This window comes from Vombatus ursinus, unplaced genomic scaffold (genome assembly GCF_900497805.2).
Source record: "Vombatus ursinus unplaced genomic scaffold, bare-nosed wombat genome assembly UNPS02015175.1, whole genome shotgun sequence".
Lineage (NCBI taxonomy): Eukaryota > Metazoa > Chordata > Mammalia > Diprotodontia > Vombatidae > Vombatus > Vombatus ursinus.
The window spans coordinates 598,870-670,958 of record NW_020954953.1 but is presented as its reverse complement, the minus strand read 5'-3'; the positions used below and the strand labels follow the sequence as shown (position 1 = coordinate 670,958).

Here is a 72,089-nt window from a genome sequence, read left to right as displayed (position 1 = left end):
AAACTATAGATATTAATGTTTACATACCACCGGTTAAAAAGGATGGAGTTAAAATTATTTAATGGTCCTTTATGAATAAATGTAGTTTTATGGATTCAACAAAATGATACAATTCCATCTGTGGCCCCCAGTTCTGCTGAGTCTTCTTTCTATGACTTCCAAGCTTCAGAAGTCTGAAAGATGAAAATTCTCATGTTATTAGCTTCCAGGCCTTGTCACCTCAGGCCCAATTCAAGCCACCCACACTAATTTTCACGTGCTTATCTGTCAAGTAAGATGATCACATGTGCCAGAAAGAATGTTACAACTTGGTTAAAACTTTGGAAACAGGGTAGAAGGATAAACATATTGGGAAGCTAAACTAGACAACCACATCAAAAGAGTTACATTTGCCTTTGCAAGAGAGGTCACCAGAGAGTGCCTTTCTTTGACAATAACCTCATTAGCATTGTGCCCCAGCACAAAGAATTAAATGGTGGGATAAGTAGAAAATAAACTAAGAACAGCTGTACTTCACCAACTTGAAACACAAGCACTATTTTTGGATCATTAAATTTTACAAGTCCATTGCCCCTTGAGTACTTAAGATCAAGTCTAGAGTTCCCATTCTATTTTCCCAGAGTGTTCAAAACAGTTCCCTCCACAAAATAAGCATTCCATTAATGTCACTGACTGACAGAGAGCATTAATGGAGGTCTATTCTTTCTTGGCTGGTGGAAGAATGTGCTTAAATTCAAGTATACCCCTACAAATTCCCAAAGAAAACATGCTCTTTGTACTTCCTTTTGAAACATTCTTTGATAACCAATAAGTCATTTTAACTAATCTCTGGGCCAAAACATTTAAAAATAGGCATGTAATAGTTTTCAGATGAAGCACAGATCTGTCAGCTATAACACATATGGCAGGGTTTAGGTGAGATCCAGAAACACTTCTTAACCTGACGCCACAAAATGATGAAGAAACAGATAGTAAGGACCGCAATTGGAAGTGAGTTGAATTTGATGTAGGACTATAAGACAGAGAGAATGATTGTTGAATGAATGAATGATAAAGCTTTTTGAAAAACTGGCAAGAAGAATGAATTTTAGTGGCAATCTCTAGAATTATTTGAAGAATATAAAAAATAGAGGGAAAACCAGTTGTTGCTGTTGCTGTTGTTTTAAAGTAGGTTGTAATACAAGTGTGAAGTACTTATGGCTTAGAGAAGAAACCTAACAATAGAGACTGAGAAGAAAAATATCCTAGAAATGTGACTTATGAAAAAAAAAAAGGGAGGAACGTGAAAGTGCTTCAACATGGGAACAGAAGGAGAATCACAAGTCACAGTCACATGATAGAGTTGTCTCCCCTAAAGCAGGGAGTGCATTGTGAGAGGGGAGGATATCAGGGAAAAAAAAAAGACAAGGTAGTTATGAAACACTGCAGCAAAGATTTCTCAGTTAGGAGATGGAGAAATGATGGGTACGTGCCCTGGAAACCCAACCCTGAACTTTTCTTGGGCTTTCCCACGTGGCCAGGTCTCTGGTTCTTGCTGTGGCTAATTATAGACAAATTTTCAGCATTCAGGACCCCAGTGTGGAAGGGAGAGTGCCCAGGCAGGCATAATATGAAGACAGTGCTAATAGTACTATCCCTAGTTAATATTGCTAATCCCTGGTTAATATCACTATCTCTTGCTTGTTATATAACCTTGAACATCACCTTCTTAGGCCTGTTTCCTTATTTCTAAAATGAAGTGATTAGACTAGATTCTCAAAGGCCCTTCCATGTAAGCTCCTTGAGGGCAGGGATTGTTTCATTTTTGTTCTGTACTTCCAGCACCTAGGTTAATGTCTGCCATAAATGCATGCTGATTAAGTATTTCTGTCAAAATAGTAAGTTAAATTTTACAAATATAAAAATTTTTAGGAGAACAAACTCTCAAACCAAAAGAGAAATAGCAAAAACCATTTGATTTGAAAATTGGTTCTGTCCTTTTTCAGAAATAGCTCTTCAAAAAAAAAAAAGACATTTTGCCCTACCAATTCTGGCAAAATGACCGTACTACACTCTTTCTTCTTTCTCATAAATACATATCTGACCTAAAGATCTACGTAAAGCATCTTAAAAATGTTAATCTACAAGATTTTACAACATGCTATATATGACAATATTTTCCCCTTTTTCAGACTTAGTTCTACTTTCCAATTCGTTTGCTTCTATATTCCTATTTTGCTTTAAAAGGTGGAGAGAAGGGTGAGATTTCTTTTTCAGCTGCTTCTCTGCTGTACTCTGCAGGACAACACAAGAATGAATTATCATACTGTAAATATATGCAAAGTGACTCAGAAAAAATATGATATGCAGATAACTTGTTAATTAACCCATAATTTAGGCACCCAACCGTTTAAAAGCATTAAAATCTCTACTACATGAAGAGACAGGCAAAGCTGCCTGCTCAGAATTCTTAAGATACTACCACTCCCTTCAAAGAAGGTTTTTCTTTCCCAGACCTTCATCCACAAAAGGATGTATTAATTTGGATTTTTTATTTCTCAATTTGTACTACTGAAAATGGAGGGAGGGATGTGTGTACAGAGTGAATATGTTATCAAAGAATTCTATTTAATGGATTACAGTGGAAAGCCAGGAAACTTATTTTCCTAATTTCTTCAACTGGTGTTCCAGGACTAGAAAGCAGAGTTCTAAAATAACAGGAGAATGAGACCTCTACCGTCTTCCCTTTATGAAGTGAAAGCCATCTTTTGAAATGGCTGGCATCTTATCTTTAAGTTTATTTTTCTTATCTGTTTTCACCATCCGTGCTCAACAGCAAACCTCTCCCACTCAGTGTATCCAACAATAGCATCCAACCACAAACGCTGAAATTGTGAAGGGGATAATATGCTTATGATACCAAAACAGCAGGGGGCTGTGCCACCTCCACCTCCATCTGAAGAATGAAATTAATACAAATCATGTGAAGTGTTGAGAACAGATCCGTTCAGATTTGTTCCTGTGCCAGCAATGGCACGATGCAGGAGGCAAAGTGCAAATTTACTTGAGCACCTGTCATATATGTTCTCTCTCTTTCACTTTCTCCTGTTCTCTGACTAGGGAGACTGGGATTTGGGTTTTTTGTTTGTTTGTTTTTGTTTTTATACGTGAAATGATGGGAGTTTAGCACAGAAGTTAATACTGTTGGGATGATAAAACCTGGAGTCCAGAAGACCCTTGGTGTTTCCTTAAATTTAAAAAAAAAATTTAATCAATTAATCTTACCATGAAAAAATCTTTGACAGAATATTTAGATAAAGAGACCAAAAAGAAACCAAAAGAAACTTTTGGATTAAAAAAAACTGTTTTAAATTCAGGTTCCATTTAGTTTAAGTTTTACTCTGATTAGTAAGAAAGAAAGAGCTCACTCTTTTGGACAGATGTTCAATGTTCTCAGGTTCTTGAGAATACAGGTGATCTTATGGAAAGAAAATTGGAATTGTATTTGTAAGATCTTGATGCTGCCATTTACTAGCTGGTGTCATTGGCCAAGACCCTACCTTCTCTATACCACAGGTTACCTCACTTATATAAGGGAGAAAAATCATAATGCTGCTCCACCTGCATCAAGAGGAGATGTGAGGCCTAAATTCACATTGAGGGAAGTGTTTCCCAAAAAGAAAAGGAACAGCATGTGATTCTAAAGAAGGGTTGATTTTAAATATCAAAGTCACTTGCAGTCATTGATTTCCCAACATTTTGGAAATAATTCATTCACCCAACAAAACCTGACTCATTATCTTCAAACTCTATTAGTTGGATTAGAGGAAGTGACCACAAATGCTTGTACTGAGTGCAATGAAAGTGTTAAAGCCTTTCAAACCTGGCTATCCCATTCATTTTCCTCCTAGAGGAAATCATCTCATCATTACAACTGCACAATAGCAGAGTAGTTTGGTGCTTGGCTAAATATTGTGGGGCCCTCAGAAAGGCTGCAGAAAGAAAAAAGTTAAATTTTGTAGCATACTTAGGTCTTGGGGCAAGTGGAAGATCGGGGGAATCACTTCGCAAAGGCTGCATCTCATTTTGCCCCGGCCAGTAGGAAAAGGGAATGTAGAGAATGAAGTTTGGGAGGCAAGCTGGGAAGTCTGCTGCTATCCAGTGTTACTAACAAGAAAGACAAATTTATTCCTTTTCAGTGCCCTGGCTCTTTTTTGTGTAACTTTATGAATTATAGCTTACTCCATTTCAGCTGCCTTAGTTATTGTTGCTTGTTTCATTTTCTTTCTGTATCTATGGAAATTGGCATGCGATAGGATGAAAACCAGGTTTTTCATGAGGAAAAAAATGACACAGGATTAAGAGATTCATATTTTAAATGAGACCATTAAAAAGTCTTTGTATTTTCTCTTGCAAGTTAATTCTAAGACCCCCTGAGCAATCAACCACACAATGTACATAGACAAGTTTGTATCTTTTTAAAGGGACATTTTATTACATTTTGACATTTTGGCTCCCTTAGCATAAGAAAAGAAGAAATGTCATAAGTCAGACCGATGGCCCATCATTAATATTCCAATAGTGGCATCAAGGGCCATTGTAACCTAAATATCTTTAATTTCCTACAGCAATATGCCATGGATAAACATGCACATACTTATTTCAGCTCACATATTTATATTTTTCAGACAATACCATCTCTGTGGGTAATATGTTCCATAAACTTACTATCCAACATTCAGTAATGCACCTTTTCTTTCTTTGACAAATCACTTTAAACTTCTAGAAGTGACACAACTAGTTCTACCATTCCAGGATTTGCTGAATAAGTCAGTATTCACTAGGAGAAACTCAGATTATATGAACTATATTTTTCAGTAATTCAGTAGAATTATGATCTTTATATAATCACAGAACTTTAGAGCTAAAAGGGAGCTCAAAGGTCTAGACTTATGAATCTAACATATCTGAGCAACAATCCCCTTTACAACATATCTGACATGGGGTTATCCAATCAATGACAGGGAATCCAGCATCTTTCTAAGCAGTGTGTTCTCCCTTCAGACAGCGAATTGTTAGGAAGATTTTTCTTATAGTGAGCCTAAAATTTTCCTGTTGGCAATTTCCACCCATTGCTCCTAGTTCTTTCCCTGGGACCAAACAAAACAAATCTAATCCCTCTTTCTCTTGATAGCCACTCAAATACTTGAAGACAGCTACCATCTCTTAAGCCTTCTCTATTCCAGGAGGGACATCCCCAATTCTTTATATGGATCCTTATAACCCATAATTTTGAAGCTCTCCAACCACTTCCTTGTTCTCCTCTTACTGTTCTACAGCTTAACAACATCCTTTCCAAAATTTGGCAGCGAGAACTAAACACAATAATACAAATGTGGCCTGATCAAAGAAAAGTAGTGGCACTATTACCTCCATAGGTCTGGACTCTAAATCACTCTTAGGTACCCTAGTATTGTATGTATTTTTAGCTTGTTGTTGTGATATGCTGTGAATGACTTTACAATCTCATTGTACTATAGTCCCCACATCTTTTTGAGATTAACTTCTATCCATTCACTTTCTTTCTGGTATTACACTTATTATATTGATTTTTAAACCTGAATATATATATGGCTTTATGGAGCAGCTAGGTATTGTAGTGGATAGAGTGCTGGGCCTGGAGTAAGGAAGATTCATCTTCCCAAGTTCAAATCTGGCCTCAAACACTAACTGTATGACCCTCAGCAATTCACTTTACCCGCAGTTTTTGCCTCAGTTTCTTCATCTGTAAAATGAGCTGGAGAAAGAAATGGCAAATCACTCCAGTATCTTTGCCAAGAAATCCCCAAACGGGATCATGAATAGTTAGACACAACTGAACGACAAAATATGCCTTTATATTTGCCCCCATTAATTGCCAACTTAAAAGATTCAATCCCAATTTAGATCCTGATTCTGTTACTTAACATGATCTTTATCCCTCCCACACTTGTGTCATATGAACTTTTTTTTTTTTAGGCAATTGGGGTTAAGTGACTTGCCCAGAGTCACACAGCTAGTGAGTGTCAAGTGCTTGGTCTGAGGTCAAATTTGAACTCAGGTCCCCCTGACTTCAGGACCAGTGTTCTATCCACTGCGCCACCTAGCTACCCCCATGTGAACATTTTATAAGCATGCCATCTATATGTTTATCTAAGATGGGGACAGCAAACAATGACTCGTGGGGCCAAATTCAACCCACAGTCTGTTTTTGTATGACCCTTGAGCTAAGTACAAGTTTTGCATTTTAGCTTTATTTAAATATGTAAATTCCCTACAGGAAAATTGAAGGGGAAGGGAATAAGAGAATGGGGGGGGTAGGGACAGAAGGGAGGGCAGATTAGGGGTATTCAGAATGCATGCCATCTTGGGGTGGGGGAGGGACGAGATGGGGAGAAAATTTGGAATTCAAAATCTTGTAGAAGTGAACGTTGAAAACTAAAAATAAATAAATTAACAATTTAAAAAAATGTAAAAAGCCATTCTTAGCTCCTGGGTCATAAAACAAAACAAAACAAAACAAAACCAGACCTTGGGCTAGAGTTAGCCCACGGAATTTTAATTTGCAAACCCCTGATGTAAATCATTGATAAAAAATGTAAAACAGAACAAAGTCAAAGGACAAATTCCTGGGATACTGTATTAAACATCTCCAAATCGATATAAATGACTGTTCTTTGGGCCTGACCTTTCAGACAGTTCTGAACCCATCTAAATGTTTTGGTATATATCTCTCTTCTCTCTAAGTTAACCATAAAGATTTTAGGTGAGATTTTTAAAATATTTTACTAACATTTAGGTAAAATATATCTTTATCCCTCATTTATGCATTTTGTAAACCACTCATCTTTTGTAATACTGTGCAATTCTTATGTATCTTCTTCCATATATACTCCATAAAGGCATTACCAACATGCTTGAGACTTTCCTCTGATTCTTTTAGTTTAATAGATACCATTGTAGTTATGTGTCTATCTGTCATCCCTTGTCTCTCACTGCATGATTAGCCAGCTTCTCTCTCTGGCCATACATGTCCTCAATAATATCTTTCTTAATAAGAGTTCTCATGAACAGCTTATTACACGTATTGTCCAGACTGGATTATGAAATTGGATGGACTTCCTAAAGACCTGAACAGTCAATAAGTATATCTTGCACGGGCACTGATAATGTACAATGAGTTGAGCCCTGAAATCAAATAGGATGAGATCAGGTTGGATCACAGTAGGAAAATTGTGCAGTGCTTTCAATAATCTCAAGCTCCTCTCTCTCTGCTATGAAAGCCCAACTTTTTAATATCAATATTCCCTCAGTTACACCATCTGGCTGCTTATTCACAGTAGCTCTCAGGAGTATCAGAATTGCGTGTGACCCCAGTAACAGCAACACTGTGTGATGACCAACTTTGATAGACTTAGCTCTTCTCAGCAATGCAATGATCTAAGACAATTTGAAAAGATTCATGATGAAAATGCTATTCACATCCCAAGAAAGAATTATGAAGTCTGAAAACAGATCAAAGCATACTATTTTCCTTTTTTTCTTTCTTGTTGTTTTTCCCTTTTGTTCTGATTCTTCTTTCACAACATGACTAATGTGGAAATATGTTTAATATGATTGTACATGTATAATCTATATCAGATTGCATGCCATCTTGAGGGGGGAGGGAGAAAAAAATCTAAAACTCAAAATCTTGTAAAAGTGAATACTAAAAACTATTGTTACATGTAATTAATTATATATTTGTCACAAATGCACTTGGGAGAATGATTGATACTACAAGTTTCTCCCCTGGTGATATTTTAATAGGTTAATAAAATTTGCTACTTAGTAAAAATAAACAAACAAACCCACAGTTGTCAGACTTTCCCACACTTATCAATCTCATAAAAATATAATGCATAGCTATAAGAATCAACAGCACAGAATACCAGTAGGAAGAGAAATTATTTTATTTCTATTATAAAAACACCTTTTATATTTTGTTTTACTTATTTTAAAATGCTATATTCTGAAGCCAATTTATGTAGATATAAGGCACATATCAAGAGGCAGGAAGGAACACTTGTAGCAAACACTTCTGATTGGAATAAAACTATCACAATTGCCTTGTGTCACAATGCCAGGCTTATTTTCTCCCTCCTTCTTCTAGGCCAGAATATGGTCAATGAACCAAGAGAGGAGCCCAGAAACTGAAAAAGTTAAAAAGATCTTTCTCCAGAGAAGTTGTAAGCAGTTCAAAGTCTGCTGCTAGAGAGAGAAATGAAGACTAGATGGAAATCACCTAGAAAGGTGTTGGATGTAAAGTTGTCTTAAAACTCCAAAGCACATCAGAGCCTAGATATGCCTCTGAGGTTCTACCTTCAAGTTAGGAGATTCAGGGTGAGCTGAAACCGTTTCAACATAGTGTAACTCTAAGGTTATGCTGAGAAATCATTGAAATATTTGAAGATTGATGACCAAGGCATCAATGTTCTTGGTTCCTTTAAAACTTGTTCTAAATCGAGTACATCAGTCCCTCAGCCACAAAGATACAATATATGTTTTCCAAAATAGAAACAAACAAAAAACTGAAAACCATCCCCCCACAAAAACCAACCATCCATTAGGTGAAAATCTATACAAAAACAACACCCTTATTTCCATTTATTTTAATGAGGAAATAATTAATTTTTTCTAGATCCCCCCCAAAAAAATTAGTTACCTCAATTTTAATCCAAATAATGAACACATAAGGAACTATTTACTTAACAGTGCTTACCAAAAAAGAGTATATGGGTGTTGAAGAGAGAGAAGGAAGGAAGCAAAGTGAATCAGTATCTTCCAAGGGTAAAAGAGAACATGAATAGTAAAGCAGAGGATAATGATAATCTGTATGACCTTCAGCTAGAATTTATTGTTTCCACTATGTGCTAACTGCTAAGGTACTAGGGATACAAAGATAAAAAGTAAAACAGTCCTTGGCCTCAAGGAGCTTCCATAATACTGGCAGAGTGACACATATAAATATGTTATATAAGGAAATATAGAATATTTACAAAGATTTGTAATATTTGTATTATAGTATATACTAGTATACAATATGTACTATATTATATATACTAGTATACAGTATATACAGTGTACAGTATGCAGTAATATAGTATATTATATATACTAGTATACAGTATATACTAGTATTATCTATACTAGTATACAAGTATATGTTTTTGTATATATAATTATATATACAAGTATATCAATTTCAGGGGGAGAGCATTAATAACTGGGAGCACCATGAAAAGTCTATTTTTTTTTTTTGGTTTTTGGTTGGGCAATGGGGGTTAAGTGATTTGCCCAGGGTCACACAGCTAGTAAGTGTTATGTGTCTGAGGCCGAATTTGAACTCGGGTCCTCCTGAATCCAAGGCCAGTGATCTATCTACTGCACCACCTAGCTGCCCCCAAAAGTCTACTTTAGTAGATAACACTTGAGTCAAGATTTGAAGAGAACTAGGAATTCCAAGACGCAGAGATGACAAAATTGTTCTGGGCCTAGCAGATGTCCTATGCAAAGAGAAAAAAGGATATGTCACATAAAGGGACCATAACAGGCTCTTTACAGTTTTCTGTATGAACTTTACAGTCTTGACTCCTTGAATACAGTAAACCAATGCATTATATAAGATTTGTCAGGGCTCAATACAAACCCACTAAAGAAATACAAAGACTAGTAAAAATTTGGTCTCTGTTATTATGCTTTATTCATTTTACTTCAGTAAATATATTTACTCAGTTATTTCAACTCAATTATTTCACTCAGTTGATCACTGAGAAGGGGAAAAGCATCTACTCATGTCTCAGATATTCAGCATTCAGTAAGTGTGTGAGTGTGTGTGTGTGTGTGTGTGTGTGTGTGTGTGTTTAGACAGATGGGTAGATAGGTAAATAAATAGTTAGGTACTTTATATTACACAACGGAAATCAACTAATTCACTAATACTATTCTGTGGATATTCCCAGACTACACAATTTCCTTTACCCCAAATACAAAACCATCCCAAGGAAAATGGAAATGACAGCTGCGGGTCTGCAAAATCTGATCCATTCTGTGAAGCTGTAATTGTTCTCCTCTAGGTCTGAGGAGGACCCTCAGAGAGGCAAGTAGGTAGTAAGTACAGTGGATAGAAAAACTTAGGCATAGAGTCAAGAAGACTTGAATTCAAATCCAGTCTCAGATACTTCTTAATTGTGAGATCCTAGGCAAGTCAGTTAACATCTGTCTGCCTCAGTTTCCTCATGTGTAAAATGGGGATAATCATAGCACCTACACCCCAGGATTGTTATGAGGTTCAACTGAGAAAATAATTATAAAGTTCTTATTATAGTACCTGGCACATAGTAACTAGTATATACGTTAGTTATTATTATTAAAATGGGGATAATAATAGCACCTACTTCACAGGGTTGTTGTGAGAATCAGATGAGATAATATTTGTAAAGCACTTAGCACAGTGCCTGGCATATAGTAATTCTTTAAAAAATACTCATTCCCTTTCCTTCCCCTCACAGGTTCATGATGTGGCTTCATCTTAGGTATCAACTAATGTGGCTTTAGTTCTACAACTGGGCTTGAGAATTCAGTCTGCATTATACCAGGCCACTTTATTTTTTAATAACATCATTACCAGTTTTTAATAATTGGATAATCTATATTCAATCAATAGCTAAGATTGTACTATTATACTCATTCATTGACATAAATAGTCTAAGGTGTGAATCACATATTTAAAAAACAACTTGTAGCAAATTTATCTAGTTATCATGCATCTGATAACATATAGCACACATGTTAGCTTTTCCTGACCATTACAAATATGTGGCTATAACGTATCATGAGTGCTTGGAATATTTATGCCTATAATGAACTCAAGGGGGAGTCACTCAAGTCAAGAGTGCTCCCATTGCAAGGAACATTATTTCTCCAACTCTCTGTGAAGCAGATCACACTGACTGTGGAAGAATGTTTCTGAAGTGACAGATGCAGCTTTCAGTATTGGCTAAAGCAGTTTCCGTGTGATCCCCAGGTTATGAAGACATTTTTGGCTCTTGAATCTTTCTTACCAATGATGGCTGTTCTTGAATTCCAACTTTTTTACGTCACTTTTTTCCCACCACTACAACCTCCTATATTCCTCTGTGTGTGTGTGTGTGTGTGTGTGTGTGTGTTTGCGCATGCGTGCGCACGTGCACGCTTTCTGGAAGTATGTGTCTATAAGGGCAAGAAGTAGTCAGTATAATGAAAAATAGATTAAAATGACTATTGCCCATTAAAGTAAAAATCCATAGTTTCTATAAAACAAGAACTTATTTTAATGGTTTAATTGTTAATATTTTTGCTCAGTTATTTTGATAATGTGTTATATTTACCTTAAAAAGACAAATAAAATGGAAAGACATGCTATATTGTCTTTGACTTAGCTAAGTATACTATAACCCATGTACCACAGTAGCTAGGAAAAAATAAACTTTTTTCTTGAGTACTAGTCTTGAAAATACCAAATCTAAAGAGTGACCATTAACATCACCAATATACATATTATCACTGATAATATGTTTTAAGTTATACTTTAAATTTTCTTTATTTAAATTCCTTCTAGATTTACAGCCTTTTTTTTCCTTTTGTTCCTTGGGCCAATGAATCCTTAACTGTAATGGTTTTGTGACATTTGACTTATTTGGCTTATCTGAAATAAGAGGGAAAAGGTCAGGAGTGATTCTCAAAAAAGCAGATATTATTAACTTTGTGACACAGTTTCATCATGGCCAAAACCTTAGATTACTTACTTTTTGGCCTAGCACACAAGAATTCCCCAAGAGCACATGCAACACAGGGTAATAGAGAGACACAGGAAAAGGTACTCATACATGTGGAGTCACATTCTAGGCCACAAAGGGGTCTCATCTGGCTTACTCCCTCCTTCTTTGACAACTATATTTGCAATAACTTAGTGGCTTCCACTTCTAACTTCCTTATTGTAGTAACATGAAATAAAATGAGTCAAACTTTAAATACCAGTTAAGAAGTCCTGCTTCTTCATAATTTTATCTTTGTGCTACAGCAAGCCCCAGAGTGGGAAAAAAGACAGTATATCATTTAGAGCTATTAGCTGAAGGCCCCAATAGCTTAATGTCTCTAGTTTCCTTATTATGGCAATGTGTCGGATCTCAGTTGCTTATCAATGGCCAATCTTCACGCATCAAAGAGGGAGGTGCTACAAGGGCCACCAAGCTATAAAAACATTCTTATGCTTGCAGGAACTTCAGAAGTTACAGCTAGTTTTGTCTATGCTGTATTCTGAGTTCACTATTCCTACATGTTCTACGTTAAAATAAGAAGTGTAATTCCAGATTTCTCTCCTTTGGCCTTAGGCTTTGTTAAGTCAAACCTGCTTTCTTTTCATGTCACTGACTTCTGAATTCCTAAAAGTACTAGATTATAGAATTGTTTTCTGGTACTGATCCAGGATAGCTAGTGTAACATCTGTTTCACTAGGCTGTACCATAGAGACTACAAATACTGTTACTGTATCTCTAAAAGTCAAATGGAATGTTGTGAAAATAGCATTTAATTGTCATTTGGAAGAGGCTATTCAGAATAATGACTTGAAAGAAATTCAAGATAATGTTTTCTTTCATCACTGCAAAGTAGCTAGAGAAGACAGAAACATGCAAGGATCTTTTTTTTTCCCCTGATGAAACTATTGTAGCCGTTACCTTGTGAAGAAGATGTAGAGGATTCATGGGAAGAGATTTTGTTTGGTATCCTGAATGAACTAAATTATTTGGGACTATGTTCTTATAGGTGAAGAGAAGTTACATGTAATTATAATGTATTTGAGATTAACTCTGGTTGTGATCTTTCTCACAGATAAAATATAAATAATTATCTATATCTATTTTAATATTTATGTCATTGTTAACAAACTATAATTTCAGTAACTTTAATATTTATTTAACCCTACGAGATTAAATGATTATAGATATAGATATGAATAGCTATTATTGTGAAGGGAAGTTTCACCAGTTTATGAGATAAATAATATTTGATGAGAAGAGAGGTCTGGGCTTGGTTATTTAATTAAAAGAGATGTTGAAATTCTACTAGTTAACAAGGAAATATATAAATATACCCCTGAATTAACCTGGATATTGGGATGACAATATTAAATATCAAATTGAGTCCAAAGCATGCCAAAAGGTCACTAATAAATGAGGTTCATTAACCTATGTAGTCTTGTTACACAGACTCTAGGTAAAAGAACTTTTTATAAGCAAGACTTTAATCTCCTCTATTGCCATTCATTAATATCACCTTATCAGCTTCATGGTGCCCATTAACTTCTTCAATCCAGGGCAACTATCTTTCCTAGGTCAATCAAGTACTTTTATCCTCCTCGAACAGTTTTACACAATAATAAATCTCTCAATTTGCTAATTAATCTTTAGAAATTATTTTCTAAAACTTATTGTTCCCAATAGAGACCATTGTGTCACATCCCTAAAATGGGACTCTTTGAAAGGAAGCAAATATATAGATAAACACTAAAAAGTAATCATGCAAACTCCCTCTATCACTCTATCACTCTATCTATCTATCTATCTTCATGTACATATACCTTCATTTCCCACCTAGTTGAATTCCTTTGGACTTCTCTGTCATGCCCCCAGGAACCTCATCATCCTTCTGGATTTCATCTGCCTTGGTACTCATACTTCATCAGTACCCCCTGCCTTTCTGAATGGATTTCTCCATCAAGGGTTCCCTTTTCCCCCACTTCTCCATCTTTTTCAGCTTCCTTTTCTCTGTTGTCTTCCCCAGTTAGACTGTAAGCTCCTTGAGGGCAGAAACCATCTTTCTTTTTCCTATTTGTATCTTGAGTGTTTAGCACAGTGCCTGGCACATAGTAGGCACTTAATAAATATTTACTGACTGAATGGTTAACTGTCAATCTATCTGTCTATCATCCATCTTTCTATAATGGTACAGATGTAGATTACTCCTAGTGAAGAAAACTCCTTCTACTAATACAGATCAGCAAATCGTCTGCAATTTAGTCTAGAGTGGTACCTGGGGTCAGTGAAAGGTTAATTGACTTACACATGTCACATTTCAAGTGAATGTCAGAGACAGGACTTCAATCTAGGCCTTCTTGACTCAAAGGCTGGCTCTCTATATGACTCCATCCAGGTCTCCAGAGATTTTCTTGACAGCTTACATTTATATCCCTAGTATTTAGCACATTGCTTGGTTCATAGTAAGCACTTAACAAATGCTTTTCCATCATTGAATCTCTGACTATGTCCTTCTCTCTCATATACACACACATACATATATGCTTCACAAAATCCCACTCAATTTCTCTTCATGGCATAAAGGGGATTATGTGTTCCTGAAGGCTATGTCATCAGAACACTGGCTTTGGCAGGTTCTTTCATCCTAGAAAGGCTTCAAGGATGTTAGCAGCAACAGACCATGTCTGCTTTTCAAGGTCCCGGTCTATCTAACTATGGAAAGGTTCATCACCAGTAGACTGTCTAGGTAATTAATTCTTTGACCAAACCAACTCATGTACCAATGAAAAATACAAAATAAGTTTAAAGCTTTTGTGACTCCCTTACAATTTTATAATGAATGTAAATAGCAACTATTTCTGTTTTTGAGGGTCTTCCCCTCACAGATTAATTTTTTTTTTTTGACTAGGTAGAAGAGGCCATTCTTTGCCTCATTTCTTATCTAGCCTTAATCACTTAAATGGGCATTGCCTCAGGCAAATGGAGATCTGTTAAAGATCTTAGCTTAAAAAGGCCAAGGTCTCCCACTGTATACAGGGCCATCTCCAGTCATCCTGACCTATATCTTGTCATTGGATCCAAATGGCTCCGGAGGAGAAAGTCAAGCTGGTGACTTTGCACAGCACTCTCTCACTTAAATTCAATTCATTTGCATGTCATTGCATCACCTCATTGATGTTATGGTCCTCTTTGAGATGACCTCTTTGAGAATGAAGAACAAACAACAACAATTTTATAATGACAGTAGAAAAGTAGAAGAAAAGGAAACCGAGGGACCAAAAATCACAGTTTTTAGACCATATACAAACATTAACTCAACTGTCAGTGAACTTAGTAGAAGGTCATTATCCAGAAACTAAATGGACATATTAATGGAAAAACAAATCATAACAATCTTGACATTCTCATTAAAAGTTAAACTAAAAGACTAATGAAAGTTGTAGCTAAATGGAAGGATGGCTCATGGGTTTTCAGTAAAGGAATAGGCAGAGTTGACTTCCTTGCACATTCAAAAGCAAAAAGAATCATTTCATGGGACACTTGTCATTTTGTATGTCAGTGCTCTCATAGAAAGCATTTGCAAATAGATCACCATAAAAATCATTCTAGCCTAAATGCTAATATCTGATACAAAGGATAAAAAGGTAGAAAATTCTACAAAGAACTCAATAAGATTTTCCAAATTAAATTAACATGTACTTTAAAGCATAGTGACTTTAATAAAAATATAAACATTGAGGAAGATATTGAAAAGATGTTCCAAATCATGACTCAGGATCAAGAAATAAGGGAACTAAATATTTATAAACTATACAGAAGCTTCTTACCTATTTATCATGCATATGTTCTTCAAGAAGAAATTCAGGAGGTGCTAGAATACTGTAATTTTATCAATGCATATCTTCCCTCCCACAAATTTTAACCCACACATGCTTTTTCATCTAGTTCAGCATTGTTCATATGCTCTCTTTAATGCTCCACAAAGGTCCACCTAATGTGCTAGAGGCATTCTTCTAGATATCTTGGCATTGCATGGATAGCAATGAGAGACATTGATACAAGCTGTTTACTGATTACTCTTTCTAATAACATGCTGACTCACTTCTGTTTCTGGTCTTACACCTCTGGTGATATTCTTTATGACACTTCTCTTCATTGGTAATATATTGTAGACTACTCATTACCTCGATGTGCTTCTACATTGCTCTTTGGATGATCCACAAATTTAATTTTGTGGGTATTCCAAGACTATTAACCATATAACATCAATGAAAGAATATTGATGTTTAAAAGATGGACGTTTTTAGTTGCTTCCTCTCTCTCTATCAAGTTTCTTTGTTGTTATCCACTTATATCTATTTTATTTTCCCTTTAAAATAGTATAGAATTCAGGTATGGGGAACCAATGTGTTCTATGAAGTTTGGATGCAAAGGGCCACATTTGAGGACCTAAAGGGCAACAAGTGTCCTAGAGGCCACAGGTTCCCCACCCCTGGTATAGGTAGTCTTCTTTTTTTTTTCACTCAAATTGCTTTCCCCTGATTCTTTTTTCACTTAAATTACTTCCCAAATATCTTTATTTTTTTTTAAATATTCCTTATATTTGCTGATCTTAATTTCATTCCTTTATTGTACACTGGTCTAGTTAAGTATTCCCTATTGTTGGATATTTAGGTAACTTCTAGTTTGTTTTTGTTTGCAATTGCAGTTGCAAAGAGAAACTCATCTCTTCAGGCATGGTACAAGCATTTCCCCCAGTGCCAGGTACTTCTGCTATAAGTCACCATGCCTGATACTGGAAGGGAGAAGGAGGGAAAAATTATCTTTCCACACCTACCTGTACTTTCAAGAAGTCACAAGAGAAAAGGCAAATAACAATTTCTCAAGTATTGGGAACTTCAGCCATGATCAAAGGTGACTGACTTCAGTTAGTCAATCACTAGGAGTTTCCTGTGTCCTATTCATCCTATTCAGTTGCCTTCAAACAATGACCCACAGGGTTTAATCTCATTTTGGGGTTATTTTCTCTCTTTTTTTCCTTATCAGATTCAATTGTTTTTGTATCATCAACATTTCATTCTTGAGAGTTTTTCATCTCTCTTGAACCTACTACAGAATCTTTTCAATGAGAAACAAAGCTACTCAAGAGAATACTAATGATACACATAAAAAAAAATCTTAGAGAGGCAATTTACCAGTGCATATGGGACCAGCTAGGTGGCACAGTGGATAGAGTAGCAGGTCTGGAATCAGGAAGACTCATCTTCCTGATTTCAAATATGGCTTCAGATATTTATTTAGCTGTGTGACCCTGGGCAAGAAACTTAAGCCTGTTTGCCTCAGTTTCCTCATCTGTAAAATGAGCTGGAGAAGCAAATGGCGAACCACTCCAGTATCTTTACCAAGAAAACCCCAAATGGGGTCACAAAGAGTCAAACATGACTGAAAATGACTGAACAACAACCATCAGTGCACATATGTTGGACAAGCACTGCATTTAAGCAGTGAATTAGGTCCAGAATAGGAAATAAAAGGAATAGATAGGGTTGGATTGAATTTGGGAAAACTGTATGGTAATTTCAATGGTTCTAATCTCTTGCCTCATGAAAAACCCATATTTTAATGCCAATATTGTCTAAGTCAGAGGTGTCCAGCATGTAGTCTCAGCTGCAGCTACACTCCTTAGCATAGCCATTGCCAAATGAAAATGTAATTGGGAAATATTTAACAAAATAAGTAAAATTACAATAGAACACAGATAATGTTAATATGTGGTTTTCTAAGTCAATGTGAGATCAGCAGAAATCCTGATGTATGGTTTATTGGCTCTCTATTCTATTTGAATTTGATACTATGTGATGCAATATGGCTCTGGGTGATACTATATGGCTCTGAATTAAAAGATATCACAATTTTCAAAGAATCAAAATGCAGATGACTCAAAGGGCAATGATATGACATAAGGGGCGGGAGTGTGAGATATGGGCAGAATAAGCAGGCTGCAGCTTACTACCAATGATGAATTACACACAAGAAGTGGTATAAAGGCTTTCATTCAGGAAATGTATGATTAGAAAATAAGATGTACCTTATACACAGTAACAGCAACATTGTATGATGATCAACTATGCTAGACTTAGCTCTTCTCAGCTATACAATGATCCAAGATAATTCCAAAAGACTAATGATAGAAAATGCTATCCACATCCAGAGAAAGAACTGATGGAGTCTGAATGCAGAGTGAAGCATACTATTTTCACTTTCTTTGGGTTTTTTAAATGTTTTTGCCTTTTGATCTGTTTTTTCTTTTACAATATGACTAATGTGGAATTATGTTTAAAATGATTGCACATGTATAAGCTATATCAGATTGCTTGCTGTCTTGGGGAGGAGAGAACAGAGGGAAGGAAGCAGAAAAATTTAGAACTCAAAATCTTATAAGAATGAATGTTGAAAAATATTTTACATGTAATTGGGAAAAATAAAATACTATTTACATAAAAATGAAAATAAAATGTACCTATCATGTAATGGGAGTAAAGGATAACAAGTGAATAGCTGGGAAACTACTCTGACAACCATGATTTTTTTTTTTAATGAAGGACAACCTTTGGTATACGTTAAAGCTTCTGCGCAGAGGATTTATGGAAGGACATGGATAAGATCGAACAAGATAAGAAGGCATAAATAGATTGTAAAATTTAAGGACTCACCAACAATGAGGTGGGTTGGTTTCATGCCATACCCTACAGCAACAGGAAAGATGATTTCATGGCATACCTGGTCATCCTACCATAGAGTAATCACAAAGAGAAATAGCAAACAGATCAACATGAAACTTATTGAAACATATATGGTTATATCCTTGGCAGAGAATGAAGACTATTATGAAGAATCTGACAAGATCTCTCAAACTAAATCAATATGTGTTTTGCTATTTACTGTGACTTCAATGCAAAAGTGGGTACACGATAGAATAGTGAAAACTGTGTTAAGTGTTGAAAAATGTTTTGAGATGCAGAAATTAAGGAGACCAGAGCCTTGTAGATTACTTAGCATCCTCATTCCTTTATAGCTGAAATATTTTTTTCAAGAAGATAGCTGGAAAGTGCTAGCAAGCCAAAAATGATATCATTAAGAAATGAAACTAATTTTATTTTTAAAGACTGGAAATAATTTGTTGATATAAAAATACTTATTTGCATGTCTTTATCAAAACCATATTACCTAATGTATTTTTATAAGGTCACATGACAATGATTCTTGAATTCAGGGCCTTGAAAGAAAATGAATTGTACAATTTATTTTATGAGACAATCATCATATAACTATTGTCCTTTTATTTAGTTGCCAGAAAGCTTTGAGATAAATTCTGTATTCAACTCCAGTAAATAACTCATTAGGTGCCAGGTAACATCTATTTTTCTGCTTCTTAGTTGTTTTTTTTTTATGTTCCATTTTTAACTGTCTTGTTTTCTATTGTTTAATGTTATAAATTGCCTAAAAATTGTTCTAGAAAAGGATGTAGTACAAATCCTAGGTAAATAAATTTCGTAGTTAGCATTGTGAAACTCCCTTCACAGAATGAACAAAGATGTCCTTTCACAAAACCTAAATTGAAAAGACTGAGTTTTTTTATTTTTAACTTTGATACAGCAAGGTGGGACCAAAAAAAGAGAGTCATCAGGCTACTTGTTAACATCTAGATATTCTATCCCAACAATTAAATAAGACTCATACTTTCCGATGCTCCACTCCAATGCCCTGCCCTCCTCCCCGCCCGACACACACACAATTGCAAAGGGGAGCAAAACTTGATGATACAACAGAAGGTTCTAACTAGACAGAAAAAAAAGCTGCCTCTTCCCTTCTGTATTTTACTTCTAGTTGCTAGGGCCTTGCTGGGACAATAAAGTCTGTTCCAGGGTCTAATAAATAAAGTCAAGGTGTTTTCCAGAATGACATGGCTTTGGCCATTCTATCATGTTTTTCAGGCCAATGTAAAACGGATCATCAAAGTCTACTTCAGTTCTTTCTCTAAGAAAAATTTGATTAATTGACTCCCCATCTGTGCTGCAATTAGGACAAGAAAGGCATTTTGTATTAAAATGACCTCCATAAAGTAGAAAATATTTATTAATGGCATGAAAGCACAGAGTGATGCCAGTCAGGACAGATATTATTAAGAAAAGGAAAATACATTTGAATTGCAGACACAAGGGAAACTTTTTTTTTTCTCACTCACAACATCCTATCTTCTGCAGCCATACTTTCATCCTGGGGGTCCCCTATTCTGGCTTACACTCTCTTCTCAGCTCCCTTCAAGACACCTCAGGAACCACCTTTTATATGAGATCTGTCCTGATTCTACCCTGCATCCAAGCTGTTAATGCTTTCTTCCTCTTTAAATTACTTATTATATAATTTTGCATTTACATTTTATTTACTTATTAATTTACATATTACATTCCTCCAGGAATATGCAAGTTTCTTGCGTAGGCAGGGACTATTTCATTCTTTCTTTGTATCCTTTGCAGGTACCACCACATAGTAGGTACTTAACAAATGTGTCTTGAATTTAATTGTTGACCTGGGAGAGGGGAGGAAAGCAGAAAGAAAGGTAAACATGGAGAAGGGAGGAGAGGGAAAGTGCTGCCCAAATAATCATAAGTTAGAACAAATGCTTAGCTAAAGAGGAGAAACTTTATCCTCTATCTACTGTATTCCTCTTAATACCTAGTACAATGTTGGATACTCAATATATATTAAATAAATACTTGAAATAAAAGTTTATTGATGCCTTTTGTTTATATGTCAAAGTCATTTCTAGCAATACTTCCCCAGGAATTGTAACAAAGTAAAACAGGCAAAAAACTTGATACAGAGAACATCTCTATACAGCATTCTGCCCTAGTAATTCCCACTCCTCTGCTGATAGGAAGAAGGTCTGTTTCATTATCTGTTCTCTGGAACTATTATTAGTTCCTCAGTCACTCAAATTTCAGTTTCTTTTCAGTGTTCTCATCTGCATTGTTTAAATCATTGTATATGTAGTTATTCAGGGCCTGTTTATTTCACTTCGCCTTAGTTCATACACATTTTCCCATATTTCTTTGAATTCCTCATATTCATTATTACTTACATGACAGAAATATTCCATTATATTCATATATGACAATTTATTCAGCAATTTTCCAATTCAGACAGTTCTTAAAGAATTTCCAAGGTAACTCTATATTGTAAAATTATAGTGACTCTTTATGATATAAAGTGGTGATTTAGAATGTTTTACACAGAGAATGATAAAAATGGACTAACAGTAATATCCAATCCCATGCACTCATACAACATTGAACTTATTTTAAACTCTGAATGTAATATTGCACCTGGAGTTTAAGGTATGATATGCAATTCAATAAAAAAAGAAAAAAAATTGGATGTTTACTTTGTGTCCTAGTTACTTTAAGAGATATAAAGATAGATATAGCATAGTCTTCCTTTAAGACCTATATAATCTACCAAGGGAGATGACGAGTATACACATAATTAGCACATGATAAATACCCTAAGAGAGACGCAAAGTGCTGTTTGAGTTCTTTTGGAGTATGAAGTCTTATTCATTATCAGAAACTTCAAGATGGAAGCCATCTCAGTGGTCTCTTCCTTACATTTAAGAAAACTCAGACCTGGAGAGATTAAATGACTTATCAAGACGACATGGGGAGAAGGGGCAGGGCCAGAATAGAATACATGAACATTTACTCCAAATCTAGAGCAACTTCCTCTAGGCAACACTGCCTCCCTTGATCATATTCCTTAGTGAGTATCAAGAAAAATTCATTGAGGTAGGGGACATTTGAGATAGGCAGGATTTCAATATATAGTTATAGGGGGAGGGTGTTTCAGGTTGGGTGTTTCTTCTCCAAGGCAGAAAATGTTACTCTATGTATAGAGAAGTAGGAGGTAGCCCAGTTAGGCTGAATTATAGAGTAAAAGTCTTAGAGTAGTAAGAGACATACTAGGAAGGACTTGCATGCCAGACAAAGACTGTGGCCTCAAATCAGTAGGTAATAAGAAATCACTGAAAGTTTTTCAGCAGAGGATTGATAATATTTGAACTAGGCTTTAGAAAGATTAATCCAACATCAGTCTCTAGGACAGATTAGAGAAAGAAGAGACAGGAATTGAGAAAGATAATTAGGGAACTATCACAATAATCTAGGTAAATGATTCCTTAACTAGGGTAGCCATAATGAGAAAGAAAAAAAAAGAGGAAAGATGTCTTGAAGGCATATTATTAGCAAGTTAAGGGGAAGTATTATGACTGGGAAATCAGGGTTCAGAAGACCAGAGTTCTAATTCCATTTCTCTCACTTACAAACTAGGTAATCTTGACAATATCACTAAGGCTTTCTAAATCTCATTTTCCTCATCTGTAAATTGTTTTAAAATTGTTTTAAAAATATATTAAATATTTTGTAAACTGTAAAGACCACATAGAGGTATAAGTTTTAAAATGAATATTCAATGCTTAAGAAAAATGTAAACATTAAAAATCTTAAATAAGATTCTCTTCATTCACTGTCTATCATAAGAACTCTCTATTTATATGCAAAGTAAGTAATCTTCATATCTTTATACGAAGGATTGCATTTATTTACTTTCCCCCTCAAAAAAATAATTAAATTGAGGGTTGATATATACATTACTTTTTCCTCTGAATAATTTCCCCCTGTAGGGGTACCTTAAAGTTTGTTTGATTTATAAAAGAACTGAAGAAGCATAATGAATCCTTCTTGCTGAAAGTAAAAGGAAAAACGCTTCACCATTATTCATGTTCCAATTGCTTTTATAAGTTTCCACCAAGTGGACACTAGATTCTTGTCTTGAATAATGGGAAGGTCCTTCCAAATCTACCCTATTCAATTCTCTCTTCCCTTTCTATTTACAAGAAATAAAATACTAAGAAGAAGGAGGAGGAGGAGGAGGAGGAGGAGGAAGGGGAAATTATTCTAGTAAATGTGATAATTTCCCATCCTAGACAGTCTGAGAATGGTGGTCAACTCCCTGAGGCCCACTAACGGCGTAAATGTTCTTGTAAAATCAGTGAATATGTTGTATTGAGCTCAATTATATTGCCTACATTTTTTCAATATTTGACATGCAGAAAAAGTTGGCCACTGCCATGCCATGGGGGCAATACACTAAGAACACCTACTGGTATTCTGATTCACTATGTGTTTAAAACATTCATAGAAGATGATATGCAAATGACCTGTGGGTCAGAACTGACACACTCCTATTGTCTGGTAAAGCTGAAGAAGAATGAGTTTCTGTACACAAGGGAAGCCCTACCCATGGCCAAATATTTCCATTTTCAATAAAGAGCTGAATACAGTCATGCACTCTTACTTCCTGGACCCCACCCCACCAATGAATCAATTGAAAAGGAAATATAATATCAAAGTATGTGTCGAAAGACAACAGGCCTTTATGATCCAGGCCAAATTAAAGAATTTTAAAAGGAAGTGGGGTGGCAAAGTGCTTAGAGTTCAGGACCTGAAGTCAGGAAAATTCATCTTTCTGAGTTGAAATCAGGCCTCAGACACTTTCTAGCTGTGTGACCCTGTGCAAGTCACTTAACCCGATTTGCCTCTGCTCTTCATCTGTAAAATGAGCTGGAAAAGGAAATTGCAAACCATTCCAGTATCTTTGCCAAGAAAACTTCAAATGGGGGTCCTGAAGAGTTGGACACAACTGAAAAATGACTCAACAGCAACAAAGATGAAGTGCTATTTAACTCTCTATATATAATTGTAAAACTTGGGCCTAAAATACATGTCAAGTCTAGCTCCTTAAGCACCATCTGACCCCTGCTAAAGAATAAGTGATTAAATAATGCAAAACATTTATTAATCACCTAGGTTATGACAGGCATTGTGCTTGCCACTAGGGAGACAAGGGGGAAAAAATCCTCATACTCAAAGAGCTTACAGTCTATTTGATACAGACAAGAAAATTTCATGTGTGTGTATGTATATATATATATATATGTATGTATATATACACAACACACACACATATGTATATATTGATGAAGTAGGGTAAGCACTAGCAAAGAAAGGGGATCAGAAAAAGGCCTTCTGTAGGAAGTGGCCCTTGATCTGAGCCTTGAAGTTGTTTAGAGACTCCAAGAGGGAAAGGTGAAAGAGTCCATTCTAAACATGAGAGAAAGCCTAAACAAAGGCACAGAGGCAAAAGATGGGTTGTAATGCACAGGAAGGGGACAGAAAGTAGGCCCATTTGGCTTGGAATATGGAGAGCATGACCAGGAGTAAAGGGAAACAAACCTGGTAGACAAGTTTGAGCCAGATTTTGAAGGGTAACATCACCAATGACATCCTAGAATGTAATTAACAGTAGCATAATTCCATTACAACATAAATGATTTGTAGACCATGGTTGACTACAATTTACCAAAGGAGGCACAGATAAAAATAATTCTTCAAGTGACCCCAGTGTATCTTTATTGATAATATGATTTTAAGATAGTGTCTTTTCTGAAATTTTTGCTCAGGGACTGAAAATTTAAACAATACCCCTGCATTCAGTCATTATAAGAAGAATTAAAGTAGGATAATCTTTAAACAGGAAGGACAGAAGAAACAGTATTGTGTAGCTTCGGGCAGCCGGAAAGCAATAGCAGCAGACAGGCCAACCCTGCAGCTCACAGGAAAAGAGTGACCCTTTTTTTTTCTGAGAAGGCTTCAAGTCCATTGTAACCCTAAGAGGCCCAGGCAACAACAGCAACAGAATCTGCAGATTCAGCCGCAACTTGCAAATTTGGGTTACAGACCCAAATCAAAGGACAAACTCCACATCTGCCCCCATAGAGAGTCCTGTTGAACATTGGGCTTTCTAGTTCACTTCCAAACATAACGGGTAGCAAAGCCAGTACTGTCTTGTGTAAATGTGAAGGCTACTTTTTCCACAGAGCAGCTAGGTTGCACAGTAGATAGAGTGCTCGGCTTAGAGTCAGGAAGACCCAAGTTCAAATCTGACCTCAGATACTTACTAGCTGCGTGACCCTGATCAAGTTACTTAACCCTGTTTGCCTCAGTTTCCTCAGCTGTAAAATGAGCCAGAGAAGGAAACGCAAACTCCAGTATCTTTGTCAAGAAAACCCCAAATGGAGTCACAAAGAGTTGGATGCCACTGAACAACAACAAACTGTTTCTATGTCTATTCTTTTACATTTATGTCTTTTACATTTTGGTCCATTTCAAGTATTTTGAGGCTTAAGGATATAAGTTCAAGAACTAGAAACATTCATATATAAGCACAGAACCTTCTTCAGTGTCATGTACAGAAAAAAAAATGTTTCCTGGTAATAATGAAATATATAAATGTATGTGCATATAAGCAACATGCAGTTATGTGTGTGTCATATAACATATATAACACATGTAGTATGCGTGTATATATACATACATATGAGAGAGCAAAGAAGGGAAAGGAAGGAAAGGGAAGGGAAAGGGAGGGGAGGGGAAAGGTGGAGAGGACAGAGGAGGAGAAAGGAGGGGAGGAGGGAGGAAGAGAGACATAAAGAGATAGAGATAGGGAGATGAGGAAGTTTAATCATCCCAGTAAGGAATTCATTTGTCTTTTGCACACATATTCTAGGTGGAGAACAAGACACTTACTTGTTACTGTTATTCTCCCCTCACACTTTGATCAGATCATCCTAGAGTCACTCTAACATTAGAAGAGCGTTAAATGGATAAATATCCATTAAATCTCGGGAAGGCCGGGCCTCATTTGGAAAGAAGCATTTAACAGGGATAGTTGACTACCTACCTGTCCCCAGAGGGTGCGCCGGGCCTCAGGCCTCAGCACTTTTTTTTCTTAAAAGGATTGAAGCTTCGCCCCAGAATGTTGTCTTGTAAAAGAACTACCTAGTCATTATGTTCCACCCTGGACCAGTATAGTGAGACAGGCCACGTGCCACAGAATACAGTGGAAGCATATTCAGCAATCTGAAACAATTATCGGGAAAGATTGTCACAGTTTCTGGGTTAAGTGAATCAAGCAGAAAGGCTTTTTTTTTTAAGTCAAGTTAAACGTGGATGGTTGAACAAAACTGGACGCTTGCTGAACTTTGCACCTTTTCTTGAACCTCTCAGAGGGAAAGCTTTCCATGGGGAACACTGCTGGAGAGTTTTGTTTATTCGGCTTTGTTCTTGAAAGAAAATGATGTTATTTTAACACGCGGTGTAGGGGGTGGGGGAAAAATCATAGTAAAATTTCTTTGAGCTGCTTATGAACTCAAAAGTCTCCTGAGCAAGACTTGAGAGCAGGAGGCAGGCTTGAGCCCTTAAAACCACCAGGACCACTGGCTCTCCGTGAGCGCTTGCTCTGGAGTCCTCGGCTCCTGGCCCTTATCTCGCCCCCGCGTTACTCCCACCCCGGACCCTCCACACAGTAGGCGCAGACCCAAACGCCAGCGATCAGGCTTGGGAACCCTCTCGGGGAGAGGGGTGGGGCCGTGACTCACGCGCCGCCGCGCTCCGGGGCTAAGAAGCGGCAACTCCAGCTGTGCTTGGTCGGGGACGGCTCTGGCAGGACGCATGCGCGCTGTTTGCCTTCTCCCCTTTTCCCCCTCCCCCCCACCCCCTCCCCTCCATCCCTCTGTCTATCTCTCTCCCTCTCTCCCTGCCGGCTGGGTGCTGAAGTTGGGCGGATGGCAGCCAACCTGCTCCGCTAGAGGACCGAGCAGCCCAGCCTTTTCCCCCGGACCTTTCGGTGCTGTGCCCACACCTCCAGGCGGGTGGGTAAGACATTTCCTTTAAAGCTGAACGTCGCTAAGTAAATGGCATCAAAATGTCTGCTTTATACCGATGGATGGAATTAAAAAAAAAAAAGAAGGGGTGAAGGAATAGAGGGGGCGGAGAGTACAATTGCAAATACACCGGCGGGGCGGGGGAGCCTGCTTGGTGCAGGGGTCCCCACCGCTACTCCTGCTGCTTAAGGAGGGCAGAAGGGTGAGCCGAGCCACTGGCTTGGGAAGTTGAATCTTAAAATGTTGCTGCCATTTCTGGCTCTCTCCGTCCCCCTCCCAGCTGGTATGCGGAGATGGGGTGGGTATCCTGGTTTTTCAGGGAACCCCTCAATTGTGTCCCCGGTGCTCTGTGAAGCGATGCTGCTGCTGCTGCTGCTGCTTGTGTGAGGGGTAAGCCGACAGCAGCAGCAGCAGGCAAGGTTTCTATCACTAGGGAATGGGGCAAAGGGGGTTCGGGGGTGGAAGGAGATGAAGGGAGGCGAGAAATTTCATACTGGTTTTTATTTCTTCAGAGAAACGAGAGTAGAATTAGAAATGGCAAGCAGACAAAATAAGCTGAGTATGTTTGTGTGTTTTCTTGATCTTAACCTTAAAGGGGAAAAAAACTGATTCCGTGGAAAAGGTGTGTAAAAAAAAGGGTTTTTGTACAAACGGATGCCTTCTTGCAGTGGTGAAATATAAGGTTGTTTGGGTGGTTCTTTCTCTTTTGTTTCTTCCCTTTAATCAAAGAAAAGGAAGTTCATATGTACATGGCATGGAATAAATTTCATAGAGAACGGCTGCAAGGGGGAGGGAGCGGGGGTGAGGGTGAGGAACGCCCACTAAACCTATAGCCGCTGCCCGGGTGGGTGTTTCGGAGGCATCCTTGCTGTATATTATGGTGATTCTTTTTTATTATTGATGGTAATCATAATTTAATAGCTGCCTCCTCTCAACCCTTCCTCCTCTCCCTCCCTCTTCATTTGCTGCGGCAGCAGCAGGGTGCAGAGACTTGGCCGTTTTCTCATTCTCCCTACCTCCCTGTGTCTGAAAAATGTCGGAGGACTTGAGGATGGAGGAGGGACAGGCACTGTCCATGGGAAGCCGCAGATGGTTAGATTGGTCTTCACTACCGGGAGCACGACAACACCACAACCAGCATCAACTTAGAAAGAGCTCTAAGCTCCCAAAAAGAGCAGGGGAAGCCTGGCCAAATGCGTACCCACGGCGACTGGACCCCACCCAACATCCATCCCCTCTACCACAATCTAGAGGCCAAGACTTCTGACTCACTTGGGAGAACCTTAGAACCTGCCAGGGAAGACTGAACCTAGCTCCTCACAGAGTTTTCTTATCCTTCCAACCCTTTAAAAAGCAGTTCATTTCCTAAAGATCCCCCCAACAAGATTTGTCTCCGTAACTTTGCAGTTCCCCCAGTTCAGGTAGGCTGGTGGTGGTGGCGTGTGTATTTCTCTTGATTTATTCCTCTTGGGACATATACCACAAGTAATAAAAAAAAGAAATCTTGTGGTTTGGTGGCAACATAGAGCTAATCATTTCTGAAACTGGAGGTTTTTTGCATTTGAGGCATTCACGGGATGCCTGCTTTTTTCGATTGTTAGACCATATATTTGCATTTGTAAATGCTTATTTGGGGGAAATTGAAAAATAACTGTTTTGACTTTTTACAACATTTTGTTCATCTGGACTTAGGTCTGCTACCAGATTTTCAAAATTCTGTGTTAAATGCCACCTGTTAAGTGTATTTTAAAGCATCTGAGAAACCTTATTAGGTAAATTGTTTTATTTCTAAAACATTTATAGTAAGTGAAATGCAATTCATCATGATACCAAAATTCAGCAAATACATGTGTGTGTGTAGTCTGTTCTTTTCCAATGCTATAACGATAAAATAATTTAGATGAATGAGAAGTTTTGTCTACTCTTGTAGATGAGTTACTAGCATCAAAAAAAATTTCATGTGTATGCATGATACTGAAAAATGAACTTACGAAAAATGTGCTTAGGAAAGGGCAGGTTCACTCACTTTTAGGATGTTTAGGTATTATGGTATGAAGTGTTTCTTAAAGAAGTACATCCTCTAGGCTCTAACACTTAATCTCAGAGAATTTGGTGATTTTGGATTCATAATCTGGAAGATTATTTAAAATCTTCCTTGCCCCCAGAACAAACAGTATGGATATAAACTATGCCAACTCCTACCCTTTTGTTTTAATCCCTCAGCTGTATTCCAAGTATTTATCACTCTCAATGAGAAAGAGACTATGACATGGGATAATGAATTTGGAAGCCCTCTCTAATTCTAGGCCAATCTGCTCTTAGTTCTCTTAATAATGCTTGTTCTAAGTGTTGCTTATTTAAGTCATTCCCCACTGGTTTATAAAACACACTAAAGTTTTTGGTTCTGAAGGACAGGGTCCCATCTTATCACGAAATGAAGAAAGCATTTATTAAGCACTTAATGTATACAAAACACTTTGCTTAGGGCTGGGAATACAAGTAGAAAATTGAGACAGTCTCTGCTCTCAGAAAGCTCACATATTAATGGTGCATGCAACACATATGGAAGGTTTCAGCTGAAAGTCAAATGGAAAGATCCCATGGTCCCTAGGGTGTGGCAGCAAAGCTGCTGTCAATGCTTCTTCTTTAATGTCACTTCCACTAATAAAATCATATCAGTTTCTGTAAAGTGCCAAGAACTTTTGTGGCAAGAACTTTCTTTTCTGGGTTTTCAATAACTGTTACCTGCAGGAGAAGGCTGCATTTCCACAGGGGTTGCATGATTGAGGGCACTGGGCTGGAAACATTGCTCTTCCTTAGGCCCTTGGGTTCAGGCTCTTGGGTTGTCTTCATTGCTGTCAGAGGGGAGATGGTGGTCAAGGTGGTTGGTGGTGGTGGTGGTTTGACAAGTCTGACACATGCTACCTCCTGTATCTCTCTCAGGGTGCCTTGCTGCTTCAACCAGGCTGACTTGCCTGCCATGTGGGTGGTAAAGGGTTTGGTTGGCTGGCCTCTTCTCTATAGAAGTTCATCTGATGGATGGAGGATGGGTAGGTGTGGCTACGTTCAAAGCAAGACTTGTGATCTGGGAACTGCTGCCACTCCCTGGGCTCCTGTGCCTATCTACTTGTCAGTGGCATTTGGCCAGCAGTTGTTGCTGGTGGTAATGAGGAAGGCAGTCCCCCTACCCATAACCATTTCTCTTTTCAATCATTAATAGCTTCGTTACTTTTAGAATAATTTAAGAGTCTAGCCTCCTTTCTTTTTTTCCCCCTACTACTAAGGCCTGGGGGTTTAAGGAAACGGGGGGGGGGGGGGGGGGGGAGAAAGGGAAGAAATCCATCATACAGCCTTACTCACCTGAGTGCCTTAAAACAAGGAAAGTGGCTGTAAGTGGTCTAAATCCCAAATGGCTACATTCCAACTTGGCTCTTGATCAAGGTTGAGGTTAGATTTGCCAAAAAGCAAATCTAACCTCAAAAAGAAAGGAAAGGAAACTAGAACCTAACTAGAATCTAATCTCAAAAAGAAAGGAAAGGAAACTATAACCACATTTGTAGGGAAGCCCATTCCACTTTGGAAGCCCATTCTCTAGAGCATGTAGGACTTTTTAGAAGAGAAGATGACATCATGGCTAGGGGGAGGAAGGAAGAGGAGGAGTTTACAGGAGGTAAAAGCAGAGGAATCAGAGGTGGAGCCAAGATGGGGGAGTAAAGACAGGGACTTGTTTGAGCTCTCCCCCAAACGCCTCCAAATACCTTTAAATAATGACTCTAAACAAATTTTAGAGTAGCAGAACTCACAAAAAGATGAAGTGAAACAATTTTCCAGCCCAAGATAACTTAGAAGGTTGTCAGGAAAGGTCTGTTGCACCAGGGTGAGAGAGGAACACAGTCCATCACAGCTGTGCCAGCACAGACCAAGCACCAGCAAACCAGGAACAGGCCTTGGGAAGACTGAATCAGTGGCAGTTTCCAGACCTCTCAGCCCACAGGGAGTAAGGAGATCAGAACAGCAGGTTAGAAGGATCCTTTGCTGGCACCAGGGGCAAGACTCTGTTGCATTGCCTATACTTGGATCTGGGTCACAGTCCCAGTGTGTAACAGAGCTTGCAGCTGCAGGGGAGCAGGGACTCTGGTCACAGTTCCAGGGTTGAAAAGAGAGCCTGTGGTCATTCACAAACCAGGGCATAGTACAGGAGAGTAGTAAATATACCTCTCCCTAGATCATACCACCTTGGAAAAGCCAAAAACTTACAGGTCCCCAGGATTACCTCTGAAAACAGCCTCACACAAAAACTCTGAAGCTTAGGAAAATACCTCCTCCACTTGGGAAGCAGAGTTCCACTTTAGCATAGAATTAAAAGTCAAGAAATAGTATGGAAAATGAGCAAACAACAGAAAAAAAATTCTGAACATAGAAAGTTACTATGGTGACAAGGAAACTCTTAGTCACTGGGATTAAGACCCAGGACTGTGACCCAGATCCACACTCAGAAGAAGACAACAAAGTCAAAATTTCTGCACCCAAAGCCTCAGAGAAAAATGTGAATTGGTCTCAGGCCATGGAAGAGGTCAAAAAGGATTTTAAAAGTCAAGTAAGAGAAGTAGAGGAAAAATTGAGAAGAGATATGAGAGTGATGCAAGAATACCATGATGAAAAGAGTCAACAGCTTGGTAAAGGAGACACAAAAATGCTGAAGAGAATAACACCTTAAAAAACAGACTAGGCCAAATGGTAAAAGAGACACAAAAAAAATCCGATGAAGAGAAGAATGCCTTGAAAAGCAGAATTGGCCAAATGGAAAAAGATAAACAAAAATTCACTGAGGAGAACTCCTTAAAAAGTAGAATTGGCCAAATGGAAAAAAAGGTACAAAGGCTCACTGAAGAAAATAATTCCTTAAAAGTTAGAACTGGGCAAGTGGAGAAACAAACAAATTCAAAAGAATGAAAAAATAGAAGAAAAATGTGAAATATCTCATTGGAAAAACAACTAACCTGGAAAATAGATCTAGGAGAGATCATTTAAGAATTATTAAACTACCTGAAAGTCATGATCAAAAAAAAAAAGAGCCTAGACATCATCTTTCAAGAAATTATCAAGGAAAACTGCACTGATATTCTAGAACCAGAGGGTAAACTAGAAATTGAAAGAATCCACCAATCACTTCCTGAAAGAGATCCCAAAATGAAAACTCACAGGAATATTATAGCCAAATTCCAGACCTCTCAGATCAAGGAGAAAATATTGCAAGCAACCAAAAAGAAACAATTTAAATATTGTGGAGCCACAGTCAGGAAAACACAAGATTTAGCAGCTTCTACGTTAAAGGATCAGAGGTCTTAGAATATGACATTCAGGAGGGCAAAAGACCTAGGATTACAACCAAGCATCACCTACCCAGTAATTCTTCAGGGGAAAAAAATCGACATTCAATGAAATAGAGAACTTTGAAGCATTCATGATGAAAAGACCAGAGCATAATAGAAAATTTGACTTTCAAATACAAGATGCAAAAGAAGAGCAAAAAGGATAAGATCCCCTCCTTTGCTGTCTTATCCTAGTGAGCATCAGCCTAGCTAAGTGTTCTGAGACTCACTATCAAAAATGGCTGGCTATTAGTGCTTTGGCTTCAATAATAGACTGTCTTCTAAGACATGAAGAGACCACAATCTGTATTGTTGGAGGGAGTGTCCACTGGAAAACCATAGATCCTTAAATACAATGATACTATAAATATAAGTTATAATTCTTAAAAGAGCTCTTTCCATGATTAGTTTTTTTAGGTCTATAAAATATCCCCTTAATAGCACTAAATCTAATAAAAATAAAAAGGAAATACAAATCACAACTGTGAAGTCTTAACTTACAAACAACATAAGATGGGCATGGTCAGTATTGAAGGGATTGTTGAAAGATAGACGCACTAACATTGTTGGTAGAGTTTTCCATTGGTACAATCATTATGGAAAACAATTTGGAATTATGCTAAAAAAAAAAAGGTCAATGATTAAAAAAAAATCCTATATACCTAAAAATATTTATTGTAGCTATTTTTATAATAGCAAATAACTGGAACAGTGATATTCATTGAGGAATGATTAAATAAATATCAGTGCATGGATATAATGAATTATTACTGTGTTGCAATGAACAATGAATATGATGAATACGGAAAAGCATCTAAAGTGATGCAAAGTAAAGTAAGTAGAATCAGGAAAACAACATATACAAGGGGTGGGGGGGAAAGCAGCAACAGCAAATAAATTGAAACTGAATGCTGAATACTAATACTAATAATGGATAACATTTATATAACATGTACTATGTGCCAGGTACTATACTAAGTGCTTTGCCATTATTTTCTCAATTTAGTCATCACAACTACACCCCCTGGAAGGAGATGCTATTATTATCCCCATTTTGCAGATGGGGAAATTGAGGCAAATAGGGTGAAAAAGGAATACGAGGAAATGCTTCCTTCTATTCTTTGAAGAAGGGGGAATACGGGTTTGGTATGAATATCACAGTGGATTTCACTGATGTGCTGCCTAGTTCTGCTGAATGCTCTGTGTGTGTGTGTGTGTGTGTGTGTGTGTGTGTGTGTATCCTCTTATTTGCTATAAGAAATGGTTCTCTGAGAAGGGGAAAGAGGAGATTTATGTTGGGAAATGATGTAAAAACAAAGACTTTTAAAATTTAAGAGGAAAAGAAAAAGCAGAGGAATCTTTTTAATGTTTCTGTAGAGAATCTTTTTTTTTTCTACCAGTTTACCTCTACTTACAGTAGCAGCAAGGGCATTAAGCAGTGCATGCATGCAGAGACTGTTGAAAATTCAATAGATGAGTTTAATGTTACATGACATTAAAAGCACTGCATTCTATCTGCTTACTATGATCAGAGTCAGGGATGATAAGTATATATGAATGCATGCTTGAGTTTAAAAAATTCATGTCATCTCCAGGGTTGTCTAATTGCCCTGAACCATTTGAAATGTTATAAATTTCTACTGGAGAAAAACACAAACTTTTACCACAGAGAAGGAAGATCATTCTAAATGTCAGATTGGCTAAAAAAATAAAATCCACTCAACACTTGCCTAACAACCAGAGAAAATTATTTTGCTGAATTAATAAGTATCATGAAAGTGTTTTAATAGTCCAAACTACTTTGTTTAATAGAAAATACATGCTTTTATTAATTATACCAATTTTGAATGGTAAGGACTGAGTTATTTTTTTTAATCTGATTCCATATGAATTCTGCCTATTTGGGTCAAGGAAGAAACCTGAACAATTTTTGACATTTTGTGAAGACATTTTTAAATTTAAACAAATAAATGCAGAAAAGCAAAAGAAAGTGCTTTGTGACACAGAATACATCTCACGCACTCTAGCTGAGCTAAGGCTCTGGCTCAGTTGGTGCAGAACAGAGCAAACAACACTAAAATTTGGAGGGTAAATTAACCAATGTGTTAAAGCAGCTATGGCTTCCTTAACACGCTGCTATTATGACTGGTTTTCTGAGTTTATAAGGGGCCTTTAGAGGAAGTCCAAAATCATTAAGTATTTGGTTTCTATTATTCCCTTTTGGACTTCTGGACATGGAACTACATTGAAGAAGTCTAAATTTAAAGAGTTATCGGATTTTCTGCACTTGTCTCTAACCAGTGGTTGTGGTAAAGTTGTTCTGAGCCTCCTAAGAATTATGGAAAGAGATTAATAGTTATGAATAGTGAGTCATATGATTTTCTATCTATAAATATGAATCTTTGATTTGAATGAATTTATGATTTATACAGTTATAAAACCTAATCAAACTGGAATTTTCTTTTTTTTGCTTCCAACCTGCAAAATCTCAGGAGGAGACAGATCAGATTTTCAGCCTACCCATTACTAGGAAACTTTTTGTACTCCTAGTTAACATTTTTTCCCCAAAATGCCAGGAATTTAGTAGATTTTCCCCAAAGTTTGGAAGTAGAAAGCAACCACAAAGTTCTTTCTTTTTTGAAAGTTATTTGAAGAAAAATAAAATTTAAACTGTTACCAATGAGTTTTAATCATATCTAATACAGTAAAATCTCATTAATTCCAAATCCATCTATTCAGAATTCATAATAATTTGAAGATCTTTGGCTAAAGCTTCCTACCCATGTAAAAAAAATTGCTAAATGAAACATTAGAGTAAAAAAAGATTGCAAGGGAAATGAATAGCTTAACTACCTGGGGAAAAAGTTTTAAGTACCCATTACAGAGATAACTTAACATGCTAATTTAAAATAATTTTCATTTATCCAAGCAGGGTCTTGAAGAACCTAAAATTAGTAGTATTTTGTTAAACTAAATTTGATTTACCATCTCATATTTGCATGAAAAGAATAAAACTACTAATTCAGAAACTCTTTTCCCAATTAGCTTGAGATCTTGTGACAAACTGCATCCTTGTTGACAATTTGCTCTTCAATATTAAGTTATGTAATGACTGGAAGCCCACACTTTTTTAAAGGTATATTTTTGCTGCTGACCTAAGTTTTAAAATTGTAGAAGTACTTCCATTAAATGAAATTCTAAAAAGTCTGAATTGTTTATATTTTGTATTTTGAAAACTTAAAATATCAGCACATCTGATTTACTTCAAATTGAATATAGTTCTGAATGGAGATGTTTGCTTTCATATACTGGGTAACAGGCCCATCACAATACTGTTCTGATTGTTTACTGGAAAAGACTAGTAATAAAAGTCACTGGGTAATAGTAGTGCACTTTTACAGATATGCATTCATTCAGGGCAAATGATGACACAGGATTATAGAATTTAGTGCTGGAAAGGACTTTAGAGATCATCCACCCAGATCCCCTCACTTTACAAATGAGGAAACTGAGACCTGAAAAGGCAATGTAGCTTGCCCAAATTCACATAGATAGAGTTGAGACTTGCACCCAGACCGTTCAGTTCTCTGACTTGAAATCCAGCATTACTTTTCTCTCTACCTCATTACTTTATAAAGTAAATGAATTTGTCATTGTTGTGGCTGTTCCGTTGCTTCAGTTGTGTATGACCCTTCGTGATAACATTGAGGGTTTTCTTGGCAAAAACACTGGAATGGTTGGCCATTTCTTTCTCAAGTTCATTTTACAGATGAGGAAACTGAAGTAAAGAGGGTTTAAGTGACTTGCCTAGGTACGAATCAGCATGAATATTGATTTCACTTTTTGATAAAGGTCTTTGTGTCTCGGTCGTGAGGACTGATTGAAGGAACTGGGCATATATAGCCTAGACAAGAGAAAACTTGGGGGTTGGGGACCAATATAACTATCTTCAAGTATTTGAAAAAGGAATTAGATCTGTTTGCTTTGGCCCAGGAGAAGAATCAGGAGCAACAGGTTAAAGTTATAGGGAGGCAAATTTAGACTTAATGTCAAGAAAAACTTTCTGACAATTAGAGCTGACCAAAAGTGGAATGGGCTACTTTGAGAGATGTTGTTATTAGAGGTATTGGAGCAGAAGCTGTATAACCACTTGTCTGGTATGTTAGAGTGAAATTCCTTCCTACTGTGGGTTGAATTACAGGGCTAGTGAGGTTCTTTCCAACTCTCAAATCCTGTGATTCTGTGATACCTCTGTGTCCTTATAAAGAGGACTGTCTAGGATAGGGGTGGGGAACCTGCAACCTTGAGGCCACATATGGCCTTCTAAGTCCTCAAGTGTGGACCTTTGACTGAATCCAAACTCAAAGGGCCACATTTGAGAACTTAGAAAGGACACAGGTTATCGGGGATTTGTTCCGTGAAGTTTGGATTCAGTCAAAGGGCTGCACTTGAGGACCCAGAGGTCCACATGTGACCTTGAGGCTGCAGGTTCCCCACCCCTGGTCCAGGAGATACTTTAGTGTGAGCTCATAAGAATGTTTTAAATCGTCTATGTGACTTGTTGAGTATTATTTGGCATATTATGAAAGTTTGTTTGATGGGTACTATAGACTTCTGTCAGCCAGTTCTGGACCCAAAGAAATCATATGAGGTCCTCCTGACTCTCTTCTTCTGCTGACACTTCCAATCCCTTCTGCCTTTCACAAATCAAAATCAATGCATTTTAAGTGAGCACTTAGAATGTGCAAAATATTTTCCCTAGTATTTGGGATACAAAGATGAATAAGACAGTCTGTGCTTTCAAGCACCTTCTATCAGTGACTTTATACTCTTAATGGCAAAGGAAGCATAAGTATATGAAAAGACAAATAATATTGTGTAAGAGTTAAGTAAAAATAAATATAAAATGTGCCAAAATTGTCATGTAGACAATGACTGTGATAAAGTAGTCTTCATTTCTAAACTGATTATTTGGTTGCTAACAACATGAAGAAATATCACTAATGGGGGGTTACTGGACTCTGTTCTTTATCTGTCCTTCATCTGTCCTTTATAAAAACATTTATATCAATGACTTAAAGACAGAGATGAGCTTACCTTGTTTGTGGATAAGATAAAGCTGATGTTAAACTAATATCTTGTATGTATGATAAAGTCTGCACGGAAAAAAGTCCCTCTAACATGAAATGATAAGATGAAACCAAAAAAGCATGAAATCTTGGTTTTATAATTTTTCATACTGTTCAAGGATATACAGTTTTATCAATCTGGATGTCTCTTCTACCAGCACAAATCATAATTCCCTATGTGCCTTCATTATTTGCTTTGGCCAAAAAATAAAAAATTACTTGCTGGTCAACACTGCTGTGATAAACCTCTCCAACCTTAACTAGAATGGTCCTTAGAGAATAGTCTAGCACCAGGTCAATACACAAAGTCTTTCCAGATTGATAAAACCTGTACTCTTCTAGCATTGCCTTGGATTAGCCCAGATTCATCTATATAGCATAATTGAATCAATTGAGTAATATTTTAAGATATTAAGATAAAGGATAGGTAAAATGTAACAAGGAGAATTATAAAATCCGGTCCTGTATTTAACTTTTAAAAAATGTGTACAAGATGACAAAGATCTGCCTAATATTCTGCCCATTTCTTCTCATTTCCACATACACCCCACAGGTGATTACAATCTTTTCTTCCCCATATAAACTTCAGGATTTGAACACTCAATAGCAGTGTCTCTCCCTGGTCTAGGTCCCCCAATACCTATCTTGAACTATAAGCCAATACTCAGGTCTTTCCTTTTCCCTTCTTAGAAACCACATCCAATCTTTCCTTAAGGTTGTTAAGGATTCTTATTTCATGCTTTAAGGAAACTTGAGAGACACTTAAAAATCCAAGGAACATAATTAAATCTACTTAAATAGAATGGAAAGATCTTTTCTACTCTGCCCAGGCTGAGTTGACATAATTTTCTGGCCACATATATTTCCTCTGAGATTACCTTCAGTTTATACTGAATAGGTCTTGTATGTACAATTTTTTTATGTTCCCCACCCCACCCCCTATTAAAATGTGATCTCTCTGAGAGTTGGGACCATATTTTTGCCTTTATTTCTATTCCTAACACTTAGCCTGGCACATAGTAAATGCTTAATAAATGTTTGTTGCCTGACAGTGCTCTACTCATTGCAAAATTGGCTTCTCTAGCCTATGGTCTTAAATTAGCCACTGGGTCATCTCTTCTTTGTTACATGGTCCAGGCTGACAAAATTTCCTTTATTAAGCCTACCTTCTGCATGTTGCTGCCAGCATAGAATTCCATTCTACACTGAAATGTTCTTCCTATTTTAAACTTGCATTCCCTGACCAGCCCTGGTTCCAGGGCTCCCCACCTCCAAAGCTGAAGCAACTGACCTACCTTAATCAATAGTCATCTTTTAAAGAACTTTATTCTTGTTCCATCCACCTCTTTCTCACTTTCAAAGTCCTGAAGTTTTTTTTTTGTTTTTTTGTTTTTTGGATTCAAGCTAAAAGAGGGAGGAGGATAGAGAAAACAGCAAGAAGAGAAAGAAAGAGAAGGGAGGGGGAGATAAAAAGAGGAAGAGAGAGAAAGATCAAGAGAGTGAAAAAGAGGAAGAAAGAAAGACAGGAAGAGACAAAAGCTGAGAGAGAAAGAGACAGAGAGAAGAGACAGAGAAACCTAAGCTGATGTGATCTTAGGCTGCATTGAGAAGCATAATATCTAGTATTAAGGAGGTGAGAGCTCCACTATGGTCTGCCATTGTCACACTACATTTGAAGAATCACATTCAGTCCTGGACTCCTTTTAGAGAGGAGACAGCATGGTTGAGCAGAAAGAGTGCTGAATTTAGAGCCAGAGGACCTGGGTTTGAAAGCTGGCTCTGCCGTCTGCCACTTAATTAATACCTATGTGACCTTGGGCAAGTCATCTACCTCCCCAGGCAGGCCTCAGTTCTTCATCAGTAAAATGAAGTTAGAGTTAGATAACCTCTAAAGTCTCTTTCAACTTTATATCTGTGATCCTATGAAGGACATCATGCTGTACAAAATCAAGAGAAAGGCCATGAGGATAGTGAAAAGCTTAAAGATCATTCATGATAGCTAAAGGGCCTGAAGGTTTTTCACCTAGAGGAAAGAACACTGTCAAACAGAAGAGATGCCTTGTGAAGGGCTGTCATGTGTAAGCAGTATTAAATTCGCTCTTATCGGCCCTAGAGATGAGAAGTTAGAAAGAAGAAAATTTGCAGTTGATATAGGGAAAAACTTTCCAATAATTAGAGCAATCCCATAGGAGAATGGGATGCTTTAGGAAGTAATGGTTGCCCTACAAATGTCTTAAAGCAGAAGCTGGATGTCCACTTTTTGGCATTGCTGTGGAGGGGATTCTTGGGAAGGTATGGATTAGATGAGGCCAGGGATTCTTAACCTTCAGCCTGTGAACTTATTCAATATTTTGATAACTAGATTTCAATACAAAAATAATTGGTTTCCTTTGTAATTCTATGTATTTTATTTTATACATTTAAAAACATTGTTCTGAGAAAGGGCTCAAGACTTCACTAGACTGGCAAAGGGGGCCATGACAAGCAAAACAAATGAAGAACCTCCAGACTACATGAATTGGAGGTCCCATTCAACTCTGAGATTCTGTGATTGAATCATGGCTCGGGTCACTCCCCTAAAGGGGTTTGCTTTCACAATTCCAGATGTTTGTATAAAATTTGACAACACAGTATCAAAGCTATTGTATCCTAAACCCCTCCCCAGCAAAAAAAAAAAAAAAATAGAGCACTGTCTTGTACCGCACAAGATTTCACGTGAAAAAATGTTGGGGTTTTAATTTACCATTTACCTGAAGTTCATTGTGAACCAACCATGTGAATTAGCTATTTAACAGGAATAAAATAAAATAAAAAATGATGAAAATTTGGACTTCATTATAGAAGATGTACAAAACCCATATTAAAGAACAGGGGAGTGGAAGTGTGATAACCCCATTGGTCTATATAATAGACAGAGCATGTCTAGAGTCTTGTGTCCAGCTGTGTATGTCTGAAGGGTATGGACAAAGTAGAGAGTGTCCAGAAGAAGGTAAATCAGTGTCACGTGTGGAATAATTGAAATCACTAGAGGGTATGGGATGGGAGAGGATATGGAATATTTTACATGCTAAAGGAAAATTGATACAAGATAAGGAAATAATCTTCAAATGTTTGAAAAGTTTGCAAAAGGAAGTTGGTATGGACTTATTCTCTGTTGCTCTGGAAGACAAAATTAAGACCAACAGGTAGAATTCAAGAGGCAATTTGGTGTAATAAAGACAGATCTGGTCTTGGAGCCAGGGAGACCTGAGATTCAGGTCCTACCCTTGCCATATACATCTCTCCTCTCCTAGCTGCTAGTGCCTTAGCCTTAGAGATGACCTTTCATCTACTCTATATACATCTTGTGTGTACCTGAGTATTTACATGTTGTCTCCCTCATTAGAACATAAGCTTCTTGAGGGCAGGGACTGTTTTTACCTTTCTTCATATCTCCAGCACTTAGAACAGTGCCTGATACATGGCAGGCACTTAATAAATGCTTTGTTGATCCCAACTTGACTTGCCCCAAGGCAACTATCTAAGTTTATAAATTGCACAAAAGGTGCTGATCACATTCAGAAGGAATTCTTCTATGGCATCATAAATCTGGTTAAAGAGGTGCAAAATACCAAAAAGCAGATTCTTGCTCTTCAGTGATGAAAGGGGCTACCATACAAACTATTGAATCCCTCATCATGTTGCTGTTTAAAAGCACAAAACCAAACCAAACCAAACCCTTAATGTAATATCAGGCTGAATTATAGCAATAGAAATTTAGTGTTGAGTCAATAAATATGTTAAGGCCACATTTGGAATACCTTGTCCAGTTGTGAAGGGACATAGATATATGGTGTGTGGCCAGAGGAAAGTAACAAGAATGGGTCTAGAAATTGTTATTTGATGAGTAGCTGGAGGAAGTTATTTGTAAATCTATAGAAAATATGACTTGTTAACAACACCATAACTGTCTTAGAATTGTGTGAATGCCTCATATGTGCATCTATTCTGTATAACACAAGAAGTCAGAACTAGGACCAACAGGTAGAATTCACAAGGAGGCTCTTTGGGGGTTAACTAAAGAAAGAACCTTCTTTTTTTTTTCTTTTTTGTGAGGCAATTGGGGTTAAGTGACTTGCCCAGGGTCACACAGCTAGTAAGTGTCAAGTGTCTGGTCTGAGGCCAGATTTGAACTCAGGTCCTCCGGACTTCAGGGCCGGTGTTCTATCCACTGCGCCGCCTAGCTGCCCCTAGGAAGAACCTTCTAATGATTATGTTTGCCAACAAATGAATGACTTGCCTCTCAAAGCAATAAGCTCCATGTTCCTGGAAGTCTTCAAGCAGATATTGGATAGCTATCTGCCAGGGATATTGTGGAAAGGATTCCTAATTTAATTGGGGAGGTTGCATCAGGTAGACCCTTCTAACTCCAATATTCTATGATTCTAGTAATAGAATACTATGCAAATGTGCTATATAGTACTAGAGTCTTACAAATTGGGCCAAAATCAGAGTCCCTGAATTTGGGATGCCTGCCCTGCTATAATCAGTCTGCTGCAATCCAGGAAGGCAGCTGGCATAGGGAGAAGGCTAGACAGGAAACTGGCAATTTAAAAGAAAAAAAAAAGACCTGAGCTCCACACATACACAAAATCTGGTGATGCACCCTGTCAAACACCAGGATGGACAAAACAGGTGAGCCTGCCTTTCCCCAATGGTATTTATTTCCCTCAAACTGCATGATTTGTTTTCTCTTTTTCCCCTTTGAGTCTTACTTGAGGTTCACTTTAACCTAATTTTACTTGTATAAAAGCATTTGTACAGCCAAGGGGACAGAGGCAGTATGATTTGCCTCAGGCCTTTTACCATCTAAGGATGACTCTGAATCTTCACACTCCCTGAAGTGTGAACCATAAAGCTGTGTATGTCTATCTGAAACAGGGGTTCTTAACCTTTTGTGTATCATGGACATTTTTGGCAATCTGGTATGGGCCTCTTCTTATCAGAGAATGTTTGTTGCCTACATTCATAATTGAAAGAAATGGAAAATTTCAATGAGAGGTTAGTTAAAATAAAGTTGCATTTTTTTCAACCCAAGATCACCCACCTCCTGAAATCTACCCTTGGACTCCCAAGTCTGTAGATCCCAAATTAAGATCCTTTGTTCTAAAGATTTATAAACAAGACATTTCTTTAAGGAACAGATAGAACTTTCAGTGAGGTAAACATCACATATCCTCTCCCCACACACTATTCATCATATGTGTGTATGTATATACATATATGTGTAGGTGTATGAAGTGCTGAAACAGATACTCCTTTCTGCTTTTTAAAATGTAAGTATTATCTTGAGTGTGGAGGAGGAAAGGCTTTATACGCAGCAACACCTGTAAGTTCACCCCAAGGTGATTTATAAAACCAGAAGCTTATTTGCCCTGTGCCTAGAAGGCCTAAATTTATAAGATCTGTAACAAAGTTCAAATGCACCCTTTGGAGTACCTAACAGTCTGCTCCTGACTCTGTGTAGCAGTAGGATATTAATGTCTTTTGAATAAATTAAATCCACAGCCATTCTAAAGCCTTATTTTAGTAAATAACGTCAATGCTTCCTTCTTCCTCTTACCTTTATTAGAATTGTCACATTCTAGACCCAGATGTACTTAAAGGAGTTGTACATTAGTTTAGTTACCTTTGCTAAACTACCTTGTGTCAAGAGTGTTGGGGAGGAAGAAAATGAACTAAAGTCAGACTATCAAAGAGACCAAGAAAGGAAACCAAAGTTCTAACTACAAACTGGATAATTGTCCCAATTAACAAAAGGTTGACTACTATGTCAGAGTTTGCAAGTAGCACCCAGGGGCTATATCTCATCCAAGCTTTGCATCTATCCTGGTACCTAGCTCACTGTGCTGCACATAGTAGGCATTTAATCAAGGCTTGCATAAATATATTTTCAAATAGATGTTTTATATACAGACCATTAAAAAAACAAACCTGAATCTGTTTCAGTCTTTCTTCATCTTTTCAACTCTAGAAGGAGGAAAAACTTGTCTCAGACTTGAAGAACAAGAAGTGTTCCTAAATTATTATTTTTCATTTATAATTTTTAAATTGAAGTGAATTATAATCCTAACATTGTAGGTACACACTGAAATCTGAAAAAAAAAATTGGCAACCTACTTTGTTACAGAAGACAGAAGTTCTAGTTTTGCTAGCTTAGGAATAAATAATATAAGTTATAAGAAACTTTAACTCAATTTGTAGAGCCTATCCTTCTATACAGAAGCCTCAAATTCAGTTTTTGAAGAAATTACAATCTAGAGTTCGTTGGTTAGTCTTTTTAATAAAAATGTGGAATTTCCCCAATGTAATTACAGCCTGTCCCAAAAATTTTAGTGTAACTTCAAGCTATTATAACTTAAAATTGTGATAAAACCATAACAGCTTTAAACCTTAAAGCTTCACTAAGACTTTTGGACACTCATGAAAACCACAAAAAAGCCATGTTAGGGAAGGTTCTCTTGCATCTTGTTTAGTACTTTCAAAGGATGTTTATTGGGGTAGGGTGTTGTCTGCATATTCTTAGCAGAGTCTTCAACAGGAAGACATAAATGAAATAAATAGCAAAAGGGACATAAAAGCCAAGTAAATGTGTTGAATGAAGCACTAGGAATAGAGACTGAACCTGTGTTTTCATTGGGACAGAGAGCTTTCTCTGTCAGTGCTTGTTGGCACCCTTGTTTTGCAAGTTAAAGAGTTGCCTAGAGCAGTGATATCAAACTTAAATAGCAATGGGGACCACTAATCTATACATAAGGATCCCTGTAGGCCACATATTGACTTAGTTATAAAATGTAATGTTACCTATGTTTTATTATGTGTGTGGGGGGGTTTGTTAAAAAAAAAAGATAATTGTTCTTTAATTCAGAAATTTTGCCAGCTGCATATCATCATCACCATATAGTGCAATTTGAAGGTCTTTTGTATCATAAATACTGATGGCATATTTAAGACACAGTTAGTAATAGCAAGGTGTATGTCATGATTCTGACCAAGTAGATATAACTATGGTATATGTCTGTGTCTTTAATAAGAATGTTAGGGGCAGCTAGGTGGCACAGTGGATAGAGCACCGGCCCTGAAGTCAGGAGGACCTGAGTTCAAATCCGGCCTCAGACCAAACACTTGACACTTACTAGCTGTGTGACCCTGGGCAACCCCAATCGCCTTACCAAAAAAAAAACAAACCAAAAACAAGAATGTTAAAGAATTTAGTTACATCAAAAAAAATCTAGTCCAACTTTGTCTTTAAGACAATACTGAACATAAGCTCTTCTCATTTAGGATCAGATTTATGACTAATTCAGTTGTTTTTTCCAAATGGGAATTTTTGCTTAAAGTTTATCCTAAAATCCTGCAAGGTGAGAGACACACACATAAAGAGAGACAGAAAGACAGACAGAGAGACAGAGACAGAGACAGAGAGAGAGATGGGGGAAGGGAGAACGAGGGAGAGAAAAGGGGGGAGGACTATATTTCTATATGGTAGTAACTTAATGACAGAAACATCTGGGCAGACATTCGATTTAGTGTTATTTGAAAGCTGACTGTTCTATTTGTTCTGAGTATTTTTCAAAATAAGTGTGGATCTATGGCAAAAGGCAGCTAGGAGTAGTGGATGGAAAGCCAGTCTTCAAGTTAAGAAAACATTCCTTTCTCTCTGCCTTTTGGAATCCCTGTTTTATTTCAGTACTTAGTTCAAGATTCCCTTTCACATGAAGCCTTTCCTGATCTCCTTCCTCCTAGTTGCTAGTGCCCATGCCTTCCAAAGTACTTTCTTGTGTAAATCCTATAAATTCTCTATATACTTGTATGTGGATCTGCTGTCTTTCTCCCCTAGAATGTAAACTGCTTGAGGACAGTAACTTTTATTTTTATATTTGTGTCTTCATGGCTTAGCACAGTGCTTGGTGCCAAGTTGAGTGCTTGATAATGCTTGTGGATTGACAGATCCAGTCAATCAGGACAAAGTCCTGCCTTTCACAGGTGTCAGTTGTGTAGTGATCATTAAGTAAGTCACTTAACCTCTTAGTGTCTTGGGCAACTCAACAAAGTTATAAATTATAAATGACTTGCACCTGAAATTCCTCTAGGCCAATAAAATCACAGGTCTGGAAACCCCCACCCAAAATGGATTCATAACTCAGTGGATTCATTTTAGTTTCCTACTCCACCAGTTTCTTGCTACTGAAAATCTAATTATGGCAACTGAGTGTGCCATATTTGGGCTACTAATGCTTTAGGAGTTGTCAGTTCACTTTAGGAAATAAGAAATAATACTAATAATAGCATTTATGTAGCACTTAAAAGTTTATAAGATATTTTACATGTATTATCTCATTTGACCCTAACACCAACTCTTTGTGGTAGGTGTTTTTATTATCCTCATTTTACAGATGAAGAAGCTGAGACTGAGAAAGGTTTAGTGACTTTTGCCTAGTGTCACAGAGCTAATAAATTTCTCCGATGAGATTTGAACTGAGGTCTTCCTAATTTGAAACCTGGAACTCTATCCATTGTACCACCTAGCTGCCTAAGACAAATAAGAAGGTAAAGTATAGTAGAGATTTGTAGAATAAGGAAGATGTAGACCACAAAATGGGGACTGAGCTAAAAATCCAAGACAGTGTGGGAAAAGCCCAACAGAGGATCGATTGAGCAGAATGCTAAATGTCTACACCATGAATCAAAGTTTCCTAGGCCCCCCAAACTCTTTTTAAAGAGTTAATCCTTGTGCTCAAACATGTTCATTTTAATCTTGCATCCTCCTCCTCCCCCTTCAGAAGGGCTTTAAAGTTGAAAGCTTGTTACGCATAATTGCAAGTGTGTTTTCCATTCAATGAATCATTCCCTTTCTTTTGCTACAATCTCTTAATAGCAATGAAGATACTCTATGAGAGGCCTTCTTAACCTTTTTCCACTCCCTTTTCGCTGGAGAAATTTTTGCATGACCCTGGGTATAGGTATATAAAATAGGTATACAAATCAAACATTTACTGATAATAAATTATAAGGAAATTTATTTTAAAACAATTCTTTGGTATACATATACTTTTACCATTTATTAAAGATGAAAGTGAATTTGCATACTAATGAGATGGATGTGCTACTTTATTTTTACATAAAGAACTAAATCTTGGTGGAATATTTGATACTGCAGAATGTAGAGCATCTTCAACATTTTTGAGAGTTGATTAATATTTTGATTTTATTTGTGATCGTCAATGCTGAGAATGCCACTTCATTTAAATACGTAGTACAAAATGGCAGAAGTAGGTTTAGGGCCATTTCAGAAATTGTTAGAAATTCTATCCTAATCCTAAGCCAAAATTCACGTAACAATTTTGTATGTATAGTAAAAACACTGCAATTCTTAACATATGATAGTCTCGAGTCCGAGCCGAGGTGTTTCTGGCAGGGTTTGTTGGTGTTTCGTGGCGTGATGATGGCATGCACGGTGCAAAGTGTACATGTTGTGTAGTCAGAACCAAAGCTGCAGTGAAATTGCATGATGCAACACGGACAAGCACTGCCAGAAACAACTCAGATTCACTATACGTTTGATTTTAAGTTAATTTTTGGTAGCTGCGTGCTCAGAAACCTTTCATTATCGCCAATTTTTTCGCAACCTCCACAAGGGGTTATGACCCACAGTTTAAGAAGCTGTGCTCTATGGAACCAGTGTGATGTAAGGGGGTACAATATAAGTCAAATCTTACTTTTTACTTCTCTCATGGAGACTTGGTCTGTGACTGAGGAGGGAAGGGAGAATATTTTCATTTCAGAGCCCAACCTCAATCTATCATCCACATAGCTGTCAGTGATTTTCTTAAAGCTTAGGTTTGACCATGTCATTTCCTATTACCTTCAGGATCATGCTATAAAGTCTTCTCTGAAGCATTTAAAACTCTTTACAACCTGCTCTCTTCCTACTTTTCCAATTTTTATCACACGTTATTCCCTTTCACATACTCCACAGTTCAATCAAAGTGGCCTTATTTAATGTTTCTTATGCATGTCTATTAATCTCTCATCACCATATCTTGCCTATGGTTTCCCTTCCTGCCTAGAATTCTCTCTCTTTCACTTCTTAAAATTTCTTCTTTGCCTCAAGACTAAGCCCAAACACAGTGTTTTATGTGAATTTTTCCTGATTAGTCCTTTCACTTACTAGTATCTTCCCCCACCTTTCATTAGTCCTTTCACTTACTAGTATCTACCCCCACCTCCCAAAAATAGTTACCTTGTTTCTGCTTTTATGTATTTGGTATAATGCTTACATATATACAAGCTCTTTTCTTTAAAAATAAAAATTCTTTTTTTAATTAATTAATTTGTTTTCAATATTCACTTACATAAGATTTTGAGTTTTAAATTTTCTCCCCCTCCCTCTCCACCCCTCTCCCCAAGATGGAGTGCAATCTGGTATAGGCTCTACTTACACATTCATATTAAGCATTTTTTCACATTAGTCATTATGTAGAGAAGAATTAGAACTAATGGAAGGAACCACAAGAAAAAAGAAACAAAACAAAGCAAAACAATAAAAGAAGAGGAGACGAATAGTATGCTTCAATCTGCATTCAGACTCCATAGTTCTTTCTCTGGATGTGGATAGCATTTTCCATCATAAGTCTTTCGGAGTTGTCTTAGATACTTGCATTGCTGAGAAGAGCTAAGTCTATCTAAGTTAGTCATCGTACAATGTAGCTGTTACTGTGTACAATGTTCTCCTGGTTCTGCTCACTTCACTCAGCATCAATCCATACAAGTCTTTCCAGGTTTTTCTGAAGTCTCCCTGCTTATTATCAGTAGTATTCCATTACATTCATATGCCATACTTGTTCAGCCATTCCCCACTTGATGGGCATCCCCTCAATTTCCAATTCTTTGCCATACAAGCTCTTTTCCCTAAGTGGGTTATAAATTCCTTCAGGTCAGGAAATGTTTCATCTTTGTTTTTGCATTCCCAGTATGGCGCCCAGTGGCATCCAGCATTTAACAATTACTTGTTGAATGATTGTCTGAAAAAGTAAGTATGAAAATACTTAAAATCTAGTATCGCTTTTACTGTACTGTGAAAGAAAAGTGGTAATCATCTGAATGGCAAATGTACTACTTAATCAATTAGCCGACCATTTTGCTGTTTAAAGAAAAGAAACTTCCCTGCTGTCATTTGTTAAAGTTATTACAAAGGGGGATTTAGAACTGGCTGTCAATCAAAACAGGTACTACCTCTGTGCCTTTGGGGTTTAATAGATTGTCACTCTCTCCATCTTATAAAAATGTACTTTAAAAAAAAAATGAAGACTGTGAGGATAAACACTAATCACCTCCTAAAACTCAATAGGAAAATAGGGCCCTTTGAAATGCAAATGAAAGAAACAGTGACATTTTCCTGTAGTCTTATTTTTAATTTTTTTTTTTTTGCTTCAGTTTGATTGTAGAAATATGAACTGCTGGTTAAGGTTAGGGAGTGGTAAGGGGACAAACAGGAAATTAAAGTACAAATAGTAGAAAGGAAAGAGGAAATTGATACTAAAATACAAAGCAGAAAGTTAGTAGGCCTTTTTTAATTTGCCTTTGTTTCTGATGTCTTGTTGCATTTATGATGGATAGTAACATTCTGTGCTAGAGAATGGTGAAGAAAGGATATCATCTTAAAGAAGTTCACTAAACGACTAGAATATCCAAAAGCTGCCAATAGTTTTTTCACTGCAAGATCTTTGACTTTCCAGCTGGCACACTGCTTAGCCTTTAGTCCTTTCTGTAAGTAAGGTTGGGGCAAAAGTAAGAGAGAAGTGTTAACTGTTCGGAGGCCACCCCCTAGTTTTAGAATCTCCAAACAATGATAGAATTTTACTGATTCTGGTATTATAAAAAGAGATATGAGCTGATCCCAAAGTCCATTTCAAGCCAAATGGGAAAATGCAAAAGCAAACAATTGGTTCATTCAGCTGTATGTTTTGGGGGTGTTCTTTTATAGGGAATGGTGTTTTCTTTCCTCTAAAATGAGCACTGAATATGCATGTGCCACTTAAAACTTCACTAAGGCTTTTAAAACACTATAAACTCACATATTAATAATAATGATATCTTTTCTGGTTTTCCATTTTTTTACTGTTGATTATAATAACTTGAGTTTTGGTAGTTTATCCAGTATTTCAAAGAATTATCCTATTTGTTCAGTCTTTGACAATTCTTTCATGAAGAATTTTTTGGTATAGAAACACTCATGTTCATATCAAATTTAAAATTTGAAGGAGAGAAAGTTTATATATGACTGGAATTCATATCTTTAGGTTGAATGGATCATTTAAAATTAAGGAATTTACTTTTTATGTTTCATTTTGTATATGTTGACTTTCTAAAAAGCTTTGTCTTGATGGAAATTTGTTCCAAGGCCATGGGAAGCATCTGCAATAGATGTAAGATAAAATAATCTCTGTTTGCATGATATAAGACACTGTTCTCTTGAAGGCTAGCTGTGGTAGTAAAGAGAATGAATAGACTTAAGGTGTCTTGAAGAGCTTACTCAACAGATGTGGACATCTACTTTTTGTGACTCTTTTAGACTATTATGGTGTTGCATTGTGCCTGATGAATGAAATGTAATCAGCACCATGACTTGCTTGTTCTCTGATAAAATGTGGAGTCATAAACTGGTCAACTGTAATGTGTACCTTTTGGTAAAACATATAAAACCAATACTTTGAAAGAACAGTTCAATGTTTCCCACCTACACAAATGAATTGAAGAAATAGCCTCAAGATTTTGTCTAGCTCACTTACAGGTTCCCTGTAGTTTCTCATCAGATACATCCTTTTGGTTGATGGTACAGTTTGTGTCCCTACTCAGTCATTTCCATGTACTGATTTCTTTTGGTTGAATTATTTGTTAAAATAGTTTATATTTTAGCCCTGCCACTGCCGCCACCCAGAGACCACTGAACCCTTCGTCTGTCCGTCCACCACCACCACTCACTCTGGGAACAGAAAATTCAGTCATGGATAAAAATGAGCTGGTGCAGAAGGCCAAATTGGCTGAGCAGGCTGAGAGATATGATGACATGGCAGCCTGCATGAAGTCTGTAACTGATCAAGGAGCTGAATTGTCCAATGAGGAGAGGAATCTTCTCTCTGTTGCTTACAAAAATGTCAGAGGGGCCTGAAGGTCATCTTGGAGGGTTGTTTCAAGTATTGAGCAAAAGACGGAAGGTGCTGAGAAAAAACAGCAGATGGCCTGAGAATACAGAGAGAAAATTGAGACCGAACTAAGAGATATCTGCAATGATGTACTGTCTCTATCGGAAAAGTTCTTGATTCCTAATGCTTCACAAACAGAAAGCAAAGTTTTCTATTTGAAAATGAAAGGGGACTACTACCATTATTTGGCTGAGGTTGCTGCTGGTGATGACAAGAAAGGAATAGCGGATCAATCACAACAAGCATATCAAGAAGCTTTTGAAATCAGCAAAAAAGAGATGCAACCAAAGCATCCTATAAGATTGGGTCTAGCCTTGAACTTCTCTGTGTTCTATTATGAGATTCTAAACTCTCCAGAGAAAGCCTGCTCCCTTGAAAAGACAGCTTTTGATGAAGCCATTGCTGAACTTGATACATTAAGTGAAGAATCATACAAAGACAGCACACTAATAATACAATTACTGAGAGACAACTTGACATTGTGGACATCGGACACCCAAGGAGATGAAGCTGAAGCAGAAGGAGGGGAGAATTAACCAGCCTTCCAACTTTTGTCTGCCTCATTCTAAAATTTACACAGTAGACCATTTGTCATCCATGCTGTCCCACAAATAGTTTTTGTTTACGATTTGTGACAGGTTTATGTTACTTCTATTTGGATTTTTATATTTCCATGTGGTTTTTATGTTTAATATTAGGGGAGTAGATCCAGTTAACATTTGGGGAATTATCTGTTTTCATCTGAGGTGGCCAATATGGGGATATGGAATTTTTATACATGTTTTACATGTTTGGCATAGTACTTTTGGTACATTGTGATTTCACAAGGCCAGTGTTAAAACAGCTTTCATGTCTAAGCAAAGAAAACTGCCTACACATTGGTCTGTCATGGTGGGGGGATAAAGGGATAATTGGTTCCAGCCACAGGTGTAGTTATTATGGGTACTTTAGGGTTGGAGCACTCATGGCTGTAGTAGAAACAGGTGTCCCATAGATATTAAATGTCATTCCATGTGTATCTGAGGAATACACAATCTCAACATGTACACCTTTATGATTGCAGTTGCAAAAGTGTTCCTTAAGACAAAGTTTTAACCCAGTCAATTTACTCTGGGGAGGGGCAGAAACGGTTCACATTCCATTATTTGTAAAGTTACCTGCTGTTCACTTTCATTATTTTTGCTACACTCATTTTATTTGTATTTAAATGGTTTAGGCAACCTAAGAACAAATGTACAAGTAAAGATGCAGTAAAAAATGAATTGCTTGATATTCATAAAGTCACTGTATATCAAGCACAGCAGTAAAACAAAAAACCCATGTATTTAACTTTTTTTAGGTTTTTTGCTTTTGTGATTTTTTTGATACTTGCCTAACATGCGTGTGCTGTAAAAATAGTTAACAGGGAAATAACTTGAGATGATGACTAGCTTTGTTTAATGTCTTATGAAATTTTCATGAACAATCCAAGCATAATTGTTAAGAACATGTGTATTAAGGTATTAAGTTGATGTAAGTGGAATAAAAGTTTTATGAATGGAAAAAAAATAGTTTGTATTTTGTGGGAAGTAGAATAATGGAGTAATAGTAGTGATACTACAAAGAAAAAGATGAAGAAGAAGAAAGCATCAACCAATTTTTTTTTTAAGCAGAGGAATGTCTACTCAAAAAGGGAAGTGGTCAAGAAGGCCAGTTAAATACTATCATTTTAATCTTAATACAAAAGCCTACATAGTCAACATTAACAGTTTCACATACAGTCTTCTGTTCTTTGTATGCTAAAGACTCCATATTGAAATTTGCGTAAATAACAAAAATCATCGAAATCAATTAATGTATTCAAGGCCTTGTAAATAGATAGTAAATAGATGTTTTCAGCAGGGATTATACTCTCACTAAAGTCTGTACCACTAAACCTGTTTGGGGGAGTGCTATGTTCAGTTCTAGATGCTTTCTTTTTAAAGGAAAAAGCCTTTTACAATCATTCTTCAACCTGTCTTTCCAAACCGACTTATATTGTTCCTGTTAATACACTTAATACACTCTACATTCCAAACAGAACTACTCAATGATGCCTGTTCACAATATTCCATCTGTCCTATCCATGCCTTTACACAAGAAGTCCCTTATGCCTGGAATGCTCTCCCTCCTTACTGCTACTTCTTGGAATCCCTAGCTCCCTTCCCTTCAAGGTGGTTAATGAAGCCTTCCCCCCCATTCCCCTCCCTCCAAAAAAAGGTTCCTTTGGATTTATTTTGTATATACTCACCTGTGTGTGTGTGGAGAATAAAACCTACCTCCCAGTGGGGAGGTCATGAGGATGTAATAAGATAAGAGTTGTGACGAGCTTAGCACAGTGCTTGGCACACAGTAAGTGCTATATACATCTTAGGTATTATCATGTGCATATTATTTTGCCCCAGGAGAATATAAGCTTCTTGAGGGGAAGGGCCTTTTTTGGTTTTGTCTTTGTATCCTCCAAACATAGCACATAGTAGGCATTTAATAAATACAAATTGTAGTGAATTGTTCAGAATGTGGCTAGAGAGGATGACCAGGAAGGTTCTGGAAGCTATATAATATTTAATGATGGTTGAAGGAACTAGTAGTGTTTAATCTTGGGAGGGGGAAGAATGCTTGGGAGAGTGAAAGGATAACATGAACATTGTAAAATTTTAGATGTTTGAAGGAATCTTCACATGACAGTGACATTAGACATTCTCTGTACTTCCAGATGGCAGACCTAGGACCAATGAGTAGGACTTAGTGATAGATAGATTTTGCTAACAAGTGGAACTTTATAAAAATGGAACAAACTGAATTGTCACATAGTTTGCTCCCAATCATTGTATGTATTAAAACATTATTTTTATTCCTTTTGAGGTATTATAGCTGCAAAGCTCTTGATATTTTATTACCTGATTTGTTCAAAAAAGATCACCTGCTCTAGATTTTTTAAAAAATCAATTTATTTATTTTTAGTTTTCAACAATCACTTCCATAAGCTTTTGAGTTTTAAATTTTCTCATCCTCCTTTCCTTCCTCCCTCCCCAAGATGGCATGTAATCTGATATAGGCTCTACATACACATTCCTATGAAACATATTTTCACATTAGTCATGTTGTAAAGAAGAATCAGAACCAATACAAGGAACCACAAGAAAGAAGAAACAAAACAGAAGAAAAAAAAAAGAGCAAATGGTATGCTTTGATCTGCATTCAGACTCCATAGTTCTTTCTCTGGATAGCATTTTCCATCATGAGTCTTTTGGAGATGTCTTAGATTCTTGCATTGCTAAGAAGAGTTAAGTCTATCAAAGTTAGTCATCACACAATGTGGCTGTTACTGTGTACAATGTTCTCTTGGTTCTGCTCACTTCACTCAGCATCAATCCATACAAGTCTTTCCAGTTTTTTCCAGTCCACCTGCTCGTCATTTCTTATAGCACAATAGTATGCCATTACATTCATACACCACAACTTGTTCAGCATTCCCCACTTGATGGGAATCCTCTCAATTTCCAATTCTTTGCCACCACAGAAAGAGATGCTATAAATATTTTTGTGGGTTCTCTTCCCATTTGTATGATTTCTTTGGGATACAGACCTAGAAGTGCTATTGCTAGGACAAAGGGTATGCACATTTTTATAGCCCTTTGGACATAGGTCCAAACTGCTCTCCAAAATGGTTGGATCAGTTCACAACTCCACCAACAATGCATTAGTGTTCCAATTTCCCTACATCTCCAACATTTATCATTTTCCTGTTTTGTCATGTTAGTCAATCTGATAGGTGTGATGTGATACTTCAGAGTCATTTTGATTTGCATTTCTCTAATCAATAGTGATTCAGAGAACCTGTTTAGATTTTAATATAGCTTCCCTAAAAATGCTAATATGAATTTGCTTTCATTAATCATGGAAAGCTAACAACTCACTTTAATAACAATTTTTAATAATGTCACACTTTGATTTTAAGAAAATAGAAACTTTAGAATTAAAGAGGAAATGTTCATTGTAACGTCTAATGATACAGACAAAAGAATGAGACAGTTGAACTAATTGCTCTTTAAGGCCCCTTAATTGACAAGCAAACCTATGCATTAAGTTTTGCAGCTAGCCCCAGACTCCTTTTTAAGATTATTTGAAACCTTGGAAGACTGAATTAGAAATCAAAATTCTTTTGATAAATTGGAGAAGTGACTAGAACCAAAACAAAAAGATCTCATAAAAACTTATATGATCATTTCATCTTTAATTAGAAAGTTACTCTGATTTTGTAAATTGACATATGGGTCTAGACTTATGGAAAAGAATAAAACATACTAACATGAGTTGGAGGATGACTGACAGAAAAAATCTAGAGTCTATACTGGAAATAAAATGAAAAAAAAAATTTTTAAATGGCACTGGAGTGCTGCTCCAAGAAAAAGGCTTTGACTGAATAATGAAAGCCAAAATTTAAACCCACTCCCTTGGACACACTTCTCTGTGAGATCATTCCTTCCTCCCACCCCTGTTGTTTGAAAGAGCATTTGGGGGGAAAAAAGTGCCCTCCATTGTTTTTAATCTTTATTTTTTGTGGTTTAATTCTTTCCCTCAGACTTTTGATATGACTTGCGAGTTGCTATCCAATTGCAACTTTAGTTTGGAAGAAATTTGGACTGGCATGTTTGATAAGAGGTGGAATAAAGAAAGGATTGCTACGTAGGATGATAACAGGCAAAGGTGATACACAATCAGCTACTCAACTCTTTGAAACTGCTTCTACTGCCAAGGCAAAAAATCTTTGAAATTTTTTTTAAGAACAAAAATGGTTTAAAAAGCAGTCAAGTCAAAGGCAAATAAGGTAAAAGCAGTTAAAGGGTCTCAATGAGTTCAAAACATCAGACATGGGTGAACTACACTGAGAGATGGGATGATCTGGAAAATGTGATTGCTGAGCCCGTGTCAGTGATATTTGGAAGATAGTGAGAACAGGAGAGATGGCACAGGAGAACAAATGTCCAGATTTTCAAAAGAAGGGAAGGGATGTAGTATTGAAACTATATTCCATGAGCTTTATTTTTATTCCTAACAAAATTTTAGAATATGTTAGAAGACTTGTTTGTGGACATTGAGGATGAAAAAGGAAGCAATGATCACCATATGACAGCATGGTTGCATCAAGAAGTGGTCATATCAAATAAGCCTCATTTCCTTTTGTGATAGGGTAATTAGACTGGTAGATCAAAGAGGTGCTGTAGATAGAGCGGACAGAGATTTCAACAAGACATTTGACAAAAGGCTCTCATGCTAATTTTGTGAACAATATACTCAGATGTAGGCTATATAATAGTATAAACATATATTTGAGACTGCTTTAATATCCCAACCCAAAGAGCAGTTTTTAAGAGGTTATACAGTTGGCCCTATGCTATACAACATTTTAATCAATGACTGCTTGATTGAAAGTTCTAGAAGGCAAGCTGGTCACATTCATCATAATGAATAAGGAGAAGCTAGAATGATTAAACAACATGATTTAACAATAGCCCATTTAAAGACGATCTGGACACTTTAGTGGCTTGTAAATTTGATATTATTAGCCCACAGGGTAGTATGTTAGTCTAAACAAGGTAATGCTATCCTAGACTGCCTTGAAGAAATAATGTCTAAAACAATCAAAGTTATAGGACCACTGTGCTCCACCTTGGTCAAAATACATTAGGAGTAGTATCTTGTTTTTGATCCCACGTTTTACATAGACAGACTAGAGAGGATGACTAGAATGCTGAAAATACTGGAGCCAAGTAAGGATCAATAGAAGGAAATGAGGTATCTTACCCAGGTAGAGAAGACTTGGAAGAGACATAACAGCTGACCTCAGGTATTTGAATGACTGTCAAGTGGAAGAAGGATTAGATTTTGATTCTAGAGGGTAGAAACAGGAGCAATAGGTACAAGTTTCAAAGAAGCTGACTTCAGCTAACATAAGACAAGACTTTCTAAAAATTAGAGCTATCTAAATATGTAAAGCGCTGCCTCAGTAGGGATGAAGGTTTTATTTTTAAAAAGGCATCATGGCATAGTAGATAAAATGCTCAACTCAGAGTCAGGAAAACCTGATTCAAATCTCACATCTAACACTTATAGTTATGTGACCCTGAGGGACTAACTTAATGTCTCATTTTCCTAGTATATATGATGAGAGAATTGAGTTATATGGCCTCTAAATTCCTTATCAGTTCTAACCCTATGATCCTGTGATCTCTCTGACTATTGATCTTGAGATAGGATCTGGAGGACCAGTTTGGTGAACTGTGATAGAGGGAGTTCTTAGTGAAGGAAGACTAAATAGGAAGATAGTACAAATTACTGGGGTTAAGGAACATATGTCACATATGTTCTTTCTCAGTAGTATCTTATTTGTGGATTGTTTCTCACATCCATTGCAAGTTCAGTGAATTTCAAAGAAAATAATAATGATATACAGCATTCTGTCAGTTATCAGTCAATATAGACTCTAATTAACCTAAGAACTACTAATTACATATTCAGGGCAGCATATAATTATATTATATTGTAATTCTTAACCACTTATACATATATGCACATCACGTTCCATCCATATCCAATTCTGAACAAAGGCTTGTGAATTTATTCTGCAAACCAAGCATTTCTGAGGTTTTCTGACAATAGACAACTATTCACTTCTGCTCTTGGACAGTATGACAATGTAGTCTCATCTTGTTATGTGCTTTGCAACCATCCTGAATCAATTATTTTAAAGTGTAGATTTTTTTATTAATAAAATTGCAATTTGGGAATTTGGATTACAATTTTATTTAATTATGATGAAGCATGTATTTAAATTTTTTATTCTTTTTTTAGCAAAACCTAAATGTTCTTACATATAGCATGAACAATTTTTAAAATATTTCAAACTTTTAAAATAAATAAGATCTGATGTCAAAATTATAAAAATTAAAAACTTTAACATCCTAGTGAAAAAATAAAAAGCTGTTGCATTCTCAATAGTAAACTTTAAATTTGTTGCATCAGGGGAGTGTTGCAATTTGTCAAGTTGAATTTTGCAAGTATTTACTACAATATTAATTTTAATGTGATATATATATATATACATAGTTTTGATTTAAGTTTTTTTACAAGTTTAAATTTTCATTTTTATGTGTTCTTTAAGAATAGATGTTTTCTTTTACAATTCCATACTTCATTTGTATAGGTGGAAAGGGTATGTTTGTTTTCTTTTTTGCACGTCAAAGAGGTACAAAGATGTTTGCTAGTTGTAGGCAGGCAAGTCTTCTCTATTATCTACCTTTCTGGGTGACTAGAAAAACTAACAAAATTTCACTGAAGTCTGAGTCCTGGCACACAACTGTAGGACTCAAACCCAGGTCTTCTACACTTCAAGAATGGTCCTCTATTCACTCTGCCTTTAGAGTCCCTTTACAAAATTAGAATTTGGGTCAGGTAAAATGGACTTTAGGAAGAGTAGGAAGAGGTGCAAAATAAAGTGACTGCCTCTGTGGTACTATATTTATGAGGAGGAAAGCAGTCCGACCTCAAATCAAACCTACCACATGTCATCCCACCATAAATTTCATTCCTTTATGTCTGAAACACTTGATTGTAAATAAACTTAAATACAAATATCTTTAAGAAATGTCTAATAACTACTTACTTATCAACCCTAACAAGATTCTTTAATAGCTAAATGAAAGCAGGACATGGAGTATAGCAGAGTTGGGGGTGGGTGGGGGGAATCGTGGGGTGGTGTTAGGAAGGGTTGGGAACACAGCCACTAGTAAGGGGAAAAAAGATTCACTGTTAGGATATAAGGGGAGATAAAGAAGGTGCCAATGGCAAACTTTGCCTAAAGTTTTATTGATTATATAACCTTGGCAGAATTGTCATTTTATAGCTTAACCAAGTCACAAATCCAAGATTAGCTTTGTGGCATTATGCCATTTCAATATATAGTTGTATTTATGAGGACACAGTTCATCCAGGCTCCTTCCAGCTTTTCCAGTCTTCTTGCACCATGTTTTCCTCTGTATCCAGTGGCACTGGCATCCTTGTGGTTCTGAAGAGGTCTAGAGGTTGGGGTGCTCGAACCCCAAGATTGCAATGCGGGCCCTGCCTGAATGAATTCAACTCAAATCTTCTTCCAGACAGAGAAAAAGTTTATTAGAGATAAATCATATCGGCCGACTCTTAAGGAACCTGAAGATTAGTAACGCCCGTAGGGACCAGAGGGCATGAGACAGTCTCAACCTTTTGGGCATTAGAAAGTCTCAGTCTTTAAATGGGGGCCAGGGTGGATCTTATATACACTAAAGTAACTTTGGGTGGCCAGAGGAAGGGGCTGGGAAAAGGGTCTAGGGGAGAATTCCAGTTGGAAGGTCTGAGAGATTGAATAAACAATGGGAACAGATAATGAAGGGAACTGGAAGGAGAAAGTTTGAAAGGCATCTGCATAAGATCAAAGGTGGGGCTAGGGCTTTCAAAGGGAGATAAGGGGAGTTGATAAGGAACTGGAGACCAGAGTAAAAAATGTTTAAGGGTTTTCTGGGGCCAGCAGACAAATGGGAACCAAATTCCTTTTGGTGAAAGGGGCAAAGGCCTCAGCTTCTGAAACTGAATGATGGGCTTATACCCCATCAGTTCTTTGTGCAAGACAGTCCATATGCTGACTCCAAGAATTTTCACTGGCTGGCTGCCATGCCTGGAATTCTCTCCCAAATCATTTCCATCTCCTAACTTTCCTCAATTTTTTAAGGTCCCAGTTAATATCCCACCTTCTGCAAGACTCCTCATCCTGCCCTCCCTCAGGCTAATGCCTTCCCTCTAAGATTACCTCTAATTTACGTATATTCATGTATATATGTTATTTGTATATAGTTGTTTCCATATAGTCTTTCCCATTCACCTATCAGGTCCTTAAGAGCAGGAACTGTTTTTTTATTTGTTTGTTTGTTTTTTGCCTTTCTTTGTATTCCCAGAGCTTAGCACAGGTCTTGGCATGTAGGGGCTTAATAAATGCTTGTTAACTTGTAGAGAAATCTACCAAATTCAGGATATTCATTCCTTTCTTTACAATGAATGAAACAAATTTCATTGGGTGAGGTTGTTCCAGTAGTGCTGTATTTGGCTTGTTTCCTTTCTTTGGGCAGAAAGTAGCAAAGCATGCAGAAACCAAAATGGCAGATTCAAGAAATCTTGTCTTATTTTAAAACCACAAGTGAACCATTGCCTCATGTAAACAGGAGAGTTAAAATGGTTTCATGTAGTTCAGCAGCTTTGGTCAATTGAAAGATTGCCAGAAAATAAGAACCAACCAAGAGGTTGTTCTATAGTACAGCTGAACTCTGTGAGCCTCAAACTAAGAGGCTCTGAGCAGGGCATTATTTAACCTGGAAAGCAGACAACAGCAAATATACTGCCTAGACTAAACTCACAAAAAGTAAGTAACCCTCTGGACCTGCAACAGAATGTGACCATTCTCCCTTTTACCCAGTTCACCCTCCAGGTCACTTAATTTCTCTCCTTTGACCCTTGAGAGCCATGAGTTGAATATTCAAAAAAATATTTCTTAAACTTTATCTATGTGGAACAGTTATAAAATTGTGAGAAATAGCATGGTAATATAATCATAGGATCATAGATTTAGAGCTGGAAGGGACCTCAAAGGGTTTCTAGTCCAACCCCATCAACTTACAGATAAGAACAGATTTATGTGAGTTAAGTAACTTGCCCAAAATTATACTGGGAGCAATCTGAAGCAAGAAGCAAGATTTGAACCAAGGTCCTTTAACTCCAGAGCTAGTGTTCTTTCCACTATACCATGTTAATTCCAGCCCAGTAAGATTTAGGATCACACTGCATTCACACATCTGCTGTCATATTTCTGAAGATGATCAAGTCCTTTTCTGGTGAGAATGTAAATGAAACAAAAAGGGCCTTCTCAAAGAGGGGTTAGAAATAAGAAGAAAACACTAGAATCTCTGACAGTTTATACTGAGAGCTTCCCTTAACCCTTTTCTATTTATAAATGTAGAACTCTATACTAGAGATCATTGAAGCATACATGGACATTGGGACTACATGTCAAGATGAGAAGAGAAGATGGCCTCAGATAAGCAGATAACAAGGCCTTTCGTACAGAAATTGCCACCTATAACCAGACCTAGGACATAGCTGTACTCCTACAGAGTTCTTCATGCAATAGGATAGTCAAAGCACCTACTATACATTCCTTTACAAACTTATTTAACATTCTCTCTTTCATGCACTCTATATTCTGGTCAAAGTGGACTACTTGTTTCAGAATTTAGCATCCTATATTCTACCTTTGTTTTTTTGCACAGGTTGCCTTCCCTACTCCTTCCCCACCCCACCACCACACCTAGAATCTAGTAGAATGAATGAAATGTGTGTAAAACACTCTGGCAAGCTTGGGAGAGACACAATATTTAGATGACCTATGCTCTCTGCTCTCATAGAACATGTTACATTTCAAGGACCTATGATTTCACTTGTATGGGAACTTTTACCAATACAGATCATGATCCATCTCTAGCAATAGTGCCTGGACCTATGATTTTGTTGGTTTAGGGAACTCCTGAATGAGAATATCTAACCCTTCTCACCAATGCAGGTTGGCACCTCCTTCACAACTTAGTCTTAAAGAGTTGCCTAGAGCCCTGAAAAGTTAAGTGACTAGCCTTTGTTCAAAAAAGTTAGTGTCAGAGATGAGATTTGAACCCAGGTCTTCCTAACTTCAAAGTCTGGTATCCATCCACTACACCATGCTGCCTCTCAAGGGGAAGATGAGGAGATAGAACATTAAAAAAAAAACAACCCAATACAAAGTAATGCAGAAGTGCCTAAGAAGTATAAGTAGAATGCTGTAGGAGGTTTGAGGAGTCATTACAGAATGGAAGGATTAACATTATAATTGAGCTTTAAATTGAGATTAGAATTCAACAGGAAGAAAATGTTGGCCTTCTAGGCCTAAAGACTAATTGAAAAAAAAAAGTTCTATGGTGATGTGGCTGAGGGATGGGGAGGGGAAACAAAGAATAGAGATTAATTCATTTTGGTTAGAGCATAGAGTAATATTTAGAATTTAGAAATAAAATTGGAAAGGGGCTTTTCAATGCTAGGCAAAGGAATGCTAAACTTTACTGAGTAAAATGGTGAAGGATTTTGAATAGAGGAGTGGCATGAATATATGTTTATATACACATATTTGTGTATGCGTGTGTGTGTGTGTGTGTGTGTGTGTGTGTGTGTGTGTATGAATGAGGAGAGAAGCAGTAAGCCTGGCAGTACTTTAAAGGACAAATTGGAATGGGAAGAAAATGAAAGTGGGAAGACCTTTAGGAGGCCGTTTCAGTATTCTAGACAAGTGGTCATGAGGGCCTATTCTAGACTGGGGCCAGGAAAAATGAATCCATGAAATGCATTTGTTAAGTGCTTACTATGTACTGATCAGTGAAGAAAAAAGAGAAAAAGAAGAGGGATTGATGTGAAGGATATTTTGGATACAGAATGTTAGGACTTGGTAACTAATTTGATTTGAGAGTTAAGGGAGAGGAAAGAGTGAAAAATAACTTTAAGATTTTGTATATGGGAGAGTGGATGGATGGTGGTGTCACTAACAAATGCTGAAATCAGAATGAATAATGGTTTTGAGAAGAAAGATAAGCCCAGTTTGAGTTATGTTGAGTTTGAGGTGTTGGCAGAACATTGAGTTGAAAATATCCTGTGGGTAGTTATAGTTAGATCTGCTGCTTGCAAAAAGGCTATTGTACCGTTTCTATCTTATACTATACTTGTGCCTTAATTGCTGTGTTCCTGTCCTTTCTTGCTATTGGATTATAAACTCCTTGAAGGCAAAAATAGTGTCTTACTCATCTTTGTCTCTGGCACAATATCTTACCACATGGGGTAAGGACTCAGTAAATGTTTGTTCAATCAAACTGATTTACTTACTGCTTTCAAACAGGTAAGGAACTAAATTATATGAAGTCTAAAACTGTCCATTTTTTTTTCTTTCAAGATTCTAGGGAAGAACTCAGCCTTCATAAGTGCAGTCTATCCAAGTATTTTTTATAATTGTGGTAGTCCAGAAATTATTCCCAAAGATGATGAAGGGATAACCCCACCTCATGCTTCCTTCAAATCTCTCCATGAAATACAGAAAAATGCAACTACATTCATGATCTATCTCTGTGCTAATGCAGCTGTATCCCCAAATGGAAACTAGCATTCTGTTCCAATCTGCAAGATACTGTATTACAAACGTTACTCTAGACATCTAGACTGACAAGATGTTTGGGAGTCAACTATGTGAATAACACTGAGACATTAGTCGTTTTTTGTTTTTTTTTTCTATCATGCATGTATTCGATTTTAGGATTTGTATCTTAGAACAAAATCTTTTCCACAATTGCCTTGGTAAATCTTTGATACAAATGTTGAGTAAAATCTTGGTGAATTAAAATTATCTTGTAATTGTAGGCTATCAACCTAACGATGATTGTAACTCATCGAACAAAAGTTATTGCCAACAAGTTTTGACTTTCTTAAGATAATCTGTAGGATATAGTCTGATACTTTGTTTCTTGTCATTCTTTTTTTTCCCTTTGTATTTTCTTTTCTTTTCTTTTTTTTTTTTTTAGTGAGGCAATCGGGGTTAAGTGACTTGCCCAAGGTCACACAGCTAGTAGGTGTCAAGTGTTTGGTCTGAGGCGGATTTGAACTCAGGTCCTCCTGACTTCAGGGCTGGTGCTCTATCCACTGTGCCACCTAGCTGCCCCTCCCTTTGTATTTTCTAAAAGCTAAGTTACCTTATAAATTAGGGAACATTATCTAAAAGAGAATGGTGGGCTAAATTGTAGATTTCAAAATATGTATGTTCAGTTTGATAAAGCAGCATTTTCAGTGATAATGGAATTTAAGCTTTATGTCTTTTAATGTCATTTCAACTAAATAAGCATTTGTTAAGCACCTACTATGTGCCAGGTATAGCCCATGCCTTCTAGGAGCTTATATTATGTGTCCATTTATTTAGTTCCAATGTAAGGATTAAAGAAAAAAAGACTTTTATGTTTATATTCCCTTTATGTTGTTTGATAAAATACCATTTTCATTTAGGTTATTCAATAAGGCAAGTTCTGATAGACAGGAAGCCAGCATAAAGGCCCATCAACTGTAGGCTAGACATTGAGGGTACAAGGACAAAAAAAAATCAGTTCATTACTTCAAAGAGCTCACATTCTTCTCCAGAGGATTTGGAATACACCATGTGCACAGATAAATATACAGTATAATTTGAGGAGGAAGGGAGCACAAACAACAAGGGAGATCAGGAAAAACAGCACCTAAGACAAGTCTTAAAGGAAATAAAAGTCTTTAAAAGGTGGAAATGAAGAGAGTATATTCCAGGTACAATGATAAGGAGGGAGGGGGGAGGGGGAATGTCTAGTTCAGGAAACAACCAGTAGACCAATTTCTCTGGAAGTGGAGTGAACGTAATCATGAATAGTGAAGTCAGTTTGGACAGGTAAAAACAATGGGGAACCACCAATGATTCTTGAGCAAGGGAATGAAATGGGTAGATTTGCACTTAGAAAGATCATTTTGACAGCTGTGTGGAGAATAGGTTGGAGAAAGAAAGAGATTGGAAGCAGGGAAAACAATTCAAAGACTATTGCAATAGCCCAGGTGAGAGATGAAAAGGGATAATTGATGTGTGAGTGTGTGTGTGTGTGTGTGTGTGTGTATGTGTGTGCATGCGTGTTGAGAGAAGAGGGTTGTGTGAGAGTTGTTGAGGTCAAATCCACAAAATCTGACAACTGACTGAATGGTGGAGTGAGGGAGAGTGATGAGTTTGGGATGACACCTGATGTAGTTGATTAAAAATGGCAATATATTTTTCTTCCTTGTGATCAAAACTTAGAGAAGAGAGGATATATGTTTAGATAGAAAGAAGAGCATGGATAGAAAGGCATAGAAAGCCATAAATCCCCAAAAGGCTTGAAGGAGAAAAATAAAGATTAATTCATTTATGATTAAATCAGTTTTTTTTTGTCATTTACTTTTGGGTGAAATGTAAAAACAACTTTTCTGTTACTTAACAGCTCTCAAGATACTAGTTATTACAGATTTTTAAAACAAAAATCACCATGGTGTCAATATTCACATGATGTCTTTTTCTTTTTTCCAGGAGCACCTTAACATTTTCATTAATGACACTGGAAAATTGAATAATGAATATGTTCTTCTGATTCTGAAAATGAGGCATAGGGGATCACAAATGTGTTGAGCAAATTTATGGTTGTAGAAAGTTTTTTGTTTTGTTTTGAAGGAAAAGCTATGTGTTCTCTGCTAGAGAGTTATTGTGACAGCATTTGGCCAAATAGTAGCTCCTAAGCAGTCCCAGGGAAATTTTTCAACTTTAAGAAGTCTGTCTGGACCCCAGATTGGGGTCAGTTAAGAAAGCTTATTTACTCTGGAACCTACTCTTTGTGGTTTAATCTGTATTTCTTTAAAAGTATGCACCAATAGTAATTATGCTATTAGTATCCATTGATGGAAAAAATAAAGATGGAGAAAAAGCATAGAATACCTCAAAAAAGACCAGGTCCCACTCAACTTGGATTTAGCCTGCCTCGGAAGACCATGGCCCTATAGCTGAATTCGAATTAATTAGTCATTGTTTATTGACCACCTACTCTCCACAAAAGCATTGTGTAGGTGTATCAAGACATGAGTTCTGTCTTCAAGTTGTTCCAAAACTAGTTGTGGGAACAACATATCTGTAAATTGAGTGGTTTGGACAACATTTCTGTTGTATGTATCCTCTCCTTTCACTCAGCTGCCATTCTAGCTCTGTAACAGCCTTTCCCTTAGACTATTGCAGTAGCCTCTTAGTTGATCTTTGTACCTCAAGTCTCTCTTCACTCCATTTCATTCTCTATATGACTACCTAAGTGATTTTTCTAAAGTTGAGGTCTGGCCATGTCACCTCCTCTTCATTTTCCCTACTCAATAAATTCCAGTGCCTTCCTATTACATTTAGGATCAAATATAAACTCTTTTGTCATTTAAAGTTTTTCACAACATGGCTTCCTATCTGTCTAGTCTTCTTAGTACTCTGAGACCTAGCCAGCCACACTGGCCTACTCACTACTCCATACCTTCAGGGATACTCTGTGTGCTGTTGTACCCGCTGTCTCCCATGTTTATAGTGTGCTCCCTCCTCACCTGTACCTCTTGAAGTCCTGAGTTTCCTTCAAAACTCAGTTGAGATGCCACCTTACACATGAAACCTTTCCCAGTTCCCTGAGCTGCTAGTGCACTTACACCCAAAACTACCTTCTGTACATATGCACATGTTGTCTCCCCCATTAGAATGTAAGCTTCTTAAGGACAGGGACTGTGTCACTTTTGTCTTTGTATCTCCAGCACTTAAGACAGTACCTGGCACATAGTTATTGCTTAAAAAATGCTTATTGATTGATTGACTGGCCTGTGAAGACAAGGAAGCAGTATGACACACTGGAAAGAGCACTCTCTGGCACTGGAATCAGATGATCTTGATTCAAATTCCATCTCTGTGTTATGTTACTTAACCTCTCTGGGCCTCAGTTTCCTCCTCTGTAAAAGAAAGGGGTTGGACTATGATTTTATTTTATTAGTGTAGGGAATTCCCAGGGAAGCATTCTTTTTCCCTTGTGCATATCTGCAACTCTTTTGAAATTCATAGTGGTTCCCAATGTGTGGTGCAGGGATCCCTAAAGGACCCTGAGAATATTTTATGGGGGTCTGTAAGGTTAAAATTATTTTCATAATAATACTAAGATGTTTCAATTTCTAATACTATAAATATTAAGAGATGTCCAGGGGTACACTGGAGCTAGCTTGAATAAGCTCTTGAGCTGATTGTTAAATTTTTGGTATAAACATTTGTACATCAGAAATAGGCAAATGCTACTAATATGGGCTTGATTTTTTTTTTGCCCTCTTGATTATCCAAACTTTCAAAATTAGAAGTGTGTCGTGTTCTTTTTTTTTTTTTCTGGAGGGCTAGTTGTTAAACAGTATGCCTGTTTATATAAAGCTATATAACTATAAATTTGTGTGTATGTGTATAAAACTGTATAACAACTATATAACTATATAAATCCCACATAAACAAAAGTTCTTCAGAGGGGGTTCCTCAGTCATTTTTAAGAGTGTAAAGGGGTCCTGAGGCTAAAATGTTTGAGAATTGCTGTTTTAAAGACTGAAGCACTAAAGGGTTGTGACTTGTCCAGAATCACACACCCTGTATGTGTCTCAGGTAGAACTTTATACAGGTCTTCCAGATTCCAAGGCTTGCCCACTATCCATTATGCACATTGCTTTTCTACTGCCTTAACTATAAGGGTGCTTAATAAATATTTATTGGTTGATTTTTGTTTCTTTTGGTCTTAGACAGGACCTATGATTTCATTAGTATAAGGGTGGAAACTGCCTTCCTCTAATGCAGGTTGTAGTTATTTGGAATTTAGGCTTAGAGGTTTGCCTGGGGCACTGAGAGGTTGAGTGATTTGTTCATGTTAACTCCTGCATTTTGCAACTTCATACCTGTGTAAGTCTAGATTTTCTTACTTCAACCAAAATATATCACCACAGATTAAATGTAGAGTAGATATGAGAATCAAGCTATTTTCTATTAAGCCGGACATTTTAAAAAATAATGCAGAAAAATATCACTTAATTTTTTTTATGTAAAAAAAAAAGTTTTTTTTTACATAAAAATGCTATTTATGTTTACATGTGGGTTTATTTTTATTTTAAAACAAATTTACAAATGAATATCTTAAAATTTTACCAGTTTTATTTTCTAATATGGCAAATACCTGAAGATAAAAATTCTTCAGGGTCCTCAATAATTTTTAGGAATGTCAAGGGGGGTTGAGACCAAAAAGTTTGAGAACCATTGTATTGGATAGGCCATGCTGCTCTTTGCCTATTTGCATATGTTTTTCACATAATTTATTTAAAACATGTTTTAAAAAATAAGTACATATTTGTTTTTGTCTTATGTAGATAAAGTTTAGCTCACAAAATATATATACTTTTCAGGCCACATGATTGAGCATGGGGCTGGAATTTTAGTCTTTTGGGTTCAGTTCTGTACTTTATCATGTGATACATGAAAGGTTCGAGAGACATAATTTCTGGATAATGAATCATTTTATTAATTATGGCTAGCACATAATTAATAAAAGGATGGTCATTTGGCATTGTCTCATAAACCAAGTCAAATCATGGAGGCCTTTCAATGCTTACATGCCTTTGGAAGAGTGGGTGCTCCAGACAGGAGGCAATCAAATCTGATCTGGTTAACAATGAGAGAATGAAATTAGGTAGATGTGTTATAATGAGGGGTTGGGGGACATGACTTTAATATGTCACTTTTACTCCCAGAACACTCCCCGCCTCAGGTAATCTAGACAAATGATAAACCCTTCCCTCTACCCCTACCTAAGTTTGAGTAGAACACAATGGACCAGAATTCACCTAGATTAGATTCTCTTTGTTTTTCTAGTTGGGTGGGATAACAGTTCCACCTAGATAAGATGGTCTGGGGTGGAAGTGGGAAGGGTGTAAATTTTGGGGCAAGATGGCTAATGTTCTTCAAAAACTGGCTATATTAACCTACAGGGGTTTATTTCTAAATAAGGAAATAGGAAAAATTAATAATTGGTTATTAATGTAAGAGAGAAATAATCATTTCTCTCATTCACTAATAAATTTATTTTCCCATGCATATTTATGGTCTCATGGTCTCCACATCCCTCTTTGTAACATGGGATGAATGATACCTGTTCTTCTCCATCTGTGAGATGAAATTAGTTTTTTTCCCCCCGGGGGGGACAAAGATATAAAAGAACTTCAGACTTTTCACAAAAAAGAGGATATTGGAATATAAGTAACATGAGAGATACTTCATTTATAAGTAAACATCCGTAGGGTGTTAGCTACTTGGTTTCTGACTGTTACATATTGGTTTTTTAAGTATTAAGCTTAACACAGTAAGTTAAACCAAAGTGGGTATGGTTTATTTTTATTCTGTAACATGTTAGTATTCTTTGTCTTATTTATTATAAGGGCTCATTTTTCAAAAACACTAAATTGTAGAACTCTTGATACTTTACTTGAAATATATCTTTCTTGGCCAAGTGGAATTGTAGGGAAGTGAGATTGCTCTGAAATTAAATGTGAATTAAATAATTGTCTAATTGGACACTTGCACAAAGAAACATTTCACTTAGAACCATTAAATTATAGAATTAGAGAATGTTAGAGTTGGAAGGGGACCTTAATGATAATCTAGTCCAACCACATACCCTGTACCCCAGCTGTCACTTTGCAGATGAAGACTGAGTTCAGAGATATAAGTGATTTGCAGTGAATAATCAAAAATCTGATTAGTGGCAGAGCCTGAATTAGAACTCAGACCTTCTGATTTCCATTCTAGGATGCTTTCTACCATACTTCATCCATAAACTATGTCCAAAAGGCTATAAAACTGCATATCCTATGACCCAGCAATACCACTTCTAGGTCTATATTACAAAGAGATCAAAAAAATGGGAAAAGGACCCACATGTTCAAAAAATATTTATAGCAGCTCCTTCTATGATGGCAAAGAATTGGAAATTGAGGGGATGCCCATAAATTGGGGAATGTCTGAACATGTTGTGGTATATGATTGGAATGGAATACTATTGTACTATAAGAAACGATGACCAGGCGGACTTCAGAAAAACCTGGAAAGACATGTATGGACTGATGCTAAGTGAAGTAAGCAGAGCCAGGATAACATTGTACACAGTAACAGCCACATTGTGCAATGACTAACTTTCATAGATTTGACTCTTTTTAGCAATGCAAGGGTCTAAGACAACTCCAAGCGACTCATGATAGAAAATGCTATCCATATCCAGAGAAAAACTATGGAGAATGCAGATCAAAGCATGCTATTTGGCTCTCTTTTTTTTTCTTCTTTCTTGTGATTCCTCCCATTTTACAACATGACTAATGTGAAAATATGTTTACTATGGATGTATGTGTAGAGCCTATATCAGATTACAGGCTATCTTGAGGAGGGGGCGGTGAGGAGAGCGGAGAAGATTTGAAACTCTAAAGCTTATGGAAGTGAATGTTGAAAACTAAAAATAAATTAATTAAAAAGAAAGAAACATAGTTCATCCATAAAATGAGGTCTTTGGGCTAGATCATGTCTAAAGTTCTTACTAGTTCTAACAATCTATAAACATGACTCTAATTGAACCCCCATAATAGCTCCTTGTTATGATTTTCAAAAGAGCGTACTACAGAACATATGGGACACACACCAAGGAATTGTACATAAACTAATTATGTTTTAATCAGTACAAATGCATTTGCATCTTCATTATACTTGAAGAAAGCTTAATTTTGTATCACTTAAATATTGTAGCTAATACATTATTATGTGAAACTATTTTGGATGCATGTAACTTTTTAGTAGTATATGTACTGAGAAGTTTTATTTTGAGAATGTATTGTTCACATCATCAGAGTAGGTATTTGCTATATTTGTTCCACTGATGCAGAACCCAGCACTTATATGGCCAAACAGGTAACCTTCTTGAACTGTTGTAGTCAAACAGTACTACCAGGTAACTCCCCTTCTGTTTACAAACTCCTCCAAATTTAACAGACCAAGGAGGTGAAAGTCACAGAATCTGTTAATAGGCCCATATTGGAATCCCTTTCAGAGTGATAGAACTACTAGACCTTGTGCCCCACTGGTACAGATTCTTGAATTCAAGATCTTTTTTTTTTTTTTAATAAAAAGCATCAGAGAACTTTTGTGGACTACTTTTGCATCCTGTCTTCTGTCAAGCACTTTAACTCTGCCTCCAGGGAAATCCAATCCTTTTGAAAAAATAAGTTTAACTCTAAAAAACATCAGTCATTCAGCTTAGAGCCTTAGATTATTGCAAAAAGCAGCGTATGTGCAATCTCACTGACAGTCCAACATGGCTGGCATGATTTCAAGGCAAAGGATGGTCCAAATAGAGCATAAGCTACAGTTAGTGGTGTTTTTACTAAAGTGGATTCAGATTATTTTTCCTCATTTCCCCTTGGCAGTAATATGAAGTCTATCTGTTGCTGATAATTCAGTGTTACTTGCTTCAGCATCACCCTTGGAAACAAAGCTATCATATTTATCCTCTTATCTCTCATGTAGATATTATCCATCTTTTAAGGTTAAGAGAAATCAGAAGTCAAGGAGAGTTTCAGTTTGTTCCATCCTGAATTCTTACTGAAAAAGTTTCTTTTTCTATTATATAATGTCAATTTAACTGAGAATCTGTTGTGTGCTGAGCAGAGCACTTGTCTAGGAATGAAGGTGCCACAAGCACCTTCAATGCAAATGTAGGCCTATACATTCTTAAGCTTGCCTAGTAAGCACTCTTCATATTCATATACATTCATTTAAACTCCATCCTGACTTTAAAAATAATATAGTTACCGTAATGCATTTTCATAAGAACTTGAGACAACAATTTGAATTCTTAGTTTATTACTTACATGAATATATTAAGTACATAATCCTTTTGGTGTTTTTTGTTGTTATTGTTGTTTTAAGTTTATAACAATCATGATCTAAACTCCCTCATACCTTTCTCAGAGCTTAGAAGCATTAGAAAGCACATTTTTCAAAGAAGTAGAAGAGGAAGCGAAACATTGTTGGGAAATTCTCAGTCAGGGTAGTGTAGTAGAAAGAACATTTGACTTGAAATGTTTAGACACTGGCTGTAATGCCAGGTCTGGCACTTAATAGCTGTATGCCCTGGGCATATCATTTAACTTGTCTCAGCCTCTGGTTCTGCTTTAGTAAGATAGGAATGAAAATATCTGCAAGTAATTTCTGTGGTTCCATATAGTTCCGTGGAACCATATGGTTCTGTAATCTTGTTGTCTTTTATATTGATGTTAAATTAGCTGGCATCTCTCTCTACTTGAAAATGGAGATTGTCTTTTCTGGCTATGGTGGTTTGGGAGTTCAGGGATAGCACTGTATTGGCCTCCCTGTTATGGCAACTTGTTTGTATCAGCTAAACTTTTAAAGGAAATGGTTACGATCAAGATCAAAATCTTTGGCCTTCCATGTCTCTCTCTTCTTTTTTATCCAAAGACAACTTGGTTGAATTGGTCAGATTGCTGTTATGCAGAGTTGCTTCATCTTTAACCTTTTTTTCATCTAATTCAATGTAGTATTTGACCTTTTTTCTAACAAGGTGAAGGTCTAGTTGCCTACAAACATCTGATTCTATTATGATTTCCACATCAGGAATCAGTCATTTCCAATCTCTTAAGATTTAATTACATTTTTTATGATGTTGTTTGGTACTTGCAATGAACAGTACCTTCTGAATCACTTTGGAAAGAAAATGTTCATGGCATTCAGATGGGAAACTTTTGAATAGTCTAGTAAGTAGCCTCTTGCATCTTTAGTTTCTTAAGCTTCAGCCATATTTTTCAACATACTTTCTACTATCCTTATCTTTGCACTAACATAAATAAAGTTAATGGCA

At 36.8% G+C, this 72,089-nt stretch overlaps 1 pseudogene; it reads left to right on the top strand.

The window, feature by feature from the left end:
• Positions 1-50,218: 50,218 nt before the first annotated feature.
• Positions 50,219-51,100, top strand: LOC114031495 (annotated as a pseudogene).
• The last annotated feature ends 20,989 nt before the right edge of the window (positions 51,101-72,089 follow it).